The sequence below is a fragment of the Aegilops tauschii genome, chromosome 4 (genome assembly GCF_002575655.3).
Source record: "Aegilops tauschii subsp. strangulata cultivar AL8/78 chromosome 4, Aet v6.0, whole genome shotgun sequence".
Taxonomy (NCBI): Eukaryota; Viridiplantae; Streptophyta; class Magnoliopsida; order Poales; family Poaceae; genus Aegilops; species Aegilops tauschii.
In genome coordinates, this window is record NC_053038.3 from 495,001,196 (window position 1) to 495,073,284 (window position 72,089).

General features: G+C 46.3%; 2 protein-coding genes across 2 annotated transcripts; both read right to left on the reverse strand.

Annotated features, from left to right (window-relative positions):
* Window positions 1–34,385: 34,385 nt before the first annotated feature.
* On the reverse strand, window positions 34,386–34,817 carry LOC109739035 (alpha-amylase/trypsin inhibitor CM16). Its single transcript, XM_020298116.4, has one exon. It carries the CDS (start codon window positions 34,815–34,817, stop codon window positions 34,386–34,388), a length of 432 nt encoding a protein of 143 aa, XP_020153705.1.
* Window positions 34,818–37,586: 2,769 nt separating this feature from the next.
* On the reverse strand, window positions 37,587–38,303 carry LOC109739034 (alpha-amylase/trypsin inhibitor CM3). Its single transcript, XM_020298115.4, has one exon. It carries the CDS (start codon window positions 38,246–38,248, stop codon window positions 37,742–37,744), a length of 507 nt encoding a protein of 168 aa, XP_020153704.1. The 5' UTR covers window positions 38,249–38,303; the 3' UTR covers window positions 37,587–37,741.
* Between the last annotated feature and the right edge of the window lie 33,786 nt (window positions 38,304–72,089).

Genomic DNA, 72,089 nt, shown 5'->3' on the forward strand with positions numbered 1-72,089 from the left:
TATAGAGAGCGCTCGTCGCCAAATTATGCATATAGTACTATTAAAAAGGCTTGTCACAATAATGGTGTCCAGCACAAGTGCACAACCCACCCCTCAAATAAAACTAAGCACCCTGGAATTCTTTGACAAAACTAAGCACCCTGAAATTCTTTGACAACTAAACTGCTGGCTATATGATGTTGGCCATATATATTGTACGTATATAATGTGAAGAAACGAGTGGTAGTACTATACCAACTAAAAGATGAAATGTAAGAAATACTAGTATGTACGTACTGAAGAGTTAAAGTAACAAGAAGAAACATAACATAGTTCTGCTGGGGGCTCAACACAACACACCCCTCAAATTAAATTAAGCACAGCTGAAATTAAACTTTGCAACTATTCCAGTAGACACTGCATTAGAACCACCATGAGCAACGACACTGCCACCTTACTCGGAGTCCTCGTCCACGTCCTCGACTTCGTCCTTGTCCCTCTTCCTCTTGGCCGATACTTCTTTGCTTGAACCGCACACTTGGCTGTTGCTCTTCATCCAACCCTTGTAGATATTGAAGCAAAGGTAGCCATCCATTGCAGCGTAGTGGATGTGGTCTATATCTAGTACATTCCACTACCATGCATGACGATGAAACGTGTATGGAGGTTTCTCCAGTTTACCGTACGAAGGATGAACCATGGCTCCTGCCAGGGTCAGCATTGAAGGCTGACGAGAGGACACCAACCGATTCTTCTGGAGGTCGAAGGTGTTGCCAACAACGAGGCCTATCCAACGCAGGACTTCTTTGTCGTTACCAAAGTCTACAGTAACGAATTTGACTAGGTTGCTCTCGAGGAAGTCCTTAAAATCCTGGCACTCAACGTCGGCATGGCATATGTGGTAGACCAAGCATAAGTCAAGCACGCAAACCTGGATCACGGCGGGCTTCTTCCTCTCTTCGTCCTTTAGATCCTTCTCTTGTCCCAGGACTGTGGTATACTCAACATCTAGCCCAGCGACCCACTCATCATCTGAGTCTTCGAACATGCGTCTGAAGCGAGAAAGGCATCCTTTCACCGTCGCGGAAGAACGGGTGTAGATGACGTCGAACTCATCGCCGGTGATGGTTCTAACCTTGTACTCACCGCCGATCGGGGAGATTTGGGACGCCATGGATTTGGGAGGAGGGTTAGGATTAGTGGAACTGCCGTAATGTGAATGGACGGGACGACTAGGAGCGAACCGCCATAGTATTGAAGGACGTGCGGGGATGAGTAGGAGCGAACTGCCAGCGTGCGAACGGCAGGGTAGTGGCTTTCCATTCTCCCATGATACGAGCTTCCGAGAGCCCTTGGATCTGAGATCGAACGGTTGCATGGCATGATTCTAGACCTATGGGTGAATATCCTATCCTGGAGGGTAATTCTGCAAATTTTCAGCAACTTAGCATGCGACCGTTTGATCTCAGATCCAAGGGCTGCCAGCAGCCCGTATCGTGGTCGCGCCTACCACGACCGTCGCGTCGCTCGTGCGGTCGCGCCCTTGGAGATTTAACACGGTGCGTTAGGCTATCTGATGTTGGCATGTCATACATAGTCATCACTTAGTCACTCATACTACAACAAGGTTTTGGCTATAAGGTTGGCTATAAGTGTATTTTTTACTTCTCTTTATCTCTTTCTTCGTACGCCCTCCGTCCCATAATATAAGAACATTTTTGACACTAGTGTAGTGCCAAAAACGTTCTTATATTATGGGACACATGGAGTACTAGTATTTATTGCATTTGCCAAGGAGTGACCTCTTCCAATGAAATGGTGTTGCTAAGTTTGCTTCATTTAATTAGCTATAGACTCAAAATTGTCTTTTGACCTAGGTACACACGCTTAGCACCGTTTCTTCCTTGGGTCACCAAACTAGTCTCTCTCTTCTTGATTAACTTGCCACATCAGACTTTATGCCTATGTGGCAAGCTTAAGCACCTGTAGGAGCAAGTAAGTACAATAGTGCGCTTTACATCGCATTTTTGCATATGTGGAGGAAAGAGAGGCAAGGAAAAAGTGGAGAAGTGGGCTCTCATGCAAGAGCCAGCCTCTACTACATGGTGGAGGTGGTCAGGAATCGGGAGACTCACGCCTGTCATAGCGCCGCAGTTAAAATGATAATGGCAAGTCAAATTACGGGGCCCCACCTGTCCAACAGTAACTCGCTGTCAAATCACACAGGCCTACGTTTGCAGCAGCCTACTCCCTCGTCTTCTCGCATCTCCGTCGAACCGACTAGGCGGAACTGCCCCGCCCACCGCGCAGGAAAAGCCCGCGCAGTATACTCCCTCCGTCTAGGTGACCAAGGTGGAGAGGAAAACGAGAGAACTTAATGTTTAGTATTTGCTAAGGCTGGTTGTAATGGTACTAGCCTTAGCAATTTTGATGAGGTGTCATAGAATTAAATGAAGAAACAGAGAGAGTTGAGTACTATGTGTCATACATGGCAATAAATAAAGTACTACATGATACTAATATATGATACATGGCGCAGGAGTACTAAGTATTATTAATACAGTTTTGCTAGAACTCATCTAGATGAGATATAATTTGGTCTCATTCATCTTTTATAGCCATTGGATGTGATGCTATATAAGATGCGGGTGTGCTGACGTGGGTTGTATTTGTTCTTATGCAATGAACTGACCACTGCATGTCATGTTTGATAGTCTCAAGTCATTAAAAGCATACAAGCCCCACATCTCTTCTTGGTTGATTCCTCTATTTATGTCAAAGAATAAGAAACAGCGTGAGAGTTAATGCACCACGCCTATGTGTTTACTATTTGGTTTTCGTAAGATGACTTAATACTCACCTGGACGGAGGGAGTATTCGATTTGACAGCGGGTGGCGCAGTTCTCGATACGGCTTTAATGCAGACGAGGGAGGGAGTAGCGGTTCCCGATATGTTGAACGGCCAATGCATCCTCCTTCAATTAATGCATGAGGGAAGTAATGGGAGGAGGTCCGGGAAAAGAGGCTGCACGATGTGAATGCAACGCAGTTTGCCCTCATTGCCCTCATATAAAGGCGCCCCTCCATTCCAATGCATCTACCACATCGTACACACCTAAGCATTTGCCTAAGCACCTACACTAAGCGCAAAAGAGCTCACTCCAGACCCATGGCGACGATGCGCGTGAGCGGCCAGCGGCTGCGCCAGATGGTCCACGACACCGGCCTGCGGCATGGCGCCGAGGATCGTCTCCAGACGGTGTTGGAGACCGGCTAGTGGATGGTCGCCGTCGACGCCAACTACGACTCTCAATTGGACCAGATGATCATTGCCACCAGCAACAAGTTCACCGTCCTCAAGAAGCTCGCGGACGACATCGCCGTACTCCTCCAGCCCGCGCGCCCGGGCTCCTCATTGCCTGCCACCCTAATCGGCCTCCATGGCCGGAACCTCTTTCAAGCACTGGTGGCCCTGCGACTGCCCGCCGACACCACGAAGAATGTCCACCTGGAGGTCACGCTCGCCGCGAGGCACCTCGCCCTGCAAGAATTCGTCGACCTACACATCCGCGTGTACGAGCAAATCATGTACATAGGTATCTACAAGGCCAGTGAGGATGCTACGACGTTGGCCTTCCTCAACCGGCTGGAAGCCTTGGATGCCTTTGCTGAGAAGCACCTCGACCTCGCCACAAAAGCCGCCGCTCCTTAGCCGCCGGTCGGTGGCCCGGCGCACAAAGTTGAGGAGGAGGAGGTCGTACGTTCATGGATCCATCTTTCTTCTTGCCTTCTGTAACCACCACTGCGATCGCATCATCATGTCCTTAATTCTTATTGTGCTGTTGCATTCTCGTTCCAGTCAATACCGACATGTGCGATCCCTTTGCTTAATTATATGCATCACTGTAACTAGTACTCCATCCGTCAATTTATAAGTTGTGCTTACCTTTTCCATCAACTTCGTGCAACGCGCGGGCATCTTGCTAGAAACACTAGAATATGTCTATATAATCCGTATGTGATAGTCCATTTGAAATCTCAAAAAAGACAAATATTTAGGTACGGAGGGAGTAATATATTAGGAGTATATCAAAACAATAGTGATTTCTTTCAAGTTTGTGAACAAATACTACTATTCTACTACTTTGGATCCGTCGCAACACACGGGCACATTGCTGGTAAAAGGAAAAGGCCTGTCGCGTTCGCGTCGCACCCCCACACGCCCGGGAATCGGGAGTACAACACGGCCCATCTGGCACGACACATAGCTTAGGGAAGGCGTGTTGCCTAGCATTTTCACTTTCATGTGGGACCACCGTTGAGCAAACCGACACCCCGCCCGCCGCCGGGTTGGAAAACAGAAACGAGGGGAAGATCTAGCTGTAGCACGGAAGCCAAGAAATTTGGTGTCAGACGGGGCTCGTTGATAGAGTAGGAGCATTCCGTACTAGTACTACTCCTACTAGTACCAAGTTTGTACTCCTAATACTATATTACTAGTACTACCACTATACAACTAGTAGGTACGTGCACGACACAACATCGTAGGAACAAAAAAGGGAAGATCTTGTTTTGGGTGATTTATCTTTTTTTCAATCAACGTAGTATGAATAATATGATGTGGGGGGCACCCATGAAGCTTATGTGGCTTGGTTGCATGGCTACGGAAGGTTGAGAAAAATAAATAGATAATGTGTTTAGAGTGCACTCCACTAAATAGATATACTTTGGATCCATTGCAACGGACCGACACATCTATATCTATACCCCCTATATAGTGTGTGAAAAACTTTGAAAGTTGGTCGTTGGATGAAGCCAATCCGACGGTACAAAGATGGCAAATCCGAGCACTACTAGCCGTTGGATATCATCCACCAGATTCTGCCACATGTATAATCTAGAAGACTCCATGGTTGAACTTAATTCATGACTAACTTTGCCACAACTAAGCTTAGGCAAAGTTATTAGTTCTTCAAAATGAGAGCCACAAGTTGGCAAGCCTAAGGGAATCTTGCCACATTTTTTGTGTGTATGTCATGTGGGGCCTTAGTGTGGCTTGCCTAAGGTGTGGCTTGAACCAAACACTCACCTAAGTTAATCAAACTTGCCTAACCTTACATTCCACTAGATTTTGCCACATGTTAGAATCTAGAAAGCTCCACATGTAGAAGCATATGCACAAACCACCAGAATCTCATGCGTGCAATGCACGTGTACCTTACTAGTACTAGTTGGTAGTAGTAAGAAACAAATTCCAGTTTTGGCACGAGCTCGTACTGCGGGAGCACCACAAGGCCTGCCGCAGGAGTTACATTTCCCTCTCGGGGCCCACGGGACCGTACTTCAGTGGCTTAGTGCCCGGCCTATGAGTCAATGACATGCGGACCTTAAATGCGGCTGGCCCACATGTCATTCTCATGGTGGTGGCATGGTTCGCAACTCACTCGTTCGAGATGAACCGGCCGGTGGTGACGTGGCCGTGGCGAGGGTGCCACAGCTGGGCGTCGGGGCGTTACGAGGCGTAGATGGCCACACCGGCGGGTACTACCTGTAGTACATAAGTACTCCAGCTGAGGATTGATGCCCGGGACGAAATGTGTCACAGCCGCTGGATGAAAATTCGATGGTGCGGGAGTACGGATCGGAGCACAGCAGCGGAGCAGGCAAACCGCGTCCAATCGGGTGTGTCTGTGGTAGAAAGTTGATGGTCGCCGCAGTTCAGCTGGCCCGCATGTCATGCACACAAAGGCAGAGGAGCGGTGGGGCCGAGAGGAATGAGGGGCGCGTCAGGGGGATGAGGATCCCCTGACGCGAACAATCCAACCTTTCTGTCACTGACATGTGGGACCCATAAGCGTGGGTCCCACCTGTCAGCGAAGGAAAGGCAGTGCAAGGCAGTGATAGCCACGTGAGAGGATCCATGTCCACGTCGGGGGACGTCGTGCCGTGTGTTGGAGCGGCGTCGTAGGAATCGCGTGTGGGTGTGGCAGTGGTAGAAACAAGAAACGTGATGGTCGCCATGGTTCAACTTCCATGGACAAGCTGTCATGTCTGCTGACACATGTATATCAAAACTAGAGTGTTTATATTTCAAGCACGTGAACAAGTATTATTCTACTACTTCGGATCCATTGCAACGCACGGGCCAGCACATTGGTAGTAGTAGTGTCCATCTCTATCTCTAGAGGCCTTCCCTCGTTCATCCTTTTCTCTCACAAGATAAACTACTCATACAAATGCATCTTGATGTTCCGTGGAACGCACGAGGATGTTTCCTTGGGGGTCTCTCCAGCGCGGCGTGGCCGTAGTTGCAAGTTCACGCCCCTTCAGATGCCGACGTTGAGGGGCACCCGGATTTCCTCCGATGAGCAGGTAAGATGAGTTTGATCACGTAGTAAATGCATTCTAAAGACTACTTCCGTGTCCATTTCCTAATTCTCCCCCTGCCCACTGTTTCACAGGTTAGGCTCGGTGCGAGTGGAGATTGGCTTGCATATGTACGGGAAGGTACCAACATCAATTTGCACAACATTTACAACGGTGACACCGTTCCCGTAGAACCTTTGTCCAACATTGGGATCAGCCATGCAACGGGCCACCACATGAATTGGTACGATCGAACCACGGTGAGATTGAATAAGATAGCACGAACCTTGCACATGGCGGTCAAAGGCGGACCATGCTGTCTGCGGCCGATTTGTTGCCGTACGAGTAGGAAGACGCTGTGCTCCTTTCTAACCGCATCTTCGCGGTGACAAACCAGGGGACTTATTTTGTATGGGACACATCCTACGATATACTCCCTCTCTCCCAGTTTATTTGTTTTGAATCTTTTTGTTTTATAAGTTTCAAATTCAAATTTAGAGCTCCCCGTCACATGTTGAGATTACAATGTCCATTAAATCGTTGCATGCATGTATAGTAAAGAAACAAATCTCGAGTTTGGCACGAGTTCGTGCTGCGGGAGCACCACAAGCCCTGGCGCAGGAGTTACATTTCCCTCTCAGGGTCGTCGGGACTGAGCTTCAGCGCCTTACTACACCTACCTTTGAGTTAATAACATGTGGACCCGATAGGTGACTGGTCCACATGTAATGCTCCCGTAGGCAGAGGCGCAGTGGGGCCAAGAGGGGTGAGCCGCAGGTCAGGGGACGTGTGGTTTCATGGGTTCGAGCGGCGTAGTGGGAATCGCGGGTGGCTGTGGTATAAACTTGATGCTCGCCGCATTTTAGGCGGCCCACATGTCATGCACACAAAGGCAGAGGGGCGGTCCGGCCGAGAGGGGTGAGGCGCACGTCGGGTGGCGTGGTGCCGTGGGTTGGAGAGGCGTCGTGGGAATCGCGAGATGAAACGTGATGGTCGCCGTGGTTGAACTTCCATGGACAAGCTGTCATGTCTACGGACACATGCACTGCATACCGATCACTCGAAGGAGTAGCAGAGAAAGCTATATATTCGGATAAATAGTTCCTTATAGTCAAGCGGACCCATGCTACTACTCTGTTCCAAAGACATGCACACCATCGAAATAGTCCATCTATATCAATATACACCAAGAGGGAATAATTTTTTTACAAGAGAGGAAATAGTTCATCCATCCATAATGCCCTCCTGCTGGTGCAACCTCTTCTTCTTCTTCTTCTTCTTCTTCTTCTTCTTCTTCTTCTTCTTCTTCTTCTTCTTCTTCTTCTTCTTCTTCTTCTTCTTCTTCTTCTTCTTCTTCTTCTTCTCATTCTCTGTGGGAGACGGCTTCGCAACAAGCTCTTTGGACCTTGCAGCTATCTCGAAACTCATACGGGCATCGAGGGCAGTATATTTTATCCGCTCGTACGTCAAGGGATAATTCTCCCATCCAGACGACCTTAATGCCACCGTCTCGTCACCCTTCTGAAGATTTGTACCGAGCACAAAATTTGCTACGTCGAATAGGGATGGTGTCTGTTTATCACAATCTTTTACAGGAATTTTGATTCTGGTTTGTAGGTCAGCGATGCTTTTCAAATCAAGGTTGTACGGCTCCAGCTTCTGTTGGTCCCCTTCGATGGCTGCCCCACAGAAGTGTACGTCCACCCGAGACAAGAAATCGTGAAGCTCACCTGGTATGGAGGGCGAGTGTATGATGTGGTACACCAAAACATCATCTTCGAGGCACAGCTGAAGGACGGTGGCGCGCTGGATCTTCCCAGGGGCATGCTCCGTGTACTCTGCGTCGAGACCGATGACCCTCGTCTCAACCTTTTTGAGGGAGTTGGATACATTGTTGATCCACAACCCTTGGGTGGACGGTGACGGTGGCAACTATGCGCATCGAGCCTTCGACGAGGACATGTTGGACGCTAAAAACCTGCATCTCGATCTCTTTCGCCATTTGGAACCACTGGAACGGAGGGCTATGGTTTGGAGAATTAGGATTAGATGGCTAGTCTAACTGAAGTAGTAGATGATTATTTAAAGAGGTTAAAACAATGTGAACGCAGTGGGGTTTGGATGCAAATGAAGACGAAGGGGAGGTGAAGAAGCCGAGGAGAATCGGTTCCCGATGGAGAAGTAAATGGGAGAAGTGGCGTGCAGGCAGTTGATTAGACGGCTAGGTAGACTAAACGAAAAGGCTATGCGGGTAGACTGATGAGTCGTACCTGTTCGTGTATGTGCCCATCCTTCATGATAGGTGGGACCTATGCAAACAGATAAAAAAATGTGTCGTAGTTTTTTTTTGAGCGCGTGAGTGGGAGACACAACATTCTCTGGTTAGGGAATACTCCCTCCGTTTAGGTGAGTATAAGTCACCTTATGAAAATCAAGTTTTCCCAAAACCTTTAGGCGTGGAGCATTAACTTCCTCCTCGATCCCCTCCCAGCCTCGTTAGCCAGCGTTCTCTTCCTCTGCTGCCGCGTTCTACCTTTCCATTTTTCCTCTTCTCAAGTGTGGAACGATTTGCATGCCGTCCTTGATGCACCAGAACGACCACTGCATGCATCGCGGCAGGGCGTTGATTGGGCATGCACGAGAATTTGGTTCTGCTCGCAATATGGATGATACCTGAACGATGAAGTGAATAGGCATGCTAGCACGGGAGACCTATTTCCACTATACAATACTGGAGTACTCATGTTCCTACTAGTAGTAGTAGTACAACTGTGGTACACTTGATGGTCAAAATACTATTCATCCGGTCCTCACAGTGAAGTGACAACACCCTGCGCCTGACACTAGTCCAGGCGGCGTGTTCGGGTTACCAAAGTCAGCCTCACCCTGTGCACTGTGCAGTCTGTCACCGCCGTTGTACAGCACATTGGCGCCTCGCCTCATCTCCCTCTCCGCTCCCATAGCACCACTCCATCTCCATCTCCTTCTCCGTCTCCGTCTCCATCTCACTGTGCCCCCGTGTACCGTTGCCTCACTCGCCTCCCCCAGTACCACTATTCCTTCGCTAGCCCTCCAGCACCGACATCCTTCTCCCCCGTAAATCAAGCCCCCTTCCAAACTCCACCATGGTCGAACGCGAACCGCGCAGCATCCATATGAGCCGTGATTGGAGCAATCTCCCCAGTGACATCCTCGACGTCTGTTGTTCGTCTACGGATATGTTGAGCGCCCTGCAGCTGGCTGCATGCTCGAGGGACATGCACACGGCCATCGTCGAAGCGAGGCCTAAGCTTTTCAAGACACCCTGCTTGCTGCTATCTGGTCTTGCGAGATTGGCTCACCATGATACGGAGGCGTGCATGATGCCCCTCGACTTCAATCCGATCTCCATTAGCCGAAACTTCTTTGCAGGTATGTAGTGGGTCGCCGTACATCATTTCCCTCGACATCGATCCGATCACCATCGCCCGAAACTTCTTGGCAGGTATGTACTGGGTCGGCATGAACTCCCACTGGATGGCTGCCTTCAGAGAAGACGGTAAAAAGTTGGTGCTCGTGAACTTCCAGACCTCCCATGAGATTATCCTTCCTCCATTGGATTATCTAGAGTATTACCATCACGGTCCAAGTCATCTAGATTACTACGTCAGTTGGACGAACCTTGTTTTGCAGAAGATTGTAATCTGCCAAGTGCCCACACAACATGCAAATTACGCAGACTTCAAGCTAATTGCCTTGTTCGACCGCGGACTCGCCTATCTTTACGCCGGTGCCTTCTCTAGCTGGAGACAACTCGGCTTGCAGTGGATCATCGTCAAAGCTGATACACACTTCTGTGATGCTATTGAACATAATGGCATCATCTACGCGATCGACAAAGCAGATGGCACCACGTATTGCTGGGACGGCGCGTGTAAGTTGTTTCCGTCTCATGTTATTGATGACGCCATGACACTGTTTGAACTTTTTGTGATGATTGGCATATCCCTGTTTGAGCAGAATTTTAGTAGAACTATGGCAATGTATTAGAGACGCCGTAAATCAGCTATATTTGGAATGAGTTAATTCATGCGATTGTGACCATGTCATTACAGCCAATTTGTACCCTGAATAATCAAACGGTTAGGAATATATGGATATTATCCTTATTTTACAGTAATCTATATACTACTACTACTAAATATGAGTGTGTATCAATGGCCATGTTAGTTTCCTCATTTTCATGATGTAGAAACATGCACCACACTGTTGGTTTCATCTAACCATACATTAGGGAAGTAAATGTGCATATGGAGAACTCTATATTTGGAAGTAGTGAAATCCTGCAATGCTTACCATGTGTACATACCTATATTCGCCCTTCAGCAATCAATGGCTAGAATAATATCCTCACAAAAATTTTGCCCACAGAACACGAGTATATAACAATGCATGGTCTGTTAGTTACCTTGAAGAATTTGTTTGTGAGGACCGAACATGATTACTCCCTCCGTTCCCAAATATTTGTCTTTCTAGAGATTTTAACAAGTGACTACATACTGAGCAAAATGAGTGAATCTACACTCTAAAATATGTCGTGTCTATTTGAAATGCCTAGAAAGACAAATATTTGGGAACGGAGGGAGTACATAACATGCATGACATGGTAGTTTCCTGTGAAGAATCGATTGCGAGATAACATGAGTATAACCATGCATGGCACTTCTATATTTTCGAACCCAGTATACATTTCCTGTATTTTCCTCCCAGTTCCAACAGGGACATATCAATGTTGTTTCTTGCATTACCCTACTCATACTCTGAACAATGCTGATCTTGCATTAACAATGCCTGCCTTTTTGATATGATGCAGTGTCCCTACAATTACTGCCCTTTGTAATCACACCACCTTTGCCAAAAACAGGGAAGCACAACTGGTTCCTCGCTCGATCAGACGACGGCAAAAGACTGATGATCATTCGGACACATGAGCCGGAAAAGTTATATTGCAAAAACCCCACTGTATACAAGCACCGTGTAATACGTGAGTATCCGGGCAGTGGCTGTTACGTCTATGAGCAGGATACCAGCTTGTTGGGGCCTTTAGGATTTTTTAGTTGGAGGGGGTAAACAGCCTTGGTTCACACTCTCTGTTTCTCGGACTCAATTATCCGATTAACCAGGAGATCACCGTTGGCAAGGACCTTGATGGCAGAGAGGCTCTGTTTGCTATGGAAAACTGTGTCTACACGGCGAGCCCTAGGTGTTCGGGAGCAAACTCCCCTGATTGTCAACAATACAGCCTATAGCCAAAAGAAGGTGAGAATGACAAAGGCATCCGGATTAACTTTGATCCTTGGATGTCTCAATTACGACAGGCAGTGATGTGGTTCAAGCCTTCAGGTTGATAGGTAATTGGGCTGTTGCATCGAAAGCGTGGAGTACTGGTGTCTCCGGATCACTGGTCGCTGAAGCGGGGCTGCAAATTATGATGGTGTTGGATCATCTCTTCGAATGACTTTGTTGTCTTTGCTGCTGGTTCTGGATGGGTAGTTCTTTCTTTTGTTATGCATATTCCTTGTCATTTGGTCATCCTCGTCTATGTCACTCTTACTATGTAATAGTTGCTTCTGTTTAGAATGTCATTCTCGTCTGGATCACGAGAGTCTGAGCGCTGCAGATGGGTGTGTTTTGGTGGTGTAGCAAGACTTCTTATGAACTATCATGTCTTGCTGTTTATGTCAGTAGTAGTCACTAGTCAGTGTTTGAATGTTGTATATATCGTTATTTCGAACTGTTTATTGTCTCGAACTACTGGTGGGCTAAATGAGGGCATCACCATTCTCCAGTGTTTAGAGTATATCTCCTTTTTTCAAGTTATATAATTTGAACTCAGTGTCTTTTCGATGATGTACACTTGTTTGGGCCAGTGAGGTGTCGTTGAATATGGGCCGAGTAGTAACGCAATGCCAAACAGGTCAATTATGACTCTCAGGCCGGGCTCTCAAAAGATCCTGAAGAAAAAAAAGGCCGGGCTCTCCAAAAAAGAAAGAATAAGGACTCTTAGGCCGACATGTGGGCGCCACCGGTGTTTTCGTGCGCTTGCACGCCGAGAGCATATTGGCGCGTGCTCGAAATGCATGCTACCTTTTCATCCCCAGTCTCCCGCCCCTCCCCCACATCTGGAATCTTGATTCCTACTCCAGTTCCGCCAAATCCCCCTCCTGTACTCCCTGTACTCAAGCGCACTATCATGTCGCCGGTCAACGCAGATCTCCGAGCCGAAGATCCTGAGGTCCGTCCTGCCTTCGGTCGCTGCATGCTGTCGCTCAACAGTGGCATGGCGGCGCTTGACGACCAGTTTGCCGGCAAAGTGCTGATGGTAACCATCAACGGCGACCGGCCTCCCGTCTCGCCGGACGACCTTGTCAAAGCTCTTGGCATTGCGCACGGCATCCAAATAAGTGACTTGCTCGTCGAAGTCTGTCCGCCACCGGCTGATTTCTTCGTCAGGTTCCGGACAACTTTTGACTGCAGTCGTGTGTTCGAATCTTCCCGGCGTTTGTTCTATGATGGCGCGCTGGTGAGCTTTGATCGGTGGCACCCAGGATGGGGCTCGGTGCCCTCTGAGCTTGAGTTTTTAACAAAGCTTACCTTGCATGACATGCCTCGACGTGCTTGGAACAGCGAGTCCATGAACGAGCTTATCAACGACCTTGGAGGTGAGCTCGTAAGTATGTTTGTTCCTCCAGACAGCTGGGCTCTGACGGTTATGGCATGGATGAAGAAGCCGTCCACCATACCGAAGGTGATTGGTGTTGAGATACTGGTGCAGGAACTGGGGTTGTACTATTCATCGCCACCAAGGCCGCCGCGGACCATGTTAGGGATGTACCTGTATCGAGTGTTCGTGCATGTCGAAGAAGTGGTATATCCATCAATCGAAGTCCTGCCGCCGCCGCTGGTGCCAGGGTCCGTCGACGACGTCCATTACAGGAGTCAACATCAGACTTTCCCCATGTTGCTCGGAACGATGGATGGCACAGGGCCTACTCCATCGCGCGGCGGAGGCCACTGCTTCTTTGGGAGAAGAGGCAGGGCAGCCTGCCTGGATGTGCTCTAATTTGAGGTAACAACTGAATCTTGTCAGATACTAGTTAAATCCGAGCTATGGGTGTGAAGCACTGATATGCCAGTACATTTGATTGTGACCTGTTCTAATTTTGTACCTGAACTTTTTTTAGAAAGGGATGTACGTCAACTTAATGTGCTACCAGAACTTATTGTGTTGTCTGTCTGTTTTCTTTGCACAACATTCAAGATATTTCCCCGTCATTGATAAAGACGATGAACCGTTATGTACAACTTCGTTGGTTTCAACATAGCCCTTCCCATAGCGATCCACTGCTTCCATCCTGATTGTGCCGCCTGCGTGAAATTTTTGTATGCAAGTTCAGTGTGCTATGATGTTCTATATGATTGTGTCAACTATATAAGTTTTTACTGAGCATCAGCAATGCATATGGCTGAAAGATGTATTTACGAGCATCGACCGATGGGTCTCTCTCTATCTCTCTCTCTCTCGCTCTCTCACACACACACACACACACGCACACACACGCGCACACGCACAAGTGGGACCCGTTGAATTATTTATTTGCTCGTGACAGCTTTTAATTAGGTTCCACTGTAATCTAACTTTTTTCTTAAGTTATTAATTGAGCTCAGTGACTTCAAAAAGTTGTACAGGAGCCTTGTTTGGGCCTTTCCGGCGTCGCTGAATGTGGGCTGAGTAACCATGTTAGGTTGTACTGTACTACACAGGCCTTTTTTTCAACATCAGCAATGCAACTGGGCCGACAGTTGTACACAATATCCGTGTCAACTTGTTATTCTCCGCCCCGCTGGGCTGCAAACTTTCCTAGGAGGTATGCATTAGGCTTAACAAGAAAATTGACTTTAAGAAATAATAAATGAGATGTAATTATAATAACTGGACAGTTACTATGCACCAAACACGTAATGAGTTTGAAAAATATATTATTTTTGGAATTTGAAATTTTTAATTTCATTACTTGTTGCGCGCGCAATATTTCGTTGGATTTTAACGTAATACAACTTTATTTTGAAATTATATTTAACCTGACTATAAATTTCGGATAAAAATATTTCGGATCCCATCAAAATGTGGGAATTTTTTTTGAATTCTGTTTTGAGCGGTTGTTTGAAATTATTAATCGTTGTCCTAGCTAGAAGTTGGGTTGTACTTTTAACAAACTATATATGACTGTAGTAAATTCCATTAGAATTAAAAAATGGGTTGTACATTCTTACAAATCGCAAATGGGCTATATGTTCTCTGCCAAATCCGAGCTGTGGGCCTACTAAGTTGACGCGTACCAAGGGCTTTGTCAACTTAGTCAATATAAACGATTCTAGCTGCAGTGATCGTACGATGTCCATCCAACGGCCGTAGTGCTTCTTCAACCTCTGGTCTTCTTGCTCCAGCCGCCCAAAGCAGCGCCGGTTGTGTCGCGTGCTCTTGCCTCCCATGGCCGGCTGTGATGCCGCGGAGGCCTCACCGCCCCGTACTACTCCCACCGCTGGCCAGGCCATCCCTCTACTCACCCACACCCTCTGTTATTCTGCGGCGACGGCAGCCTCACACCGCAGTCGAACCAGTGAACCCTCGTACTCCTCTCCGCGCAGGCTTCCACTGTTGCGTCTTCCCCGGCTCCGTGTCGTCCCCTTCCTAGGCCTCGCCGTCATCCAGACCACCGCCCTGGTGCTCTCGGCGCGGCGTGGTCAACGACCGACTTCCATCGAAAGAGTACTGTACGTAGAGAGGCTGACAGCTGGGTCCAGGCGGCCGCAAGGAAGTGCCTCCTTATTATGCGCAAAATAATTATTTCTCCACCTAACAGCGGGGACCCACCGGACGGGCCACCGTATTTCGCGAAAAAATGATTCGCCCCTGACTGTTGGGACCCACCGGTCGGGCCAGCGTATTTTGCCAAAAAAACGTCCCCCCCGCTGTCAGCTCGGACCCACCGGAAGTGCCTCCTTATTACGCACAAAAAAATGAATACTCCCCCTGCTAGCTGGGACCCACCATGGTGGGAGGCTGACTTGTGGGCCTACTAAGTTGACTGGGACGGGGGCCTTTGTCAACTTTAGTCAATATGAACGATTCTAGCTCCAGTGACCGTACGATGTCCATCCAACGGCCGTAGTGCTTCTTCATTCTCTGGTCTTCTTGCTCCAGCCGCCCAAAGCAGCGCCGGTCGTGTCGCATGCTCCTGCCTCCCGTGGCCAGCTGTTCTTCCGCGGAGGCCTCACCGCCCCCTACTATTCCCACCGCTGGCCAGGCCCTGCGGCGACGGCAGCCTCACACCGCAGCCGAACCAGTGAACCCTCATACTCCTCTCCGCGCGGGCTTCCACTGCCGCGTCTTCCCCGGCTCCCCGTCGTCCCCTTCCTAGGCCTCGCTGTCGTCCACCGCCCTGGTGCTCTCGGCGCGGCGTGGTCAACGTGGTCAAGGAACGACTTCCATCGGACGTGGACTGTACGTGGAGAGGCTGACAGCTGGGTCCACGGCCGCAGCAAGGAAGTGCCTCCTTATTACGCGGAAAATAATGATTCCTCCACCTGACAGCTGGGACCCACCGGACGGGCCACTGTATTTCGCGAAATAAATGTTTCTTCCTGACTGCTGGGACCCACCAGCGACATCTTCGCACGCAAGGAAGTGCGTCCGGGCAAAAAAAACGATTCGCCCCCTGACTGCTGGGACCCACCAGCTACATCTTCGCAGGCAAGGAAGTGCCTGACAGTCGGGACCCACCTGGTCGAAGCGTACGTAGCGTTGTCATTCTGGTCGCGAACGTGTACGTACATATATACTGGTGGATGTAGAGGCGCGCACGTGTCGTAGTAGAGGCGCGCACGTAGCATGTACACGTACGTACAGCGGCCAGGGTGCAAGAAAGAAAAAACAACCATGTACGTACAGCGGCCAGGGTGCAAGAAAGAAAATACGGCCATGTACGTACATACGGGCAGGGTCTCGAACGCCTACTCGCGCATACGTACGGCCAAGGCTCGTGTACATGGCTGGGTCCGAACGGAGAAACAGCATCGTCGTCGTGTTCATGGGGAGGCAACGGAATGCGTCGTGTTCATGGGGAGGCAACGGAATGCGTCGTGTTCATCGGGAGGCAACGGAACGCGTGGGAGCCAACCGGCTGGGTCGGAACAGAATGCATGGTCGTGTTCATCGGGAGGGCTTGGACGGAACAGGCGATGGAAACGAGGCCTGGCGTACCGCACAACGGAGGAAACAGACCTCCTACGTTCAGAACGGGGTCCTGTTGATCGGGAGGGGTCTGGCGTACCGCAAAACGGAGGAAACGGACCTCCTACGGTCGAAACTGGGGTCCTGTTGATCGGGAGGGGTGTGGCGTACCGCAAAACGGACGAAACGGACCTCCTATGGTCGAAACGGGGGTCCTGTTGATCGGGAGGGGTGTGGCGTACCGCAAAACGGACGAAACGGACCTCCTACGGTCGAAACGGGGGTCCTGTTCATCGGGAGGGGTGTGGCGTACCGCAAAACGGGACTCCACGGGATACTGTTCATCTCCACCGTCGACCTCCTCCAGCCTCCACGGGCTACCGTCGATCTCCTCCAGCCTCCACAGGCTCCTGTTCATCCAGCCTCCACCGCGCGCTACTCCACCGGCTACTGTTCAACCACCCCTCCACGGGCACCCCTCCATCGTCTACTGTTCATCCAGCCCTCCACACCACGGGGTCCTGTTCAACCAGCCCTCCACGGGCACCCCTCCACCGTCTACTGTTCATCCAGCCCTCCACCACACCACGGGGTCCTGTTCATCCAGAGGCAACGCCACCGCTCACTGTTCATCCACCCCCCGGCACCACGCTCACTGTTCATCCAATTGATCGGCTTCAATTCATAGCAGTAGCGAAGGAATCGCTCGATCGGGTTCAGTTAACAGCCATCGATCGATCGCTCGGGTTCAGTAACGCGTAGCCTGCAATGCAATCGCTCGGGTTCAGTTAGAGCCCAACGCCTCGCTCGGGTTCAGTTAGAGCCCAACGCCCCGCTCGGGTTCAGTTAGAGCCAACGCCTCGCACACACGCGCGTACGTGTACGAGAGAAACGCGCATCGCTCGGCCCCCGACCTCCCACCGTAACCGGGAACTCCCCGAAATTTTCCTCCCCCTCGCTTCTACCACAGTTTTTTCCGTCATGGACAGCCCAAAGAATGTCATGCAGCTGCGTCTCCGGCCCGCCCAGGACGAAAAGCCCATTTTCTGTCATGATTTTTTGTCATAGAAGTAGGAGCCCACCACATCTATGTTGATACCGGGTTTTGTCACAATTATCGTCATAGAAGTGTCATATGTATGACAGAAAAAAATTTCGTTCGGCCCCAAATTTCACGGATGTGTCTTTTTTTGTAGTGCGTCCCAAGCTCGCTTCCGTAGTGCGTGCGGAGGATGATGACCACGAGCGAAGCCACATCCCGCCGACCCTCAGGTATGCTACCTCTTTTCGAACCATACCCTTGTTGTCTTGCCCCATCTGCCACGTCGCTGCTTGTGGATCTTTTTCCACTCCACCATCTTCCCAATTTGCTATACTCTACTCTGCTGGTCACGCAGACGAAAACCTTAATTTCCACTATTAAAGGAAACCCTACTTCATGCAGACTAATCCATGTCTGGGTTGAATAAGGAAAGGAAGGGAGACTGTACTGTCCAAGAGAGTAGGCATCGAACCCGCATCTAGGTTGAAAAGGGGAAAATCAGTAGCTAAGGAACGAGTCTCGTGTCTCTTGGTTGAAGAAGGGTAGAAAGGCATGACAACGCAATAGAGAATGACCAGGTCGATCGGTTTGTTGTCCTCACATAGGAAAATGGTGGCTAAACAGAACAAAAATGGGACGTAATCCACATATGCTGCCTGGATATTTGTTGCTCTGGGCAACCATACCTCCCTCACCACTCTATGCGTCCATGGAGGTACATCGTACGGGTGCGCCCACTGTCTGAATGGGCCTCCCATGCTTTTATTGTCACTTTTTTGCTGTTAGTATAACGCCAGCAATCAAGTCAAGCAATGCTACTGCTAAAGTGATGCCACATTTAACTAATGCCGCACTCAGTCTAATGCCACCGATAAATTTAAGCAATGCCATTGAATGTCACTGGATTATTTCAGGGTTAGCTATCGATTGTGGATGTATTAAAGATTTTTCAGCTAAGGCATTCTAATGCTGTTGCACAGCCAGTATACCAACGATGAAACTTGTTACCACCTTCAGATTTTTGCACTGTTAATGCTTGTAGATTACATACCTCACTTTCATGAGATAAGTTAATTTTTTTGTACAGTGTCACCAAAATGCCAAGGCACCGATGTCATTTTATTTTGGTTAAACTGCAAAAAAAATTATGAAGACAAGAGGAAAGGTCAAGAGTGGGCACCTCCTCCTCCGGCTGTTCTCTTGATTCATTCGATCAAGTTTTTATGTTTGATCGATTATCAAGATTGGGATAGCAATTTTTAAGGCCCCCCGAGTTCGAAATGATATTTACCTTGGAGGTACATGGTTTGCAATTTTTTATACTGTCATTAATTAGTTAATAATGCTAGTTACCTTCAGACTTTTGTATTTGGTTTAATGCTCATGCACAGCTAGTATACCAATGCTGAAATGTGTTACCTTTACATTTTGTATTATTAATTCTTATAGAAATCTTCCAGTGCTAGAGTTTATTGAAATCTGTTCAGTAAAACCATTGTACTGTACCCTGTAATAAAATAACTACTCTACTGTTGCACTAGGCACTGGATTAGTGTATATTTGTAGTATTCAAAATTTCGAATGGTGTTGCATTAGCGTATGGACATAAATAAAGTGTGGCAAGCTTTCCCAGATATGTGCTCAAGAAAACTACAACCTATTTTTCTAAATACTAGACGTTTGGGTACTTTAAATTGAACTGCGAAAACGTCTTATATTAAGGAACATAGGGTGTAGAGTTCACTCAAATTATCCCGGTAAATCTAGTCACACCTTTGTTAAAATTAATGTTCATTATGTTATCAGAGGAGGTCTGTAAGTTTGTCTCTAATGTCTGTCGACTACATACCTGACATCATGATGTAATGTTAAGTCATTTCCTTTTGTACAGTGTCACTGAATTGTCAAGGCGGTGATGGCATTTCATTTTAGTTGAACTGCACAAAATATGCTTAAAAGAAGAGGAAAGGTCAGGAATCGATCATTCTTTCAGAAAGAACTATATATGCCTTTTTGACATCAGCCGCTGTTGCCTTATTTATTCCTTCAAACAGGTGGTTAGAAACAGTCTTGCTACCTTTTCCCATTAAGAAATTGGAATGCTTATATTTGTGAGTCTATGCTTCAACTAGTGCCACTTTTATAGTAATCACACTTTCACTATCTACGCAAACAGGGATGCTCGATTTTAGTGGAACTGCACAAAATGTCCAACTGGTTCAACATTAGGAGCATGTTTTCTTCCAAACCTTTATATCCAATTGGTGGCACTATGAGCTGTTCATTATGAAGGTACATGGTTTGCTACTATCTTGCTACTCTTTTTGTAATGTCATTAGATAGTAATACTAGTGGTTTGCATGTGAATTTATTGGTAGGGTGGACCTACATTGGAGGTGCAGGACATGATTCAATGATTGGATGCTCAATTTCGGTTGTATCGATTTCACCTCTTCCATCACTGCGAACATGGATATCCTTGGTCTGATGAAGAATAGGCGCTATATTTCTGCTCTGAACCAGCAAATCAATTCAGTATGAAATTGTCCAGGTCAAAACATGACTATATCAAATTGTCCAGTGCAAAACATGACAGATGCTAAGCGAAAGAGACATGTTTAAACCGAAAATACAAGGTGGGGTATATGCTTACTAGCTGCTTGATATTTGTGCAGACAGAGATGTCTGCCCGTTGCTATTTGGCAAACACACAAAGTGACCGCAGTTTTGGTTGAACTGCACAAGAGAATAGTATAGTCACTTCATGCAGTGCCATTTGAAAATAAACACAGAAAGATTGGATAGTCACTTCATGGACTGCAGAAAAGTAGTACTGTACTATTTTTTGGCCAACACCAGGTGCTTCATTGCTTTGGCCTGATTATACAATGGGCATCATTTTGCCTAAGTTAAAGTTTGTATTCCAAAAATAGTCTCGCCGTGTGATCGAGAGAAGACCAAATCATATTGCAGTAGATGTTCCTCCATCATGTGTGGTTCATTCTCATGGTCCCAGCTGTTGGTGAAACCACTTACATTTGCAAGAGGAATTGTAGACTTCACAAACAAATTTGTCTTTCAGTTTGTACTGAATGTGCCAAGAGAAGCATCCATGTTAGTAGGCAGAACATATGTTTTTTCTAGATCTTTGCTTTTGGAGCCACATATTTGTATATGATCTATGAATCATTGAGATGCATTAACATGTTGATCTTATGTATGGGAATCGTACTAGTTTAGTTGCAACGCAAGATCCGAAGTGGCTGATCTTTGCTTTTGGAGCTACATATTTGTATATGATCTTTAAATCATTGAGATGCATTAACAGTTCCTTATTTCTGTTCGCTCAGTGTTTACAAGTTACTGATCGATCACTAGCTAGCCTACTAATGCGCTCCTGGCAGTTATAGTTGTGACGCAAGATCCGAAGTGGCAGTTTTTTGAACAAAAATACCTACCTCTGAAGAAACTGACAAGCTGCTCTGAAGAAAATGCCATGTGAATCTGAAGAAACTGCCAGCGAAAACGTTTGCAAATGCCTTATCTCCCAGCTAAAGTTCATCAACTAATGCCCTCGGCTGCGACTCATTGCATGCTGCTCCGCGTACTGGCTGCGAGCGATTTTGAGTGCCTGCATGCAGCCGTCCGTAATTAAGGCAGCTAACTGATGCGAAAAGATGCGCCTTAATTGTTGCGGGCCTTTTAAATCCGTGGAATCATTATTGACAAGGAGGGAGATGATTCGAGTGCACTCGTTTGACCATCATGCCGGCGTGCGACCCAGCACGGACGGGACGGGACGACACAGTCATAATTTAAGTTTCTCTAGTTTTCCACGGCAAGCTGGCACGCTAAGCCATGCCTGCTTAATTATGCATTGAATTCCGATGACCGTCGCGCTACTTTCCGCCTATAAGTACTGTTTCCCGGCCTTCTCCGGTGGCACCGTGACCCAACTCGCCCTATCCTCATAAGCCCCCACCGGCCCGACGTTGCTCGACACTTATCCTCGCTCTCGCCACGTCCGCCATGCCCCCGCCTGTCCGCGATACGCGAGGCCAGAGGCGGTCACAACCAGAACTAGTGTTCGGTTTTTCACCGAAAGGCAGACGGAGGGAGGAGGCATTCTATCATTCTTTAGATGGCAATGCGGAGATCGAGGACTTGTTGAAGCGTGACCGCCTGGCGGAGGAGCAGGAGTTGTTGGAGCGCGACCGCTTGGCGGAGGAGCAGCGTATCGCCGATTTGCGCCACTAGCGGGACATGGAGCAGCAGCGCACCGACGCTCTGAGTCGCGAGCAGAGCGCCCGCAACTGGGCTGACTACGTGGAGGCCGGCGCCCGGCAAATAGCCTTGGAGGCTGTCGGGCACGCACGCTTTCGCAATGCCGATTTTTACTACCAGCTCGTCAAGTGGGTTTCCCGCTTAGAAGCCGAAGCTTCGGTGGACCACGCCGGCATGGAAAGGGCCAACGCACGCGAGCAACACGCCCTATCGCACATCTGGCAAGTCCGAGGCGAGGCGGAGGACGCCGGTGCCGGCGTTTAGCGTGTACCGCAGATGGCGGCGTTTTTCAAAGTTTGCAAATTGCAGTGGTGTTTTCCAAAGTTTGCAAAAATTGCAGTGGCATTTTTCAAAGTTTGGAAATTGCAGTGGCATCCATAATTGGAGTGGCATTTATCTAATTTGTTTTTGAGACGGAAGTAGGGTATCAACTGGGCTGTGCGGGGCACTCTGGCCTGTCTAGACAACCTTCTCTTTTATGTTTACCACAGACCAGCCGAGTAGTTTTTTTTCTTTCTGAAAATGGCTAGCCCAGTTTTTTTGTGATTTGCCAAGTAAGTTGCTTTGTCAGGCCTGTTGGGCTGCAAATCTTTCAAGACGAGGAGAGCTTCATTCGGCTGGCCGAGAAAATGGCCTATCAGTAATGAGAAATGTGTTGTACATTTTTAAAACACATCAAACCGGCAATTAGTTTCAAATTTCTTTTTTTCATTTCAAAATTTTAAATTGCATTAATTTTTATGCGTGGACAATTTGTTGGATTTTATATTGATATACATTTATTTTTAAAATCAGTTTGAATGTGACTCGAAATTTCGGGATTAAAAACAGTTCGGACCACACCGAAATATGCAAAATTTCGTATAATTTTTTAACTGTGGCCACAATATGGGCTGTAATGCTAACAAAAAGAATATGAGCTCCAAAAAAACCTTAAGAATTAGCAAATGGGCTGTAAATTATTAGAAATAATGGCAGATGGGATGTATGTTGTTTTCCACAGATTTGAGGCTTTCCTAAAAAAAGGTTGACGCACAAGCAGTAACTGTTGGATGTCCATCCAACGGCCGTCGTGCTTCTTCAATCTCTGCTCTTCCTGCTCCAGCCGCTCAAACAAGCGCCGGCGGGACTGCCTGCTCCCTCCTCCCCGCGGCCGGCTGTGCTGCCGCGCAAGCCTCACCGCCCCATCGTACTCCCATCGCTGGCCTAGCCATCCATCTACTCACCCACACCTGCTATTATTCTCCGGCGACGGCAGACGAAACAGTAAACCCTCGTACAGTCGTACTCCCCTCTGCGTGGGAAACAACTGCCGAGTCTTCCCTGCCTCCGTGTCATTCCCTTCCTAGGCCTCGCCGTCGTTCACCGCCCTGGTGCTCTCGGCGCGGCCTGGTCAACGTGGTCAACGACCGACATGCATCTGAAGCGGACTGTACGTGGAGTGGCTGACAGCTGGGTCCACGGCCGCACACAAGGACATGCCTCCTTATTATGCGCAAAATAATGATTCCTCCACCTGACATCTAGGACCCACCAAAAGAGCCTCTGTATTTCGTGAAAAAAACATTACCGCCGCTGATAGCTCGGACCCACCAGCTATATCTTCGCACGCAAGGAAGTGCCTCCTTATTACGCACAAAAAAAATGAATACCCCCTGCTAGCTAGGACCCAGTATAGTGGGAGGCTGACTTGTGGGCCTACTAAGTTGACGGGGATGGAGGGCTTTGTCAACTTAGTCAATATGCACGATTCTAGCTCCAGTGACCGTACGATGTCCATCCAACGACCGTAGTGCTTCTTCAACCTCTGGTCTTCTTGCTCCAGCCGCCCAAACCAGCGCCGGTCGTGCCTCGTGCTCCTGCCTCCCGTGGCCGGCGGCGATGCGGCGGAGGCCTCACCGCCCCCTACTACTCCCACCGCTGGCCAGGCCATCCCTCTACTCACCCACACCCCCTGTTATTCTGCAGCGACGACAGCCTCACACCGCAGCGAACCAGTGAACCCTCATACTCCTCTACGTGTGGGCATCCACTGCCGCGTCTTCCCCGGCTCTGCGTCGTCCCCTTCCTAGGCCTCGCCGTCATCCACCGCACCGGTGCTCTCGGCGCGGCGTGGTCAACATGGTCAAGGAACGGCTTCCATCGGACGTGGACTGTACGTGGAGAGGCTGACAGCTGGGTCCATGGCCGCAGCAAGGAAGTGCCTCCTTATTATGCGGAAAATAATGATTCCTCCACCTGACAGCAGGAACCCACCGGACGGGCAACCGCATTTCGCGAAAAAACATTTCCCCCTGACTACTGGGACCTACCAGCGACATCTTCGCACGCAAGGAAGTGCGTCCGGGCAAAAAAAACGATTCGCCCCCCTGACTGCTGGGACCCACCAGGTACATCTTCACACGCAAGGAAGTGCCTGACAGTCGGGACCCACCTGGTCGAAGCATACTAGTGTTGTCATTCTGGTCGCGAACGTGTATGTACATACTGGTCGATGTAGAGGCGCGCACGTGTCGTAGTAGAGGCGTGCACGTAGCATGTACACGTACGTACAGCGGCCAGGGTGCAAGAAAGTAAATACGGCCATGTACATACATACAGGCGGGGTCTCGAACGCCTACTCATGCGTACGTACGGCCAGGGCTCGTGTACATGGCTGGGTCGGAACGGAGAAACAGCATCGTCGTCATATTCATGGGGAGCCAACCGGCTGGGTCAGAACGGAATGTGTCGTCGTGTTCATCGGGAGGGGTTGGACAGAACAGCTGATGGAAACGAGGCCTGGCGTACCGCAGAACGGAGGAAACGGCCTTGTGTTCGACCGGCCACGTTCGAAACGGGATCCTGTTCATCGGGAGGGGTCTGGCGTACCGGAAAACGGAGGAAACGAACGTCCTATAGTCGAAACGGGGGTCCTGTTGATCGGGAGGGGTGTGCCTTACCGCAAGATGGAGAAAACGGACTTGTGTTGGAGCGCTACTGTCGAAATGGGGGTCATGTTCATCGGGAGGGGTGTGGCGTACCGCAAAACGGGACTCCACGAGATACTGTTCATCTCCACCGTCGACCCCCTCCAGCCTCCACGGGCTACTGTTCATCCACAGTCGACCTCCTCCAGCCTCCACCTGCGACTGTTCATCCACGGACTCCTGTTCATCCAGCCTCCACCGCGCGCTACTCCACCGGCTACTATTCAACCAGCCCTCTCCATGGGCTCCTGTTCAACCACCCCTCCACGCGCTACTACTCATCCAGCCCTCCACCGTGTACTGTTCATCCAGCCCTCCACGGGGTGGTCCTGTTCATCCAGCCCTCCACGGGGTCCTGTTCATCCAGCCCCAACCGGCTCGATCGATCGGGGTCCTATTCATCCAGAGGCAACACCACGAGGTCCTGTTCATCCACCCCCATCGGGAACTGTTCATCCAAACCCCCCCAGCAATGCTCACTGTTCATCCAGAGGCAGCATTGATCGGCTTCAGTTAGCAGCAGTAGTGAAGGAATCGCTCGATCGGGTTCAGTTAATAGCCATCGATCGATTGCTCGGGTTCAGTAACGCGTAGCCTGTAGTGCAATCACTCGGGTTCAATTCGAGCCCAACGCCTCGCTCGGGTTCAGTTAGAGCCCAACCCCTCGCACCCACGTGGGTGCGTGTATGAGAGAAACGCGCATCGCTCGGCCCCGACCACCCAGCGTAACCGGGAACACCCCGATATTTTCCTCACCCTCGCTTCTACCACGGTTTTTCCGTCATGGACGGCCCAAAGAATGTCATGCAGCTGCGTGTCCGGCCCGCCCAGGACGAAAAGCCCATTTTCTGTCATGATTTTTTGTGATAGAAGTAGGAGCCCACCACATCTGTGATGATACCGGGTTTTGTCACATTTATCGTCATTGAAGTGTCATAAGTATGACAGAAAAAAAATCGTTCGGCCCAAAATGTCACGGATGTGTCTTTTTTTGTAGTGGAGAGAAGAAGCCATCTAGCTAATAACTATGGACCCGAAGGTCTGTGGTAAACTACTCACACATCATCGGAGAGGCTAAGGTGTTGATGTAGAAGCCCTCCGCGATCGATCCCCCCTCCGGCGGAGCGCTGGAAAAGGCACCAAGATGGGATCTCACGGGTACAGAAGGTTGTGGCGGTGGAAATAGGGTTTCGTGGTGCTCCTGGATGTTTTCGGGGTATATGGGTATATATAGGAGGAAGAAGTATGTCGGTGGAGCTGCGAGGGGCCCACGAGGGTGGGGGGCGCGCCCGGGGGGGCAGGCGCACCTCCCTGCCTCGTGGCCTCCTCGCTTCTTTCTTGACGTCCACGCCAAGTCTCCTGGATCACGTTTGTTCCAAAAATAACTCCACCGAAGGTTTCATTCCGTTTAGACTCCATTTGATATTCCTTTTCTGCGAAACACTGAAATAGGCAAAAAAAATCAATTTGCACTGGGCCTCCGGTTAATAGGTTAGTCCCAAAAATAATATAAAAGTTCTTAGTAAAGTCCATTAAACATCGAAAACAGATAATATAATAGCATGGAACAATAAAAATTATAGATACGTTGGAGACGTATCAAGCATCCCCAAGCTTAATTCCTGCTCGTGCTCGAGTAGGTAAATGATAAAAACAGAATTTTTGATGTGGAATGCTACCTAGCATATTTCTCAATGTATTCTTCTTTATTGTGGCATGAATGTTCAGATCCGAAGGATTCAAGACAAAAGTTTAATATCGACATGAAAATAATAATACTTCAAGCATACTAACAAAGCAATCATGTCTTCTCAAAATAACATGGCCAAAGAAAGTTATCCCTACAAAATCATATAGTCTGGCTATGCTCTATCTTCATCACACAAAGTATTTAATCATGCACAACCCCGATGACAAGCCAAGCAATTGTTTCATACTTTTGATGTTCTCAAACTTTTTCAATCTTCATGCAATACATGAGCGTGAGCCATGGATATAGCATTATATGTGGAATAGAATGGTGGTTGTGGAGAAGACAAAAAGGAGAAGATAGTCTCACATCAAGTAGGCGTATCAACGGGCTATGGAGATGCCCATTAATAGATATCAATGTGAGTGAGTAGGGATTGCCATGCAACGGATGCACTAGAGCTATAAGTGTATGAAATCTCAACAAAAGAAACTAAGTGGGTGTGCATCCAACTCGCTTGCTCACGAAGACCTAGGGCATTTTGAGGAAGCCCATCATTGGAATATACAAGCCAAGTTCTATAGTGTAAAATTCCCACTAGTATATGAAAGTGACAACATAGGACACTCTCTATCATGAAGATCATGGTGCTACTTTGAAGCACAAGTGTGGCAAAAGGATAGTAACATTGTCCCTTCTCTCTTTTTCCCTCATTTTTTTGTTTGGGCCTTTTTCTCTTTTTTAAGGCCTCTTTTTTTTCTTTTTTTTTCTTTGTCCGGAGTCTCATCCCGACTTGTGGGGCAATCATAGTCTCCATCATCCTTTTCTCACTTGGGACAATACTCTAATAATGATGATCATCACACTTTTATTTACTTACAACTCAATACTTAGAACAAAATATGACTCTATGTGAATGCCTCCGGCGGTATACCGGGATATGCAATGAATCAAGAGTGACATGTATGAAAGAATTATGAATGGTGGCTTTGCCATAAATACGATGTCAACTACATGATCATGCAAAGCAATATGACAATGATGAAGCGTGTCATAATAAACGGAACGGTGGTAAGTTGCATGGCTATATATCTCGGAATGGCTATGGAAATGCCATAATAGGTAGGTATGGTGGCTGTTTTGAGGAAGGTATATGGTGGGTGTATGATACTGGCGAAAGGTGCGTGGTATTAGAGAGGCTAGCAATGGTGGAAGGGTGAGAGTGCGTATAATCCATGGACTCAACATTAGTCATAAAGAACTCACATACTTATTGCAAAAATCTATTAGTTATCGAACAAAGTACTACACACATGCTCCTAGGGGGATAGATTGGTAGGAAGAGACCATCGCTCGTCCCCGACCGCCACTCATAAGGAAGACAATCAATAAATAAAGCAAGCTCCGACTTCATCACAGCCATGGCAAAGCTACAACCAGCATTTGCAGAAGCTTCCACCATGTACGATGATGACCATGGCGAGTTTTCGACTCGACAAGTCGGCGGGCTGCAACTGATGTTGCCGACGACCATGACGGCGGCGATTGAGGTACCCTGGTGAGCGTCGACCACCAGCGTTGCGACCGCGGGAGATGGCGTCGTGGCTATGGAGGGTGAGAGCTGCGAGGGAGGGGGGATTTGCTGTGTCGCGGCTGTAGCAACGCATCCAACGGCGGCCGGGAGCGAGCGCTGGGCGACCAGGGGCGAGCGCGCGGCAGCCGGGGGCGCATCCAACGGCGGCCGAGAGCGAGTGCTGGGCAGCCAGGGGTGAGCGCGCGGCGGCTGAAGCAGGGGGGAATGGGGAAGAAGATGACGACGTGGGAGAGGGTGATCGAACGGCTCTAATCCCGTGCATCGGGTGGCTGGGGCTAGTCCGGCCGAACTGTTCGGCCGGCGCGCCGGCGCCTAGCAGTCGCCATTAAGATAAGCAATCAACTTCTTTTTTTCACTCCTAATTTTTGTGTGCCCACAGATCTCTCTAACCGCAAACCTCTCTCCATTGCAATATTGTTTACCATGATGATGACGCCATACATGAGGACACTTGAGCGTGATAAAGCCGCGTGTTCTTATGTGCTCATAAATAAATTGTTAGAGTTCATCTTATGCTTCTGCAAAAAAAATGATTTGGCCAAGTAACAATATTGCATGATTTTGGATTAAAATTCAAAGTGTAAACATTTTCCTTTTTCTTTCTAGACATGCAAAAATGGCTGGCAACTATGCACATACATATTTGCATCTAATATAATTTTTATATATGGGTACACAAAAAGGAAACACATGTGGATATACGATTGAGTTGAAATTTAAGAAGCAGAAAATAATTCTCTTTATTCTCATTCATAGTAGATAGCACCACATATGTTGAGCGCGCGGAGCTCACATATGTATATATGCATGCTACGCATCCATGGATGCAACATGCATATTCATGCCTAATAGATTTGTCTCTAGATCTACTAAGGCTGGTCCACAATGGGGCAGTATCGAAATTTATTAGCAGTCCCTAAGTTGCACTGACCGGTGCGACGAGTAGTCTGACAAACTCCCTTTGCATCTCCTTGGACAGGTTCATGAGGCCACTCTCACGAGGTAGACACGGCGCCAGAAGCCCTATGAAGTAACGCAGAGCCTCGCACCAACACTGCTGAGAAAATTTTTGCAAGGTCACGGTAGCAATTCAATTTGGCGAGGTAGGGCTTCTCGAGGGAGTAGAACGACGCGAGTGACATCTCTTAGGGTAGCCGCGAATCGGATATGTAGATGCCACATGTTTATTGTGAGAATACTCACGACAACTTGGGAGCAGACTGGTCAGAAAAGCCACACTTCGATGCAGCAGCCGGGTGCGGAAGCAGCGACAAAGAGGAAAGCAGGACGACGACCAAGAGGAGGAAACGACCGTTGGGCTTGGACACCATTTTAATTTTGCTAGGTTCAATTCATTGATGTAGTTTCTTGAGGTTGTGAACGGCATTAGTTGGTGAAGCTGGACATGCCACACTTGCTTGCATGCATCTTTCCTACTTATAAATGTTGGAGTTGATGGTGAGTTCATATGGAGATCAATAATAGAAATTGAAAATGCATTTATGCCCACATGAGGGATCACCAAACTTCCAACAGACTTAAGTAAACAAATGCATTTTTAGTCACATGTTAGACCTAGCACAAATAAACGAATACACTAATAGCTTAATGTGAGACCAACACTCGCGTGAAAAACACAAGTAACAAATGTGAAAATGTGAATCAAACTCAAAATCATGCTCTTGGTTTTAGTCCCCCTCCCCCCCCCCAACCGATTTATTTCAATTAGATATCAACTGCAGCAAGAACTGTTGTTATATTGTTCACTCACTTTAATCGTGAACCGTATAATAGGGGCAAGATAATATGGCAACTATGGTGAACTGAAGTGCACTTAATCAATTAGTTGGAACATAATTTGGAGGGGAATGCAAGCTAGCTTATGTGCAAGCAGTGAGAGATTCATAGCTGCTCCAACCTACCTTGTTGGTAATCGTTGATGTGGCATTATTTTCTTATTTTGTCAAGTTATCACTCGTACCTAAAGTGGAGGTTTAATTAAGATGTAGCTAGTTTATGTGTGAGAGTTGATAAACCAACGATGGACAAAGTTAGTTTTATCATGTTGTGGGCACACATGTGACGGCTGTATGTGTGAGCAACTTTGCAAAGCATAGTTTTACGAACCGTCATGGTGGCCGTGCACATGTGCGGTCATCATGTGTTGAGTTAGTGGTTTCACGAATGTACACATTATGTAATAAATAATACATTATTATAACAATAAAAATATGATGGCCAAAATATCACATATGATTGTCGGCGGTCAATCACCGTTGATACATTCTACCATGGAGTCGTGAAGAATAATAGAGATCCCATCACAATGGAGATATAGGGTTTTACACAAGTTTGGATAGTCGGATGGTTAATATCCATATGTCAGGCTTAAAGATTTCTAGTGATGAGTGGAGAGTTATAAGGTGGCTGGAACTGTAAATAAAACAAGGCCACACGAGTGTATTCTCACGGAAGGAGATGATCATTGGTGAGGGTCGTCGATGACCATCAGTAACAAGGAAATTACCTTCCAATGATACGATATAATTTGATATCGCGGATTCACAAGGAATGATCTCCCGAACCAACATAATTCCCAACATAACGTGTCTAACCTTATCTTATTTGAGTGTACTGTAGCACGACTGGGTCCAGATGGAACTTTTCTGTCGACTCGGTCTATCCATGCCCGTAGGGTTCATCATACACCATTACTCACATAAACATGTGGTTAACATCTTTAATCATCTTCAATTTATGAGAGAACAATTATTACGTTACTTTCAAACGTCTTGTCTTAATGATCATATGTGTTGTTTGTACATGATATTAGATTAATACATAGAATTAAAGTCATCTAGTGAGCTAGCCCGTAGTTTTCATTTGATTTTGTATCAACACGTGAAGTTAACATTCAGATTGTCAATTGTCATTATTAGGCATATAGCTAAGATGATGTACATATTGTGGTTAAAGTAATGACTAGAGTTGAACAAAAGCAATGGCTAGAGTATGTTTCGATCGTCTAAATAACAAGTTTCCTTTGTTAATGGAGTAAAATATAATTTATACCCATTAACAGGTAGGGTAACTAAACACTGAGAAATTTCATTTGATTATCTTTCTCGACATTTTTCTTACTCTCATCTGCTAGCTACATTTTGAAATACCTAACATTTTAGAGATGGATATAGTCTTCAGGATACAACTTTGATCCCTCTTTTAGCATTTGGAAATCCTGCTGCAAAATAAGATTAAAAAATATTTAACACAAATGCAATGAAAAATTTCAGAATATCTGTTGTGATACCTATGATGAATTATTGATTAGGGTATGCTATAAAAAGGGCCCATCCGATTGAAAACCAGATGGTTGGAACTTTTTTGGTATATTCCCCAGACATATTGTGCCTTTCATATACAATTGATAGATTCATGAATTCAAGATTATGGTACATGAATCGTTGTATTTCCCTTGCGGGGGTTCAACGTTGTATCTCCATCTACCTCATCTAAAACTAGTCAATTCTGGAGTATGTGACCATACAGAGCATATGCTTAATCTAAGAAAAATAAACAATCAGATGCTCGTGATTTATAGAGACTTTATTTTACTTATGCAGGTGTGGGACTTTCAAGTTTTTTTAATCTTATATAGGACTTGGGCGGCTCAAAATATGCACATATTTGTGTATTCTAATTAGTAATGTTATTGTCTTCCTGTATATTGTGTATAAAGCAATTCATAACTTGGCATCCATTTTATCCATAACATCATCATCTGTCTTATGGCTCCTGCAACGTCATGATACATACACTGTTTGTTGTTGCAACATTACAAATATATGAATCATCGTTATGATATTTTTAACTCTATCTTTATCATTGCTTGTCAAGCGGTGCATGTATTGTGACAAGCACTGATAAAGATAACAATAAGGCTACAAAATCACCAAAGATATGAGCACAAGATAGAGTTAAAATTTAAGACCCACAAAAGTATTCCCTTTTTTGACATTCAAGGTAGATAGCACCACACATGCCATGCATATATGCATGTCCCACATCCATGGGAGAAACATTCTTATTCACGAGCAATAGATTTATCTTTACATGTCTTTTTTTGTCTTTTTTTATCTTTGCATGTCCATAGCAAGGCAGCATGGAGCATTGTCAAGAGGTTCTCAAGTTACACTGCCTCGGCGTGACAAGTACTCTAACGAAGTCCCTTTGTGGCTCCCTAGGCCATTGGGGAAGGTTCATGAGTCCACTCTTCTCGGGACAAGATGGCTCCTGCTCCATGAAGTATCGCAACGCCTCGCATCAATACCAATCCGAAATATGTGAAAGCTCTAGGCAACATGTTATCGGCATATCGCCGACTTGCTGCGCCACAGGTTTCTTGTGTCACATAGTCATGATAGCCTTGTAGCGGCATGCTTGGAATACCCATCCCTAGGAAGCAGTGATTTAGTTTGGTGGTAGCGGTGGCGGCAAAGATGGAGACTAGGACAGGGGCCAAGAGGAGGAGACTCCAGTTGTACGTGGGCTCCATGTTATTTTCTAGCCACATCCGGCTAGTTTGTGTAATTTCTTGAGGTTGTGCACCATATTGGTGGGTGTAAGCTAGATGTACCACACTTGCGTGCATATATACCCAAAGAAAAAGTAATAGAGGGAGAGCTAGCAGTAATTAACTATATTTGTGTGTTATATGATGATTATGATGAGCTAGAGTGCACTTAATTAATTTGTTGGAACAAAATTTGGAGGGAAACAAAATCTAGCTTGTGCATGGAAGGCGAGAGATTCATAGCCGCTCGAGCCTAGCTTTTCTTATCATGACTGATGTGGTGTTCTTTTATTCTATTGTCAAGTTGAAAACAATATTTGAAGTGGAACCTACTTCAATTAAGCTAGATTATGCGTGCGAGTGCTGCTAAACCAACAACCGAGTTTATTTCTGTGTGTTGTGTGTGAGAAAACATGTGATGATTGTGTGTGAGCAACTTTGCAAAACATTATTTTCAAGTTAACCGTAAAATCAAACATCTGTAGAAATTAATCGTCTACAAAAGATGCTACTAGTAACCTTTGAACCTCTCTCTTCTTACATGTGAATACACTTCAAAAATAGTTCACATGTAGTTTTGTTTTCATTTATTTAATAATCCCAAACTTCGATAAATATCTACCATAACATTATCTACACAGATCTTTTTAAACTGTTATTTAGTCATATGTTGTTGCAACGTATAAGACTAGCAACTATACAGTATTGTTTGGGGCAAAGAAGTTATTGTATTTGTTTCGGCATTGCTTAAGAAAGAATATTTGTTGCCATTATCGCTCGTGGGATGGGTAACCTTAGGTCACTCATGATAAATTTCTGTTGCCGCAAACACATATTTGAGGGGCCAACGACATAATATCAAGCAACATTTTATCGAATACACCGTGCAAAGGTGTATCATGAGTCAAGCCAAGCAGCTATTACAATGCCTTTCAGCAAACAACGCTAAAGGTGTACCATTCCCACTACGACTACAACAACGAAGGACACAACTTGTCCAACATCTGACATAAATGGTGAGGAAGCTGGAGACAAAATATCAGGACTGCATCTATAGCACAACTATTAACTCCACCACAATCCGCATAAATGCACCCCAGCCATGCGCCTAGAGGATTCGGCAGACCAGTATTAATGCCACGTTGGAGGCAAGAAATAAAAAAAACTAGGAAACAAATTTAGAAATTTTATTAACAGTTGGACGCTTCTTGATTTTTCCAATGATTTCGACAATCAAACACATGAATAAAATATCCGAGATGAACTTTAAGAAGCAGATTCCCTTAATTACCATCCATGCGCCTAGAATATTTGTCGGTCTGGAATTGATGTCACACTGGAGGCAAGAAATAAAAAGCTGGACAAAAATGTAGAAATGTTATTAGCTGTTGGACGGTTCTCGATTTTTCTAATAATTTTAACCACCAAAGACATGAATTAAAGCTCTGAGTTGAGTTTAAGAAGCGAAAATGATTCCCTTTATTCTTATTATCCATATATATAGCAGATAGCACCACACATGATGAGCGCGCGGAGCTCGTCCTATATGTATATATGCATGTCACACATGTATGGTCGCAACATGCTTATTTATTCATGAGCGAGAGAATTGTCTCTAGCTCCACTGAGACTCCTCCATACCGAGGCAGTATGGGGTGTTGTGAACGGTCGTCAAGTTGCAGTACCCCGGAGTGACGAGTATTGGGCCGAAGTTCATCTGCACCTCCCTAGGGCATCCGGGGAGTTCCATGAGGCCGCTCTGATCCGGGCGAGACTTCGGCCCCATGAAGTAGCGCAGCGCCTGGCATCGGCACTGCTGCGGAATGTTTGCAAGCTGCTCACAGCACTCCTGCTTGGCGAGGTACGGCGGCCCGGGCATTTCGATACGACATGCTTGTTCTTCCACATAGTTACGGCAGCTTGGGAGTGGAGTGATCAGAGTACTCGTCCATGGGGTGCAATCTTCATTGCCGACGGCGGCAACGGCGGCAAAGATGAAGACTAGGAGGGCCGCGAAGAGGAGATTGTAGTTGGACTTGGACGCCATATTTTTGGATGGAGGCCAAGTTCGTTGGTGTGGTTTCTTCTTTTGCACTGCACTGGTGGGTGTATGCTGCACGTACCACACTTGCATGGATATATACCCCGTGAAAAGTAAGAAAGGCAGTGCTGGTAGCAATTAACTAAATTTGTTGTGTTACATAACGACGATGGTGAACTAGAGTGCACTTAACTAATTAGTTGGAACTGAATTTGGAGGGGAATGCAAGCTGGCTATAGCGTGGGAAGCCGTGAGAGATCCATAGCCGCTAGAGCCTGCCTTTTGTGGTCATGGTTGATGTGGCATTCTTTTCTTCTGTTGTCAAGTTGTCATCAGTACTTGAAAGTGGAGCACCAATTAAGCTAGCTAGTTTATGCGTGGGAGTGTTGCTAAACCCAACAACGGACTTTGTTTTTGCATCCTGTGATAGAGCAAACATGTGACGGCAGTGTGGGTGAGCAAATTTGCAAAGGATTGTTTTTGGAATTAATAGCAAATCAAAGGTCTGCACAGATAGACGGCTATGACTCAAAACCTTTTTTCTTTTTGAAAAGGAGGATACCCCTGGCCTCTCTGCCTCTGCATCATTATGATGCACACAAATCATATTTATTAAACAATGAGCATCACGGTCTAGATATCAAATAAACAAAAAGAAGCCACAACCCCTGAAAATAGGAATATATGCCTACACACATAGCCTATTATTGAAACGTCGTCCAAACCGGTTTTAATTAACCCGAGCAACTGCCTCCCACCGCTTGCGCCCAATACTCATAACCATGCTGCAATAAAGACATGTACAGATCCATGTTGCAGCCCTGAAAATGATTTGCAAAAAGTTTTGTGCTTTGACTCTGTTAAACACAGTCATCCCGGTAGTTCCATAAAGCCCAAGGAAAATCATAAACTTCCGCCCGGATATGTGGCTTAACTTTAGGATTAACCCCACCCAACAAGTTTCCGAACAAGTTTGTTATACTAGTAGGTAGAGGGATGCTAATAGTCACATGAATCGTTTGTCATAGCAAGGTGGCAAACGGGCAGGAAATAAACATATGATGAATTGTTTCATCCTTATCACAAAAACAACATCGTTATGGCAAACCTTGTTTACAAAACAAACTATCCAACTATGTGATTTCAGTTTCAGGCCAATAACAGCCCCCGGACATAGGCGCATAGTACAATGCGTTTGATATAGGATATTCAAAAAAAAAGAACGTAAGATGATTTTTAGAATGTACTGTAATACACACTAAAGTCTAAAGACAATACATATGCATTGTTTACTATGATAAATTCATTAATATATGGATCAAGGAAGGTTCCGAAGGGTCATAAGCAATAGCTAAGACCACAATAAGGCTATAAAACCTGCAAGATTATGCATGAAAGATTGTGTCATCTCCTTTCCCCATAAAAATCTAGTCACCATCCCGCTAATTCCGTCAGTTTCAGTGTTGGGAAACTGGGAGACAATGGATCTTGAAGCTCGTGGAGAATATTGATCTATTTTCGGTTTTGGTGTCTTAGTTTCATTTGCACGGACGGTATGGAGGCGACGACACAATGGAATAAGAACATTTGTCCACGTCCATTCATGGTAACACGGGTTCCAGCATCAACATAGGGCGCGTAAGGATTGGTTTCCCGAGATCTGATCGATCGGGTTGTGGTGAGAGTCATTAACCACGATGTTTTTGCCTCTTTTCACTGTCGCTTCTGTGGTCTCATCAATTAGATCACGCGATAACACTTTCAACGCCTGTGTGGGATTGGGTCTACTCATCCGGTGTTCGCCTTCTCTAGGTCGATGGAATGTGCTTCACACCATCGACGCTGGCATCTCCTCTTGCAATGCTCAATTACTTCTCACTCGCAGTTTTTTTTTCCAACAAATGATGGATTTTATTGGCTTAAAATGGAGCATCAATAGGATACAAACACAATGCACACACCCGGTCTATGCATGGCTATGATGCATGCAGTCAACACCAACCCACGCACACAAAAAGCACGACAGCAAAGAGCAAAGTCATATAAGACTAAAACTAAGCGTAGACGAGGAAAATGAAAAGGAAACCCCAAACAGATCAGATCTGTGATCGCAACCTACATCAATGACCATATCCGCACCAACCATCTCATGACACCACACTGACGAGGAGGTTCTTCAATGATTACATGGCTCCAATGATGTCAACATGTGAGGCGTTTAGCTAGGCTCAAGACGGGCCATCAGCTTGTGAAGGTCAGAGACGGCGATGAACTCCCCTTGGGTCTGTTTGTAATCTTTATTTTTGTCATAGGTGTTCTTATAAGGTTTGGATTAGTTAATAACTTGTATATGGCTTTTTACAAACAAATTGATCGAGTTGAAATATGGCTTTGGCCCTTTACAAACAAATTGATCGAGTTGAAATATGGCTTTGGCCTTTGACAAAATAAATGACCGAGTGTGAACTGAGCGTAGCTCAGATTGTTAGGTTCATTCCGGTGGAATCAGCCCACCAGGATTCAAGTCCTAAACTTGGCACTGTTGCTCGTATATTTCTGGATTTATTTCAGCCTTTCCGGTGATGCTCGCTCATCGGGAGGAGACGTTCCCGTTGACTACGGAGGCGTCTGTGCTGACTTTATCAATCTCAGGATGTTATGTCGGCTTAGTATCTCGGATGTGCTCATAGGGCAGGGTGTGCATGTCATACAGGTGATAGTATATGCGTGTATGTGAGCATCTGCGTTGTGTCGTGTTAAAAAAAATTGATCGAGTTGAAATTAAAGAACCACAAAATGGTTCTCTTTATTCTCATTCATAGCAGATAGCCCACACATGTTGAGCGCGCGGAGCTCACATATGCATGCATGCACACCACACGCCTATGGATGCAACATGCATGCTTATTCACGAACGACTGATTTTATCTCTAGATCCACAGAGGCTGTTCCACGGCGGGGCAGTATCGAACATTGTGAATGGTCGCCAAGTTGCACTGCCCCGGGGCAACAAGTAATCTGACAAAGTCCCATTGCATCTGCCTGGGGCATCCGGGCAGGTCGATGAGGCCGCTCTCACCGACATTGCCGGACCTCGGGTCCACGGGCTGAGACGGTACCGGCAACGCTATGAAGTAGCGCAGCGCCTCGCACCGGCACTGCTGAGGAATTTCTGCGAGCTCCTGGCAGCAATACAACTTGGCGAGGTATGGCTTCATGGGGGAGAATATTGACGCGGATGTCATCCATTCGGGTAACTTCGACCCGGGGGTGAAGGTGCCACAAGTTTGTTGTAACACATAGTCGCGGCAGTGTGGCAGAAGATCGGTCCGAAAAGCCACCCCTGGGACGCAGCTGCCGGAGGCGGAAGCAGCGGCGACGACGGAGAGCAGGACGGCGGCCAAGAGGAGGAGGTTGCAGCTGGACTTGCACGCCATGGTATTCTAGCCAAGTCTGGTTCGCTGGTGTAGTTCCTTGAGTGTATGCTGGATGCACCACACAATACATGCTTGCATATATATAGTACCCAAAAAATGTTATCGAAGGCAGATTTGTTAGCAATCAATAGCTAAATTTGTTGTGTTATACTAGGACGGTTGTGATGAGCTAGAGTGCACTTAATTGATTGGTTGCAACAGAATTTGGAGGGGAATGCAAGCTGGCTTTTGCGTGGAAGCAGTGAGAGATTCCTAGCCGCTCGAACCTAGCTTTTCTCGTCATGGTTGATGTGGCATCTTTTCGCATGCTAGCTGCTCATTTATCTCGTCAATTAAGCTAGCTTATTATGCATGCGGGTGTTGCTAAACCAACAACGGAGTTGGGTTTTGCATGCAGTTCGCGAACATGTGACGTACGACTGTGCGTGTGAGCAACTCCCCTTTGGAAATCATTTTTCGAGTTAATAACAAAGCACAAAAGACATAAAGCAATTACCTTACTGCTTGCTGGGGATATTTTCTCACCTTCTTCGTGTCCAAACACGGAAATAAACTTGACTGGTACCGTTAGTAAATCATGATGTTAGCGAGCACCAACCAATCGACTTGTCTCGAATACTTGACCTATTTGGATTAATTCTTTAATTTTCAAAAGACTTAACACAACCTAAACCGACAACAATATTCCTCTAACTCCTAGAATAATTTGGGAGCTCTAAATGAACATGTTCCTCAATAATTGGGACTTGGGAGATTTTTCTAACTCCAAATCCTTAACTCGCAATAATTTTTTTGGCGGGAGAACGTTTATTTCCCTAACCGCCACTGCCACCAAAGTCGTCGCTTGCACTGCTTCAGCCACACCGCCTTGCGCGTCCCCGCCCATTTCTGGATGCAGTTCCACATATCTCATACTCCCGAGCCTTCTTGGCTTCCGCCACTGAGTTGGAGCTCGTGGTTGTCGCGCCACGCTGACATAGCTCCCCATAGTTGGAGCTCGTGTGTTACAATCTTGGATGTATCAACTATATAAAATGTACACAAATTGTTTTTATGACTATGTGTATAAGTGGACTAACCAAATCTCATCATTATGCTTCTTATTATGTGACACCTTATTTACGAAATATGTTACTGGTGAACCTATGAACCATGGTCAGTTTCTACAAAAAAACACTCCAAAAAAATACTAGCTAATAAAATGGACAACGTGTGCCAGATTGCTAAAAGTACCACACGACTCTTCTCCCTTCGATCCCACCTCCTCCCGAGCCCCTCCTTCGATCCCATCTTCTCCAGTTTTTTTCGGGCCTGTAGGAGCCCCTCCTTCGATCCCATCTTCTCCAGTTTTTTTCGGGCCTGTAGTTTAAAATAGGCAAAAAAAATAGCGTTCAAGGGGAATTGAACCCAGACACTTCCGTACAAATCTAAGCTGCAACATCCAGCTGCACTAGACCTCTTAACTGATTATGTTCAACTTACATACTAGTTATATATTTCTGAGACGAGAATAAACAAAAAAGGCAGTGATTAGTAACTGAAAATCCAAACCGGCAGCCTCACTTGTACGGGTTTTAGAACAATGCGCCCTAGTTTTATCATTTTTTCTGCACGTTTCACATGGTTCACAAACCCGGGCGTCCTCTTCCTCTTCACTCCTTTTCAGATGCAAAATATCATGATGTTTGCACGTAAGTTATCAGGTAGGAAGTTTTAGTGTTGCCATGTTTTCCTCACTCTAGTTTTTGGGTATGTTTCTCAATAGCTTTTTCCCTGTTTGTACTTAAATTATCAGGTATGGGCTTCGTATATTACCATGATATTTATAGATAAGTTATCGGGGGTGTATTTTTCAACAACAACCCCCCCCCCCCCCCGGCGGGTCAATATTACCATGGTGTTTGCATGTAAGTAATCAGATCTGCAGTGTGTAAATTATCATGTTATTTAGACAGAAGTTATCGTGTGTTCATCAAAGAAATTCACTTGGGCAAATTTACTATGGTGTTTTGTACCAAAGTTATCATGTTTGAGGTGTGTAAATCATCATGCTAGGTACATAGAAGGTACTGCGTGTACATTTTCAACAATTTTTTCACCCCCAGGTCAGAAAAGTTACCATGATGTTTATACACAAGTTATCAGATCTGCATGAGTAAATTATCATACTATTTACACAAAGGTTATCAGGGATATGTTTATAACAAATTTTTCACTGGGTCAAAAATTACCGTGGTGTTTGTACGAATATTATCACGATTGTGGTGTGTATATTACTGTGTTATTTACACACAATTTATAGGGGTATGTTTCAACATCTTTTTCTCTGAGTCAAAAGTTAACACGGTACGTGTTTTTACTAAGTTATCATGTCTGCGGTGTGTGAATTACCATTCTATTTACATAGAAATTAACGGGGATTATTTTCTCGATAATTTTTTACCTAGTCGAACTTTTTCCTTATTTGGTCAATGTTATCGAGGTATTTACATCCAGGGTATCAGATATGCAGTTTGTATATTACCATGCTATTTACACATAATTTATCTAGGGTAAGTTTTTGAACAACTCTTTCCCCTCATCAAAGTACCGAGGTGTGTATGTAAGTTATTAGGTCTGCGGTTCATATATTATCATGCTACTTACACTGAAGTTACCAGAGGTATGTTTTAACAAACTTGTTTCTCCGTGGACGAAAAGTTACCGTGGTGTTTGTACATAAATTATCACGTCTATTCTATGCACATGACCATGCTATTTGCACTGAAGTTACCAGAGGGGTATGTTTTCCAAAAACTTCTTTCTTCGGGGTTAAAAAGTTACTATGGTGTTTATACATAAATTATCACTTGTGATATGTGCATATTACCATGCTATTTGCACAAAAGTTAATGGGGTGTATGTTTTCCAACAACTTTTCTCCCGGATCAAAAAGTTACCGTGATATGTATACGTAGGTTATCAACTCTGTTGTGTGTGTATTACCATGTTATTTACACAAACTTATCCGGAGTACGTTTTAACAAAAAATTCTAGCTCAAACTATCACTGTTTTTGTATGTAAGTTATCAGGTTTTCTGTGTATGTACTACCGAGTTATTTACACAGGACTTACTGGGGTAAATAGTTCAGAGAAAAAAAATGTTTTAGAACTAGCGATATCCTAAACAGCGTGCATCAAAAGAGATGGAAGTTCAAAATAAAATGTCGTTGCCTTCTTGTTCTCTATCGGCAGTAGAAAAAAATTCACAATCTAAAACAAATGTAGGCCTACATGGAACATCAAGACGTGTCGGAGTGTCCCAGCTTGAGTACCTGCTTCATGGGAGATAGGTTCAAATGAGGTTCAGAAGAATGTTCAGATTCTGATGCAAGAAAAATAGCAGTTGTAAGTGGGGTAGTAGCTTTTTTGCATCAATGGTGAAGTGCATCAGTAGGGAATGTCCAAAATTCACACGAGGGAGAGAAAGAGAGATGGTGATGGAGATAGAGCAGCAGCCTGCATCGGTTGAAGGGACGTCCATATCAACATGCGTCTGTCAGCAGCACTTGAACTTTTATCCCGATTTTCCTCTGAAACTGCAACCTACTACAAGCAGCAGTGCATCTTCTTCTCCGCCGATGAGGGGCAAGCCTGGTTGATGTCTCTCAGTTGACATGTCCAAAAAACAATCCAGTAGCAGGTGTGTGTAGTGTTGGAACGAACCACGCGATGGATCGGAGTGAATGCGGATCGAGCGACCAAATTTAGCTGGTGTGGAACCTACGACCAGGCTGCCAAACCAGTAGTACACATACGTGCGTGTTGTGATCTAAAAACATCCTCCCGGAGATTGAGACAGGCCGAGCTCAAACATGTCAACCGAGAAGAAGCATGTTTCAGTTCATAGGATGAGCTCAACCCTCTCTCAATTAACATGTTAAACCATAGATTAAAATCGCGGGAGAAATGATTTCGCGGCGGCCTCTCCCAGCAGCTATAGCGGCCGCCGTAGCGGGCAATCGCGGCAAATAGCGGAAATTTTTCTGGTGGGGGAGATGATTCTGGAGGGATTTGTTGATTGTTGAGCCATTTATAGGGATATGTGGAGGATTTCGCGGCAGCAGCCATAGCGTAGCGGCGAGGCTCCCGGGCAGCTATAGCGCAGCTATCGCGGCTATTTTGCGGGCTATTTTAATCTATGTGTTAAACACAGGGGAAAATCCAGGGCGACGATGGAGAGGCCGAGCTCCCTGAGGTTGGGGAAGGTGGCGGAGCATGGGACGGCGACTGTGTTCGGGAGTGTCCAGGCACTGAGGAAGAAGTGTGTGAGGCGCGTAGCAGAAGAGCATGACCGTCAGCGCACGTTGGAGAACAGGAGAGGGCGGCGATGGGAGTCCTCGACGGAGAAGCACTGGGGCAGGCTGCGTTGGTGAGGTCGTGCACGCCTGCGCAGTCGCCGGAGTTCAGGAGCCGGGTGGGACGGGGCTGGAAGCTCTGCCGACGGCGTCAGCCCCTGGGCATCCACTTCCCAGGAGCAGGCGATGCTGGTGCGGGGGTCGCCGAAGCCTGGGAGGGGCGGCGCGAGGCAGGCGGTGGCAGTGTGCAGCGGTATGACGACGGTGGCCGATGGAGAGCAGGCGGCGCGCGTGAGGTAGTGCGGCGGCGGCACGAGGTATGTCAGGAGGTTGAGGAAGGGCCCCGTTTTTCTCAGGTGCGGGGACGACCCAGTCTTGCGGGACGAGGATGCAAACGAGCTTCACGGGACGAAGAAAAAAGGTGTTGTGCGATGCGGATCGAACGTCAAACGAACCGTGTGGCAGTTTTGCAAAAACAATTACGGTTGCCATATACATATTTTGTATTTGTATTTATTAACTATTCCTACCAGAGTTCTATAAATCTAATGCAATCACAATCACCTTCCTTTACAAGCTGAACATTCAGGAATTTAGCAAAAGTGATCTTATACATCCGAGGAAACTAAGTAACCAATGGTGATCCATTCACAGAGAAATATTTTTAGATCATGGTTTTAAGTTCATTGTCAATTATTCTCTCATGAATCTTCCGAAAAATATGGTTAAGTACCATGCCCTCTCCCTCAGTTAAAATGTACCAGAAAATGTGAGGCATTTGATCTTTCCTGCGCAACACTTGATTTTGTGAGTATTTTGTTGTTGTTAGCATAGTCTATTAGGTGTTTTGAGTGTTTTCTTATTTTTCACAACCATTTAGTTATAAGATTGTAATTTAGAGTGTCCAGATCCAGAATTCCAGGCACCACATAATCCTTTCGCAAATAAAATATAGGCTTGTTAAACCGGTGACACTTCCTTGTATCTTTGTTTTGCAAAGGATACTTCCTTTTATCTTGAATATCTTGCACTAGCCTTCTTGGTCTACACTCACTCCTTTTGATGCTTCTAGGAATGAGAACATGTACAATGGTACACTACTCATGCAAGTGTTAGTAAGTACAACCCTGCCTCTGGTAGATATGATATTACCTTTCCCTCCTAAAAGCTTATTATCCACCCTTTCATGTATTGGCTCCCTTTTTATGTTCATTTTTAAAGATAGCTCACCACTCATGCGGAATGGTCATGTATTGGCTCCCGCTAAACATTACTCAATATTTTGACATCATTGGAATACCTAAGTAAATAAAAAGGCAATGTCATAGTATTGCAAGTGAAGATTTTACTATAGTGATCCTCTCTTTCACATGCCTCTCCCAGATATAAATTTTACTTTTGTGAGCATATAATTTCAATCTAGAGTTTTGTTAAAAAAAACACAAAGGATAGACTTCATTTAAATCCACATTACTCCTAACTCAATGTATACAAGGTGTACTGGATTCACACCTCTCTTTGGACGCTGTACCATTAAAGATTACTTAACAACCGCCATGAGTGATTGCTCTACCAACAGATTCATGTCCTTGTTGGTCAACCAGAATGTCTCTTGGACATGGTCCTCAATCAGAGATTCGTTTTCACATCCGGGGGAAGAAGTTTTGACTCCCAAGCTAATGTGTGTACGCGGATGAGTAGTTAAATCTGAAAAGAAAAGGTGATTGTTTTACAAAACATGCTTGTGTATTCTACTTGTATGTAACTCTTAATGAAGTAATAACGTTCCACGTGCTCTAGATGAAAGAAAAAAAACAGTCTACAATGAAAGGCTATTTCTCAAGTTTTGAGTGTGGGTGGATCCTATTCACCGAATACTGCGCAATCACGCACCTTGACAAGAGTTGCGCTGATATAACGGGCCAACCAAATTTTCGGTTGTAGTGTATGTTTGCCACCATGGTGGAAAGGTTCTGTTCAAGAACCTTCCCTGAATTTTTTTGGGCCTGTGTTTTTGGGTCTTTTCGGTGTTATTTTTTTCTATTTTTATTTTTCACTTTTTCCCTTTTGTCATTTTAAAAGTCACAACTATTTTTTGAATTTGCGAATATTTCTAAAATTCATGAACATTTTTCAAATTCATAAATAATTTTTGAAATCATGAACATTTTTCAAATTCACAAATGTTTTTGAATTCATGTTTTATTCCAAATTCACGAAGATATTTTTGAATTTGCTGGCATTTTTTAATTCAGGAACACTTTTTAATACACAAAATTTCAAATTCACGAAAAGTTTTTCAAAATTGTGCATATCTTACGAATTCAACAACATTATTTTGAATTCATAAATAAGTTTTGAGTTGGCGAACATTTTTCAAATTCATGATTTTTTTCCAGTATTGTGATTTATTTAATTCCTGAATATTTTTAGAATTTAAGAACATTTTTCAAAATTTGTATATTTGTGAATTTGTAAACATTTAAAAACTTGATGGCACTTTATTAGTTTAAAGCATGGATTCTAAATTCCGAGTCTCTTCGTGTGTGTGGGCGAAGAGAGCTATAAATAGCTCATAGGGTGAAGGAGGCTCCGGCCAGAATCGGTTGTCGTGGGGATGAAATAAATAAAGCTACGAAGCGCAAATAATATAGTGGCACGTGGCAAAGGGGCTCTTCAGCGTGGAAAGTTCCTGCAGAGGCCGAGCTCCATTGAGCTTTTTATTTTTCTTTCAACGAAACACTTTTTCTACATCTCAAAAAAATCTTTAAAAAATATACATGTATACATATATTTATAGAATATATGTACAAAATTCATGAACATATTCATATGTGATGTACACAAAAAAAGGTAAATGCACATATTAAAATGGGCTTTTACTGGTTGTATTGGGCCAGATATTTGTCTTTATTGGGTAGCATGCAAATAATCAAATTAGTTGATGAATTTTTTTTCTTCCCTCAAAAAAAAAAGTTGATGGATTTTTTTTGCGAGAAAGTTGATGAAATTTTACACATACTTGAATACTATGCATATGTGTTTGTATTAAAGAAAATGACATTTTTGAAACTTCTAAATATATTTAGATTTTTTTTTTGAAAAAAGAGCTCCAGTGCCGTTCTCCTCTTCAGCAGAGATATAAATAGCACGGCGGTCCCCAAAATAATTTTAAAAAATAGCACGGCGCACAGTACACGACATTGCCCCGGCCTGTGGTCACATCGCACTGTGGCACTGCGCGCACGTACGTGCGGCCATCTCGCCCAGTATCGGACCCCCACCTAACTCCTATAGGGCGTCCGGTCATACAGCGCCGCGTTAATGGCGCTGACGGCGACACGCAGCATCACCTACGTACGGCCGTGTTCCGGGCGGGCGTACGATCACGGTTGCCGTCGTCGCCGTGGGCGTGGCCCGGGGGACAATGGGACGGACTCCCTCACCCACAAAACCGGGCGAAACGCACGGCGCGTGACCCCGGGGTACGTAAAAAAGGGTGTCCAGCCCAGCGCACGGAGCACGTACGCAATGATCGGAAAAGCGCCCAGCTCTCAGCGAATCCGGCAAAACGTCTCCATCCTGGCAATTTCAAGCTATGCATCACTCGTTATCACCCAAGGATATGCTTTTGGAAGTTAACCCGCTGTAAGCTTCCGTCACACACCGGGTTGTTTAATCCCGGCTCGGCTGTCAGTGCACATGAGGGCATTTTATTTTCATTCTTGTCTATTTATTTTTTTAAATGTACCCCCACGTGCTCCATTGAGGAAACCCTTTGGTGGCTCTAGCTACTCATTGCCAGGAGGTACAAGAAGAGGATCGGCAGGCCGACGGCGCGGCTGATGAATTGGTGGTTTTGCTTTCCTTGTACGGATGAGTTGTTAATTGCGGCAGTGGTGACACGACATGGTGGAGTGGAGTTGCCCGTGCGTTGTGCGTGCCAGGTAACCATCACCGTATAAAAATGCGAAAGCTATATGGAAAAGAAACTTCTCGCGGTTGGATGGTTAGAGAGACTCTAATATCTCAGTCCACAAGAGTTTAAGTCCTGATGCTCGCATTTATTTCAGAATTTTCGGTGATGCACATTCAGTGGGAGGAGACGTTTCCGTCGACGACGAGGTGCCTACGGTGACTTCGTAAATTTCAGGATGATATGTCGGCTCAGTCTTTCGGAGGTGCCCCTAGGCCTAGGGGTTAGGGTGTGTGTGCGTTCATAGCGGTGAGTGTATGCGCGTGTATATGAGCTATACCTGGCAATACCTCGGGCCGGGCCGGGCCTAGCCAAGCCCGACGCAAAAAACCCAGGCCCGGCCCAGCCATCAGGCCTGGTTTTTGGGCCCAAGCCTGGCCCGCACGTGTAAAAGCCCGCCGAGCCCCTTCAGGAAAACGCGAAAACGACGGGCCCGGTCCCGGCCTGGCCTTCGGGCTCAAAATCTAGGCCCGGACCCGATCCGAGAGCAACGCCGGGCCGGGCCGGGCTGCCCATAGCCAGGACTAATATGAGCGTTTGCGTTTGTACTGTGTTAAAAAAAATAGATATAGACTCTTTTTTTTTGCGGGAAATAGATATAGACTCAGCTAAAAAAAAACTTCCCGCAAAAAAAACATATGGAAAAGAAACGTAAAAGGTTTAGTACAAAACACTGCTCGGAAAAACAGATGAGGAAACAGTCTTGCATCCATCGAACCGGTGACTGGCCTGGCCAGACCAGACCAGGTCGCGGTAGACCCGAGAAAATACTGATGCCGCGTTGACAGTCTGATGTTGCACCAAAAATCCAACCCTTGGTGGTGAACAAAGAATGGCGTTGAGATACAGGCGACCAAGGAATCGGGTGTCGTACGTAACATAACGTAGTACAGCTTTCGTTGGTTTCTCAAGACCGGAAGTACCAAAATCATTAATTAAACCCGTTAAGCTACGTATGAAAGGGCGGCCAACCAGCTATGCCACGTGACATAAGCAGATTGGCCATGGTGAGAAAGCTTTTGAAAAAAAATAAAGGTGTGGATTATTTTTTAAATGTATATTTTTTCTTTTTAGATGGAGGTGAGGACCTCTGGTATTTTTTAAATGAAGGGTTATGCAAAGTGACACTCACTGGTAGGCTGCGGTGGTAGTAATTTTTTTTAACTTTTTTAGAAGATTTTTTTTAAGATGTTTTTTTAGACGGAGGCGAGGACTCTATGTAATTTTTTAAAATGGAAACATGCGCGCAGTAACCTCACAAGCGGCGTTACAGGGTGGCGCCCCAACCACTAGTTCATTTCCAAAGTAGAGCAATCGATGCCCTTGTACGGGACAAACCGTCGGTCTCGGGTGCCGGTGGCCCGACGCTTTCGAAAGCAAGGAGAAGTTGCCCCGATGGAAAGAGATGGAACGGTTGCCGGATGCACGGGAGTTTGCCGATGGGCCTTAAAGCATCTACAGCCGGACCCTTCAAACTCTTCTTAAACGCTTGAGCGGGCCGTCTGGTCACTGTCCGCGCACGTTTTTACAATCCAGACGGACGCTTCAGACGGGTCTCAAACTCTCAAACGCCCAGACTGACCGGCACCTCCCATATCCAGTCCAAATATGGGGTGGACCGGGCACGGCTGGGCGCGTCTGCCTGACAAGCCCGGCCCACCACCGACCCCACGGATGTCCCACAAAAAAACCCATTGGGCTCATCGCTCTGAAACTCTAGCTCACTCACTCTCCTCTCTCACTCAGTCCTCAACTCTTCCCGCACCGATTTCGATCGGGTCCGGCAAAATGTCGAGCTCCGGCAGGCGCTCCGACGACGAGCTGGATCTGGAGTATGAGCTATCCCTCCGCATCGCCTTCGAGCGATCCAAGGTGGAGACCGGGGGCAGCTCCGGATCTGCAGCCTCGCCGCAGCTTCCCCGTCGGCACAGCTCAGACGCTGGCGCTGGCCCCTCCCGGCTCGGGGGCAGCTCCGACGGGTGGCCTGCGCAATTCGCGCCTCCCCTACTGTTAGGGAACGTAGTAATTTCAAAAAAAATCCTACGCACACGCAAGATCATGGTGGTGCATAGCAACGAGCGGGAGAGTGTTGTCCACGTACCCTCGTAGACCGTAAGCGGAAGCGTTTTATCAACGTGGTTGATGTAGTCGTACGTCTTCACGATCCGACCGATCCAAGTACCGAACGCACGGCACCTCCGAGTTCAGCACACGTTCAGCTCGGTGACGTCCCACGAACTCACGATCCAGCAGAGTGTCGAGGGAGAGTTTCGTCAGCACGACGGCGTGATGACGGTGATGATGAAGCTACCGGCGCAGGGCTTCGCCTAAGCACTACAATGATATGACCGAGATGGATTATGGTGGAGGAGGCACCGCACACGGCTAAGAGATCAATGATCAACTTGTGTGTCTATGGGGTACCCCTGGCCACGTATATAAAGGATGGAGGGAGGAGGAGGCCGGCCCTCATAGGGCGCGCCCAAAGTGTGGAGTCCTACTAGGACTTCCTAGTCCTAGTAGGATTCCACCTCCCACATGGAATAGGAAAAGGGGAAGGGAGAAGGAGAAGGAAGGAAGGGGGCGCCCCCTTTCCTAGTCCAATTCGGACCAGTCCATGGGGAAGGGGCGCGGCCACCCTTGAGGGCTTTCTCTCCTTTCCCGTATGGCCCATTAAGGCCCAATACGAATTCCCGTAACTCTCCGGTACTCCAAAAATACCCGAATCATTCGGAACCTTTCCGATGTCCGAATATAGCCTTCCAATATATCGATCTTTACGTCTCGACCATTTCGAGACTCCTCCTCATGTCCCACATCTCATCCGGGATTCCGAACAAACTTCGGTCATCAAATCACATAACTCGTAAAACAAACCGTCACAGAACGTTAAGCGTGCGGACCCTACGGGTTCGAGAACTATGTAGACATGACCGAGACACGTCTCCGGTCAATAACCAATAGCGGAACCTGGATGCTCATATTGGCTCCTACATATTCTACGAAGAACTTTATCGGTCAAACCGCATAACAACATACGTTGTTCCCTTTGTCATCGGTATGTTACTTGCCCGAGATTCGATCGTCGGTATCTCAATACCTAGTTCAATCTCGTTACCGGCAAGTCTCTTTACTTGTTCCGTAATGCATCATCCCGCAACTAACTCATTAGTCACACTGCTTGCAAGGCTTATAGTGATGTGCATTACCGAGAGGGCCCAGAGATACCTCTCCGACAATCGGAGTGACAAATCCTAATCTCGATCTATACCAACTCAACAAGTACCATCGGAGACACCTGTAGAGCACCTTTATAATCACCCAGTTATGTTGTGACGTTTGGTAGCACACAAAGTGTTCCTCCGGTATTCGGGAGTTGCATAATCTCATAGTCATAGGAACATGTATAAGTCATGAAGAAAGTAATAGCAACATACTAAATGATCAAGTGCTAAGCTAACGGAATGGGTCAAGTCAATCACGTTAATCAAATAACAACTCATGCCTATGGCTAGGAAACTTATCCATCTTTGATTCAACAAGCTAGTCAAGTAGAGACATACTAGTGACACTTTGTTTGTCTATGTATTCACACATGTACTAAGTTTCCGGTTAATACAATTCTAGCATGAATAATAAACATTTATCATGAAATAAGGAAATAAATAATAAATTTATTATTGCCTCTAGGGCATATTTCCTTCAGTCTCCCACTTGCACTAGAGTCAATAATCTAGTTCACATCGCCATGTGATTTAACACCAATAGTTCACATCACCATGTGATTAAAACCCATAGTTCACATCGTCATGTGACCAACACTCAAAGGATTTACTAGAGTCAGCAATCTAATTCACATTGTCATGCGATTAACACCCAAAGAGTACAAAGGTGTGATCATGTTTTGCTTGTGAGAGAAGTTTAGTCAACGGGTCTGCCAAATTCAGATCCGTATGTATATTGCAAATTTCTATGTCAACAATGCTCTACACGGAGCTACTCTAGCTAATTGCTCCCACTTTCAATACGTATCCAGATTGAGATTTAGAGTCATCCGGATCAGTGCCAAAACTTGCATCGACGTAACTCTTTATGATGAACTTTTTGTCACCTCCATAACCGAGAAACATATCCTTATTCCACTAAGGATAATTTTGACCAATGTCCAGTGATCTACTCCTAGATCACTATTGTACTCGCTTGCCAAACTCAGGGTAAGGTATACAATAGGTCTGGTACACAGCATGGCATACTTTATAGAACCTATGGTTGAGGCATAGGGAATGACTTTCATTCTCTCTCTATCTTCTGCCATGGTCGGGTTTTGAGTCTTACTCAACTTCACACCTTGCAACACAGGCAAGAACTCTTTCTTTGACTGTTCCATTTTGAACTACTTCAAAAACTTGTCAAGGTATGTACTTATTGAAAAAACTTATCAAGCGTCTTGATCTATCTCTATAGATCTTGATGCTCAATATGTAAGTAGCTTCACCGAGGTCTTTCTTTGAAAAACTCCTTTTAAACACTCCTTTATGCTTTCCAGAAAATTCTACATCATTTCCGATCAACAATATGTCACTCGCATATACTTATCAGAAAGGCTGTAGTGCTCCCACTCACTTTCTTGTAAATACAGGCTTTACCGCAAGTCTGTATAAAACTATATGCCTTGATCAACTCATCAAAGCATATATTCCAACTCTGAGATGCTTGCACCAGTCCATAGATGGATCGCTGGAGCTTGCACACTTTGCTAGCACCTTTAGGATTGACAAAACCTTCTTGTTGTATCATATACAACTCTTCTTTAAGAAATCCATTAAGGAATGCAGTTTTGACATCCATTTGCCAGATTTCATCAAATGTGGCAATTGCTAACATGATTCGGACAGACTTAAGCATCGCTACGAGTGAGAAAATCTCATCGTAGTCAACACCTTGAACTTGTCGAAAACCTTTTTGCGACAATTCAAGCTTTGTAGATAGTAACACTACTATCAGCGTCCGTCTTCCTCTTGAAGATCCATTTATTCTTAATGGCTTGCCGATCATTGGGCAAGTCAACCAAAGTCCATACTTTGTTCTCATACGTGGATCCCATCTCAGATTTCATGGCCTTAAACCATTCTGCGGAATCTGGGCTCATCATCGCTTCCTCATAGTTCGTAGGTTCGTCATGCTCAAGTAACATGACCTCCAGAACAGGATTACCGTACCACTCTGGTGCGGACCGTACTCTGGTTGACCTACGAGGTTCGGTAGTAACTTGATCTGAAGTTTCATGATCATCATCATTAATCTTCCTCACTAATTGGTGTAGGCATCACTGGAACTGATTTCTGTGATGAACTATTTTCCAATTCGGGAGAAGGTACAATTACCTCATCAAGTTCTACTTTCCTCCCACTCACTTTTTTCGAGAGAAACTCCTTCTCTAGAAAGGATCCATTCTTAGCAATGAATATCTTGCCTTCGTATCTGTGATAGAAGGTGTACCCAACAGTCTTCTTTGGGTATCCTATGAAGACTCATTTCTTCGATTTGGGTTGAAGCTTATCAGGTTGAAGCTTTTTCACATAAGCATCGCAGCCCCAAACTTTAAGAAACAACAACTTTGGTTTCTTGCCAAACCACAGTTCATATGGCGTCGTCTCAACGGATTTAGATGGTGCACTATTTAACGTGAATGCAGCTGTCTCTAATGCATAACCCCAAAACGATAGTGGTAAATCGGTAAGAGACATCATAAATCGCACCATATCTAATAAAATGCGGTTACGATGTTCGGACACACCATTACGCTGTGGTGTTCCAGGTGGCGTGAGTTGCGAAACTATTCCGCATTGTTTCAAATGAAGACCAAACTCGTAACTCAAATATTCTCCTCCACGATCAGATCGTATAAACTTTATTTTCTTGTTACGACGATTTTCCACTTCACTCTGAAATTCTTTGAACTTTTTAAATGTTTCAGACTTATGTTTCATCAAGAAGATATACCCATATCTGCTCAAATCATCTGTGAAGGTCAGAAAATAATGATACCTGCCACGAGCCTTAATACTCATCGGACCGCATACATCGATATGTATTATTTCCAAAAAGTCAGTAGCCCATTCCATTGTTCCGGAGAACGGAGTTTTAGTCATCTTACCCATGACATGGTTCGCAAGCATCAAATGATTCATAATCAAGTGATTCCAAAAGCCCATCAGCATGGAGTTTTTTCATACGCTTTACACCAATATGACCTAAACGGCAGTGCCACAAATAAGTTGCACTATCGTTATTAACTTTGCATCTTTTGGCTTCAATATTATGAATATGTGTATCACTTCGATCGAGATCCAACAAACTATTTTCATTGGGTGTATGACCATCGAAGGTTTTATTCTTATAAACAGAATAACAATTATTCTCTGATTTTAAATGAATAAACGTATTGCAATAAACATGATCAAATCATATTCATGCTTAACGCAAACACCAAATAACATTTATTTAGGTTCAACACTAATCCCGAAAGTATAGGTAGTGTGCGATGATGATCATATCAATCTTGGAACCACTTCCAACACACATCGTCACTTCACCCTTAACTAGTCTTTGTTCATTCTGCAACTCCTGTTTCGAGTTACTACTCTTAGCAACTGAACCAGTATCAAATGCCGAGGGGTTGCTATAAACACTAGTAAAGTACACATCAATAACATGTATATCAAATATACCTTTGTTCACTTTGCCATCCTTCTGATCCGCCAAATACTTGGGGCAGTTCCGCTTCCAGTGACCAGTTCCTTTGCAGTAGAAGCACTTAGTCTCAGGCTTAGGTCCAGACTTGGGCTTCTTCACTTGAGTAGCAACTTACTTGTCGTTCTTCTTGAAGTTCCCCTTCTTCCCTTTGCCCTTTTTCTTGAAACTAGTGATCTTTTCAACCATCAACACTTGATGTTTTTCTTGATTTCTACCTTCGCCGATTTTAGCATCACGAAGAGCTTGGGAATTGTTTCCGTCATCCCTTGCATATTATAGTTCATCACGAAGTTCTAGTAACTTGGTGATAGTGACTAAAGAACTTTGTCAATTACTATCTTATCTGAAAGATTAACTCCCACTTAATTGAAGCAATTGTAGTACCCAGACAATCTGAGCACATGCTCACTGGTTGAGCTATTCTCCTCCATCTTGTAGGCATAGTACTGTCAGAGGTCTCATACCTCTCGACACGGGCATGAGTATGAAATACCAATTTCAACTCTTGGAACATCTTATATGCTTCGTGGCGTTCAAAACATTTTTGAAGTCCCGGTTCTAAGCCGTAAAGCATGGTGCACTAAACTATCAAGTAGTTATCATACCGAGCTTTTGTCAAAGCGTTCATAACGTCTGCATCTGCTCCTGCAATAGGTCTGTCACCTAGCGGTGCATCAATGACATAATTCTTCTGTGCAGCAATGGGGAAAATCCTCAGATCATGGACCAAGTCTGCATCATTGCTACTATCATCTTTCAACTTATATTTCTCTAGGAACATATAAAAATAAACGGGGAGCTACATCGCGAGCTATTGATCTACAACATAGATATGCTAATACTACCAGGACTAAGTTCATGATAAATTAAAGTTCAATTAATCATATTACTTAAGAACTCCCACTTAGATAGACATCCCTCTAGTCATCTAAATGATCACCTGGTCCAAATCAACTAAGCCATGTCCGATCATCACGTGAGAGGGAGTAGTTTTCAATGGTGAACATCACTATGTTGATCATATCTACTATATGATCCATGCTCGACCTTTCGGTATCCAGTGTTCCGAGGCCGTATCTGCATATGCTAGGCTCGTCAAGTTTAACCCGAGTATTCCGCATGTGCAAAACTGGCTTGCACACGTTGTATGTGAACGTAGAGCTTATCTCACCCGATCATCACGTGGTGTCTCGGCATGACGAACTGTCACAACGGTGCATACTCAGGGAGAACACTTATACCTTGAAATTTAGTGAGAGATCATCTTATAATGCTACCGCCGAACTAAGCAAAATAAGATGCATAAAGGATAAACATCACATGCAATCAATATAAGTGATATGATATGGCCATCGTCATCTTGTGCCTTTGATCTCCATCTTCAAAGCACCGTCATGATCACCATCGTCACCGGCGCGACACCTTGATCTCCATCGTAGCATCGTTGTCGTCTCGCCAACTATTGCTTCTACGACTATCGCTACCGCTTAGTGATAAAGTAAAGCAATTACATGGCGATTGCATTTCATAAAATAAAGCGACAACCATATGGCTCCAGCTAGTTGCCGATAAATCCGTTACAAAACATGATCATCTCATACAATAAAATTTAGCATCATGTCTTGACCATATCACATCACAACATGCCCTGCAAAAACAAGTTAGACGTCCTCTACATTGTTGTTGCAAGTTTTACGTGGCTGCTACGGGCTGAGCAAGAACCGTTCTTACCTACGCATCAAAACCACAACGATATTTCGTCAAGTATGTGTTGTTTTAACCTTCAACAAGGACCGGGCGTAGCCACACTCGATTCAACTAAAGTTGGAGAAGCTGACACCCGCCAGCCACCTGTGTGCAAAGCACGTTGGTAAAACCAGTCACACGTAAGCGTACGCGTAATGTCGGTCCGGGCCGCTTCATCCAACAATACCGCCGAATTAAAGTATGACATGCTGGTAAGCAGTATGACTAGTATCGCCCACAACTCACTTGTGTTCTACTCGTGCATATAACATCTACGCATAAACCTGGCTCGGATGCCACTGTTGGGGAACGTAGTAATTTCAAAAAAATCCCTACGCACACGCAAGATCATGGTGGTGCATAGCAACGAGCGGGAGAGTGTTGTCCACGTACCCTCGTAGACCATAAGCGGAAGCGTTTTATCAACGCGGTTGATGTAGTCGTACGTCTTCACGATCCGACCGATCCAAGTACCGAACGCACGGCACCTCCGAGTTCAGCACACGTTCAACTCGGTGACGTCCCACGAACTCACGATCCAGCAAAGTGTCGAGGGAGAGTTTCGTCAGCACGACGGCGTGATGACGGTGACGATGAAGCTACCGGCGCAGGGCTTCGCCTAAGCACTGCAATGATATGACCGAGGTGGATTATGGTGGAGGGGGGCACCGCACACGGCTAAGAGATCAATGATCAACTTGTGTGTCTATGGGGTGCCCCCAGGCCACGTATATAAAGGATGGAGGGAGGAGGAGGCCGGCCCTCATAGGGCGCGCCCAAAGTGTGGAGTCCTACTAGGACTCACTAGTCCTAGTAGGATTCCACCTCCCACATGGATTAGGAAAAGGGGAAGGGAGAAGGAGAAGGAAGGAAGGGGCGCCCCCTTTCCCTAGCCCAATTCGGACCAGTCCATGGGGAAGGGGCGCGGCCACCCTTGAGGCCTTTCTCTCCTTTCCCGTATGGCCCATTAAGGCCCAATACGAATTCCCGTAACTCTTCGGTACTCCGAAAAATACCCGAATCACTCGAAACCTTTCCGATGTCCAAATATAGCCTTCCAATATATCGATATTTACGTCTTGACCATTTCGAGACTCCTCGTCATGTCCCCGATCTCATCCGGGATTCCGAACAAACTTCGGTCATCAAATCACATAACTCATAAAACAAACCGTCACAGAATGTTAAGCGTGCGGACCCTACGGGTTCGACAACTATGTAGACATGACCGAGACACGTCTGCGGTCAATAACCAATAGCGGAACCTGGATGCTTATATTGGCTCCTACATATTCTACGAAGATCTTTTTCGGTTAAACCGCATAACAACATATGTTGTTCCCTTTGTCATCGGTATGTTACTTGCCCGAGATTCGATCGTCGGTATCTCAATACCTAGTTCAATCTCGTTACCGGCAAGTCTCTTTACTTGTTCCGTAATGCATCATCCCGCAACTAACTCATTAGTCACACTGCTTGCAAGGCTTATAGTGATGCGTATTACCGAGAGGGCCCAGAGATACCTCTCCGACAATCGGAGTGACAAATCCTAATCTCGATCTATGCCAACTCAACAAGTACCATCGGAGACACCTGTAGAGCACCTTTATAATCACCCAGTTACGTTGTGACATTTGGTAGCACACAAAGTGTTCCTCCGGTATTCGGGAGTTGCATAATCTCATAGTCATAGGAACATGTATAAGTCATGAAGAAAGTAATAGCAACATACTAAACGATCAAGTGCTAAGCTAACGGAATGGGTCAAGTCAATCACATCATTCTCTAATGATGTGATCCCGTTAATCAAATGACAACTCATGTCTATGGCTAGGAAACTTAACCATCTTTGATTCAACAAGCTAGTTAAGTAGAGGCATAGTAGTGACACTCTGTTTGTCTATGTATTCACACATGTACTAATTTTCCGGTTAATACAATTTTAGCATGAATAATAAACATTTATCATGAAATAAGGAAATAAATAATAACTTTATTATTGCCTGTAGGGCATATTTCCTTCACCTACGCCGTACCCTAACCCCGCCGGCAGCTGCTTCCCCTCGTGGGCAGCGGTGGGTGCTTGTGCCCGCTCCGCCGGCCCGGACGCGCACGCCGTCCACCGCGAGAGGCAGCGGCCAAGGGAGAGGGATGCTGCGGAGAGTTCTGTCCGCCGCAGCGTTGGGTTACCGGCGGATCCCGACGAGGACAAGCGGCTCCTCGCGTGGGTCTACCGCCGATCGCTTACGACGGCGGAGACGGACGCTCGACGGCTCCGTCGGATGAACGCGAAGGTTCTCCGGCTTGCCATCGAGCAGTACGAGCGGGAGGCGAAGGAGAAGGCGACGGAGGCGGCTCGGCTGGCCAAGCTCAGGCGCCAGCAGGACCGGGTCGTCCAGCGCCTCGAGGGCCTCGTCATCGTCTCCTCCTCGTCCGACGAATTGGACGACCTCCACCAGTCGCCGCCGGCTACAGCTACGCCGGCGATCAGAAGGGGAAAGGGCCGGCCCGAAAGTGGTGAGATGTAGTATAAAGTTGTCCGTCGTTTATGTGAACTTTGGTGGACCTTTGAATAGCCGTTTGTGATCTTTTGGTGAACTATTGTGCTATCCTATGTCCGATTCTATGTCCGGTCAGCTGATCTACGTAGTTTGATTGACGTTACATGATTTAGTATGAATATATGGGTTCGGATATGAGATACACGGATGTGGATGACGCGATTTGATAAGTGCGCGGTCAGTGTCCGCGGACGCGCCCGGACGCGTCCGCGGACGTTTGATGGGCTGCATTTGGCAAGTCCGGCTGTAGATATTCTTAGTCCAACTCCGACACTATGCACCAAAACGAACACATCGAATGTCCGTAGACAATGATAGGTAGCCGGTCATCCAATTTGATGCCTCTTAGTGCATCTACAACCGGGCGCCTGAAACCAGTCTCAAACACCCGGGCGGGCGGACCGGTCACTGACCGATAAAGAAAAAGACCCACCCGGATGCCTCAAACTGGCCTCAAATGCCCAGGTTGTCTGCTCAAAAAACTCCAAACCAAAATCCTGGCTCACTTCACTCTCCTCTCTCACTCCGTCTCTTCTTCTCCCCTCTCCGATTAGGATCGATTCGACGGCTCCGACGAGGATGTCGAGCTCCGGCAGCCGCTCCGACAACGACATCGACGTCGACCAGGAGCTGGCCCTCCGCATTGCGCTGGAGCGGTCCAATGTGGACAAGGGGGCAGCTCCGGATCTACCCATCGTCGCTCCCGCGCCGGCGCAGCACAGACGACAGAGCTTGCCCCTCCCGGCCCGCGCATAGCTCCGTGAGGGTTGCACAGTCTATGCCGCCCCAACGCCGTCCCCTTTCCCCGCCGGCCACTGCTCCGCAAAGGCAGTGGTGGGTGCTAGTGCCCGCTCTGCTGGCCCGGACACGCACGCCAGAATCGAAGGCGCACGGCGCCCGCCGTGAGAGGTAGCAGGCAAGGGAGAGGGAAGCGTGGAGCAATTCGTGCGCCGCCGCTGCGGGTTGCCGGCGGAACCTGACGAGGATGAGCAGCTCCTTGCTTGGGTCTACCGACGGTCGCTAATGACGGCGGAGGTGGACGCTCGCCATCTACAAAGGAAGAACGCGAAGGCGCTCTGGCTTGCCATTAAGCAGTCAGAGTGTGAGGCGACAGAGGCAGCGGCGGAGCCGACTCGGGTGGCCAAGCTCAAGCGGCAACAGGACAGGACTGTCCGACGGATGAAGGGGATCACCGTCCTCTCCAACTCTTCTTTCGACGACGATGGCGATGATCACGACTCCAACACCTCCGACTCCGACGATTAACCACTTGCCGACGGACGCCTACAGCTGCGCCGGCGACCGGAAGGGTAAGGGCCCAGCGAGGAAGTGGTGAATCTCCGCCGTCTCCGTCGTTAATTTCTAGATGTTTAGTACTGTAGTTAGAACCTGCCCTCGTGTGTGTGGATTATGTGAACTTTGACTAGCTTTTGAAGATCCTTTGGTGATCTTTTAGTGATCGGAATATGCATATCTATGTCTGTTTCATAGTCCGTGTGATGATCCATGTACCTTTTATTCACGTTGCATGCTTAGTATGAATATATCATCTGTGGAGGACGCTAATTAAGGAGTGCAGGAGTGCCCGCGGATGCGCCCGGACGCGTCCGCGGGCGTTTGAGGGGCCGAATTTGATGACCGCGGCTGTACATGCTCTTAGGGATCGCGGCAGCCCCGATCAATCGCCGCTATGCACTTGCGGCGCATCCGCTCGGTTGCCTCCTTGAGGGGCCTTGTTGTCTTCCTATGCCACGCGCAATAGTCGAGCGCGGACTTCGGCCCATGCTGCCCACCGCTTGCCCTTGTCGACAAGGTGTTGGGCCAAGTGCTCGAACTCGGTCGACCTCACATTGTATAGCAGGTAGCTGATCAGGAATCGGCGGCGGACAGACGTATGCATGATGGTCCTGCACCGATCCTCAGCCCAGGCCAACGCGAGGTCAGGGTTGGCGAGCACCCAATCCGACGCCACATCCGATGTCTCAAACGCCAAACGTCGTGCCTCCTTGGTTGCCACCTTGTCGGCCGCCATCATGATGTGCAAGGACGTGGCACTGCTGCCATGACTGAGGTGGTGAAGGAGGCGGCCGCACGAGTTGGCAATCATCGGGGAGGGCGCCTCCTCTTCCTTCTTCATGGTGATTGGGCGCCACTGGTTCCCGGACTATTGGCGGGGCGGGGATGACGGCGCCACAACCTTCCCGCCCCATAAAATGATGCATGGGGACGCCGACTAGACAAAGCGCTCGGCCTTACTGTGCAGGCGGGATGCTGTCTACTCCTTGACATGTCGTTTGATTTGGACGCTGCGGTTGGGCGGCGAGGGCGGCACCGTTCCGCGGTCGTGGCGAGACCGCTCGAGGTTCAACGTTATCTGCACCATGAGCCCCTCGTATGTCCGCGCAGCCTAAGCGAGGAGGGATGGCTGCTGCTGCTCGTCATAGTGTGAGAGGAGTACCACCTCTGTCTTGACCGTCAGAGTGGTGGTCGGCAATGGGCCCGGAGACTACGGGCAGCAGCGCCACGATCCGGAGCTCCCGACGAATTCTTCTGCCTGCGTGAAGAACCACTTGTTGCCGCCGCCGGACTTGCCCATCGCGGCGGTGTGCGAAGAAGAGGCGAGGCGCTGCCACGTTCGCATTGAATCGGCTTCGGCCGGCCGTCCGGTCACGTCGATTTTACTAGCATGAATGTTGCAGGCGACCGTTCGGTCACGTCCGCTTTAAGGGGCATGAATTCCGGACCGCTCAGTCAGGCACCTACGTGACGGTTTGCCAACATCCCCGGGTCTGCTTTGGCTTGTGAGATTTCAAACATTTCACGGATATTTGATGCAACAAGAGCGCTGCAGACTGCAGCCGGAGCACTCGATCGCACCCGCCACCGCAGCACGCACGTACGTCCGGCCGAATTCTCAGCCAGGATCTTTCCCGACGTCCCCTGTACGCTTTCTTTTTTCGAGGTGTGTCTCCTGTACGACGACTGCACGGCCCCCTACGCATAGGGCAGGGCCTGGATCATTTGAGCACGTACGGCCCGGCCCATCCATCGCCGTCCATCTCAACGGCGCACCACTCGGTACAGTGGCTGTCTAAAAAAAATTCGGTACCGCGGCTGGCTGGTGTGGTTCGGTACGCGTCCTTGTCCTTCTACCTGAGCACATTCAGCTCGGTCCACCTTTTGCGCTTCATGATTATCACCTTGATGACTTGCTGCTAATTATTCGTGTGCTTTTCTTTCTTTTTCCGGTGGAGTGGTGGATTGCACAGTTGGAGAACAGGGGACGAGCCGCATGAGTTGACGTCCGTGTTAATTGAGTTTTGCAAATCTGAAAGTGATCGAAAGGGATGTTTGTTTGCTGCTCTCGTGTTTTTATGTTAGGCCACGTACGTAATCACAGCATGAGGATCAGTCTGTCTCCATCAGCATCTCACTCACGCGCTTTGGCTGTTGTTTTTCACAACTGCGAATGTGCTATTATAGCTACCTCTGGCCAACCGCCACGTCTGGACTTTCTCTGATGATGTGTCGTCGTCCAGGTCTTAGTTAATTTAGGCTTCGTTTGGATGCTATGGGAGCTATTCGCAGGGAAGAGCCCCCCGGGTGAAAGATGTGTAACTTTCTAGGGAGAAAGATTTCCTTTTGAGCAAATTTCTGGTGTTCACCCTACCATGCATAAGTAGCCAGAAGAAAATTTTGTGCCTCAACCTACATGAACTCTGCCACAGCCATTTAAAAATCTGTTGTTCTTGTTGGGGTGGACTTAGGTGTGTTGGCGAACGTAGCAGAAATTTAAAATTTTCCTACGTGTCACCAAGATCAATTTAGGAGATGCTAGCAACGAGAGGGGAGGAGTGCATCTACATACCCTTGTAGATCGCGAGCGGAAGCGTTCAAGAGAACGGGGTTGATGGAGTCGTACTCGTCGTGATCCAAATCACCGATGATCCTAGCGCCGAACGGACGGCACCTCCGCGTTCAACACACGTACGGAGCGGGGACGTCTCCTCCTTCTTGATCCAGCAAGGGGGGAGGAGAAGTTGATGGAGATCCAGCAGCACGACGGCGTGGTGGTGGAAGTAGCGGGATCCCGGCAGGGCTTCGCCAAGCCCAAACGGGGAGGAAGAGATGTCACGGGAGGGAGTGAGGCGCCAGGGCTTGGGGTGCTGCTCCCATGCGCCTCCCCACTATATATAGGGGTGGAGGGGGCTGGTTTCTTGCCCTCCAAGTCCATTGGGGCGTTGGCAAAGGTGGGGAAAGAAATCCCATCATTTCCCTTCCCCACCGATTGTTATCCCCCTTTTTTAGGGATCTTGATCTTATCCCTTCGGGATATGATCTTATTCCTTCTAAGGTGGGATCTTGGTGCGCCTTGACCACGGGTGTGGGGCCTTGCCCCCACTACCCACGTTCATGTGGGTCCCCCCATGCAGGTGGGCCCCACTTCGGAACCTTCTAGAACCTTCTCGGTACAATACCGAAAAATCCCGAACATTTTCCGGTGGCCAAAATAGGACTTCCCATATATAAATCTTTACCTCCGGACCATTCCGGAACTCCTCGTGACGTCCGGGATCTCATCCGGGACTCCAAACAACTTTCGGTTAACCGCATACTAATATCTCTACAACTCTAGCGTCACCGAACCTTAAGTGTGTAGACCCTACGGGTTCGGGAGACATGCAGACATGACCGAGACGACTCTCCGGTCAATAACCAACAGCGGGATCTGGATACCCATGTTGGCTCCCACATGTTCCACGATGATCTCATCGGATGAACCACGATGTCGAGGATTCAATCAATCCCGTATACAATTTCCTTTGTCAATCGGTACGTTACTTGCCCGAGAGTCGATCGTCGGTATCCCAATACCTTATTCAATCTCGTTACCGGCAAGTCACTTTACTCGTACCGTAATGCATGATCCCGTGACCAAACACTTGGTCACATTGAGCTCATTATGATGATGCATAACGAGTGGGCCCAGAGATACCTCTCCGTCATACGGAGTGACAAATCCCAGTCTCGATTCGTGCCAACCCAACAGACACTTTCGGAGATACCTGTAGTGCACCTTTATAGCCACCCAGTTACGTTGTGACGTTTGGTACACCCAAAGCATTCCTACGGTATCCGGGAGTTGCACAATCTCATGGTCTAAGGAAATGATACTTGACATTAGAAAAGCTCTAGCAAACGAACTACACGATCTTGTGCTATGCTTAGGATTGGGTCTTGTCCATCACATCATTCTCCTAATGATGTGATCCCGTTATCAATGACATCCAATGTCCATGGTCAGGAAACCATAACCATCTATTGATCAACGAGCTAGTCAACTAGAGGCTTACTAGGGACATGTTGTGGTCTATGTATTCACACATGTATTACGGTTTCCAGTTAATACAATTATAGCATGAACAACAGACAATTATCATGAACAAGGAAATACAATAATAACCATTTTATTATTGCCTCTAGGGCATATTTCCAACAAGGTGATGATACATCAATACGGAGGAATATTTGCTTTTCTGGCCCTTACAAATCCAAGAGTCTTTTTGTTGGTCATTAGCATGCATATGCACCAATAGCTGCAGTTCATTGAACTGGGAGTATGCTTGAGTGGACAGTGGAGTGTTGAAATATTGAGTTTGGTCCTCGGATGACGTCCAATCATTTACAAATAAAGCATCATCCTTTGCAAATGAAAGAAGCTCAGGAAACTTTTTCTTGAGAGGTTGCTCAGTCCAATTATCATGGCAGAGAAGGATAGCCTGTCCATTGCCCAGCTTACAATTTGAATTAGATTTATAATCATCAAATAACCTCATGTGACTTCTAAAGAGGTTGGATCCCTCTAACTTAGAACCTGGCGGTGACTGAGAATAATACTTCTCCCAAATAAGTTTCCTAACAAGGAACCCCGTCCTTGGGTTCCACGGCGTTTCGCTCGGTTTCTATCAACCGGGGCCGGAAGGATGGTTGTCGAGCAAACGAAGATGAGGAAAACCGAGTGACGCGACGGAGCACCGGCGGTGCGAGTGGGGCGGGTGTACCGTCTTCTCTGAAACACAAGGAACATGCACGCACGTACGAAAAGGAAAGAAATTGTGAAAAAGAAAAAGAAAAACGAAAAGGTAAGAAGTAGCGAAAAAAAGGAAAACGAAAAGGAAAGAAGTTATGGACGCGGGAAAGAAAAGAGAAATCCAGACGGATGTGAACGAGATGTGAACGGAATGAATACGGAAGAGGACAGACGCTGCTGTATAATGCGTCCGTGTGTTGGACGCACTGTCAACTCAAATACAAAAGGAGACGAACACGGCAACTCAAACGAATAAAAATCAGGCAAGCCGGGTCAACGCGATGGAGTTGCTCTAATGCAGATTATTGAAATCATTCATTTGCCAAAGTAGAGCGAGCATGGATCGGTACCCTTGTACGGGACAAACCGTCGGTCTCGGGTGCCGGTGGCCCGGCGCTTTCGAAAGGGTCGCCTCGAGATGCCTTAAAAAAAGGAAGTTGGCCCGGCGATGGAACGGCGCCGGCCGCGGCGACACGGTCGCCGGATGCAAGGGAGTTTGCCATTTACCTCGGTTTTGCTTCGGCTTCGGGGACGCGCCAGTAACATGCAAGGTGGATCGACACCTCTGGGCCACCGATGGATCTGCCGACGACGTACGTCGTCTCGGGCTGTTTTAGGAGCAAAAAAGCGGAAAAGGGTCCGGAAGTGCTGTTCTGCCAGTAAATTCCAAAAAATTGGAAAGAAAATTAAAAAAATCTGATTTTTCTGAGAGATAAACATTGCTGAATGTTTTACCAACTTGCAAAGTTTTGTGATGGAAAAACATTCCTGGAGGTCTGAAAAAAAAAAGAAAATTGATGTTCTAAAGTGCTTTCAAAAAATGCCCTTTTTAGAACATTGTTTTTGTTTTTTTTGCGGTGGCCTCCACAAATGTTTTTTCACCACGAAATTTTGCATGTTTGTAAAACTTTCAACAATGTTTGTCCCAAAAATAGTTTCACATTTTTTTAATTTTTATTTCATTTGAATTGATTTTACTGTTCACCCAGGTGCATATGCACCCAAGTGCAGAAACTCCATGTCCGAAAGGGTCCCTTAATTGGGTTTGGATTTGTCGCGTCTGCTCTCGTGCCCACTCTACCCATCTATCCTAGTAACAAAAAATTTAGCGTATGTGTCGTTTGCATGCCTGTGCTGCCTTTGCCCCGCGATTTCATCCAAATCCGAGAACTCGTCCACTCCATGATTTTTCTGAGCGTGGCACGTCTCCGTCTCCATCGATCCGGACTCTTGTCCATCGCCGTACGTAGCATCGCTAGCTAGCTACTACTCCTAGCACGTAGCAGTAGCAAGTTGGTGATCGATCATCTCCTGTACGGCCGCATACATAGGCAGCTCTGCGCTACCGACGCTGGTCGGCCCATCCACGATTGAGGCGTCCATCCACGGCGGCGGCGCCACGGCACCACTCGGCCCCGTCGCTGGCTGGCTGGGGCGGTTCGGTACGTACGCGTCCTTGTCCTTCTACCTGAGCACGCTCAGCCCCGTCCACCTTCTGCGCTTGATGGTTATGTTAGGCCACGTACGTAATCGCAGCACGAGGATCAGTCCATCTCCATCGGCATATCACTCACTCACACGCTTTGGTATTGTTTTTTTAACTGCTGCCATTATAGCTACCTCTCGCCGACCGCCACATCTGCCATTCTTCTGATGCCTCATGTCGTCGTCCAGGTCTTGGTTAATTTACGGTGTACCCGGGCCGAAATTCCATGCTTGGCTCGGAAGCTTATGAGAATGCACCGGATCGTGTGAGACAAATCTACTTGTTTATCAGCCGGATGGGCAAATTGACTATAGAAAATTATTGTGACACGCTTAAATCTTTTTTCATGGTAATACATGTCGCATTCATATGATAAAGATCAAATTGCAAGTCACAGAACGACCAACATGACAAAACTGAAAAGATAGCAGAACATCTCTGAGTTGACACCAACGTTCATCATCTGCCTCTGGCATCACCACAGCAGCCACTGAATAATAGAATGACAGATCACCTCCTTACCCGAGCTCGACGCGGCTCCATCGATGGTATGCAGCTTTGCGGACCTTCAAGGTGACTCCCCAAAACTAAAGCTATTGCCATTGAACGAATCAGACCTGAGCAACATGGCGGACACGCCATCGAACTCCAGATCTGACACCCCACCACGACTAAGACGCCAAAGGAGGAAACTACACCTGCCATCCATCAACCATGAACCCAACACATGTTCCGTCTTCCAGATGTTGTCGATGCAGACCACAATCTGCATCCACTCCTGGACTACCTCCCCAGCTCTACGACGATGTTGGAGCAGACGCCATTGCAACGGCGGAGCCCGATGACACATGTCCACCACAAGGATGCCATCGCCACCACACCATTCTTACTTGAACAGACTGGATTTGAAATACATCCCCAACGATAGGACCAATCGTCTCATCGGAGTAGGATCTGAAGAAATTTTATTCAGCGCCGCCATCACCATCGTCGAAACCAAGATGATGAACAAACTAAAAAACTAAACTACTTTGGTCTAAGACTATCCACACGCGTGGATCCCATAACTCCCCTCACCATCGACGATTGAGATGGCCGACGGAGGGGAGTCGCCAGGGAACGGCGGCGGAGCACGAGTCCCTAGCGGCGGAAAGCTAGATTGCTGTTCCTGGCGTACACTAGTGCAGAACCGGGCTTTAGCGCCGGTTCGTAAGGGCCTTTAGTGCCGATTCCACAACCGGCACTAAAGAGTGGGGACTAAAGGTCCCCTCTTCTTTAGTACCGGTTCATCACGAACCGGCGCTAAAGTGCCACCACGTGGCACGAGCCAGGCCCGGGTGCGTGTAGGACATTAGTACCGGTTGGTAACACCAACCGATACTAAATGTTTGGGGTGTTTTGGTTTTATTTTTTATTTTTCCTTTAATTTTGTGTTTTCAATTTAATTTAGTGATTATTTTACATTATAATGAGTTGTTAAATCATTAGGTGAATGTACCGCGGATTAGTTTCGACTGGATGCATGTGGATCCTAGCTAAGTGATCAAGTATATGCCATATCCATATTATACTTGATCACCTATAATTAAGTGATCAAGTATAATATGGATATGACATATACTTGATCACTTAGCTAGGATCCATCCAGCTGAAACTAATCTGCGGTTTCTTTCATAAATGATATAATAACTCATCCTCATCATCATATTAATATAAAAACTCTTGCATCATATCATCAACAACAGTATACTAGCTAGCTAAAAATCATCATAGTCGTCATTACCACTGTTTAATCATCATAGTCATTACCGCTATCTAATCAGCACCAACACTAGCTTAAAGAAAAAACATTCACTTGTACCAGAAGCAAAGATATCATCGAGTTCAACATGGTCATCATATTATAAGCGTTCATAACACCACAAAAGCAAATCATCCTTTGAGATTAAGTTCAGGACGAAGAACACGGACATGAGAGGACAAAAGTACTAAGAGCATGAAGTAGCTAAATCACTCCTGCTGCTCTCTCACAGGTAAAATAGCATAGAACATGTATAGCTCTCCTGATTCATCATACTGGAGCATGCAGATGAACCTGTCTCCTAATCGTGGGCTGCTCTTCTCATTGCTGCCCCCTAGTACTTCTCTGGGATCGTTAACAATTTTGCTCCAATCTTTCACTATTAAGCATTCACCGCTTTTAGAAATCCTGAATGCACTCATGTGCAATGTAGGATATCTTGGCCGTAAGCTAACCATTGACATGTGACCTTTACTCTCGATCCACTGAGGCACAACTGTCATCGGGAGTCCCTGTTGAAGAACATTGTATAGTAATTAATATACTTAGCAATGAAAGTTTAGCAAAAAATAATGTATGCAAAAGATGCACTGAGGACAAATAGTAAAAATCTTACCATCTTTCGTAAATAGATGTGACCGTAGTTCAATACGATCACTATTGGTCACACGTTTTGAGTACTAACATTTCTAAGTGCAGGAAGAAAATTTGTCTTGACAGTATGAAGATCCTCAAGCCATGAAACATAATGACTTATCTCCTCGCAGTTTAGTTTAGCTCCGGGACAGTAGTAGGTCCTGTCTACCAAGCGCCAGACATGTTTGCTTGAATGGAAATAAGCTGTCAATAGAAATTAGTTGTCAACTATTTTTGAATAAACAATATCAAAGACATTAATATGGTTGAGAAACTCACATAATGGTAGAACTGGAGGCGTCTGCACATCGACCCAGATGTCTCTATTACCTTCAATATCATCTTCCGGACGAATATCAAAGGTGATAACCATATCAGACTCAAATGCATAAGCCTTGCATAGTGCTTGCCAAATTTTGCATTCAAAATAGGTGTACGTGTCTGCATTGTATAATTTGAAGTTGAAAGTATAACCATGTTCGGTCTTCAGGTAAACTCTCTTTACCTCCATAGTTTTCAAAGCACTGAAACCTATCTTATCCAAGACAAAAATTCTTGCATGGCAGGGGATGCGCTAGTAGAATAGTAAAAATTTAAAATTATAAGTTGAAGCAAATGAAGCATATATAAGTCATGCTTAATTACGAAAAAAGACTTGTCGTTGTGACTTACTGTATCCACTTCGAAGGTCTCATCCAGCTTGATGCTGAAGCGCCTATCATCAACAAGGAAATTTCTGTCGCACAGGCCGCGCTGGTCTTCACAGTATTCACACATAATGAAATCTTTTTCGTCGTCAGACGACATTTCCTATGTTCATATAGGTGAAACATTAAACACTTACTAGTTCTATTAATTCAACTAATTTAACTACTTCTATTAATTCAACTAATTCAACTAAGCATTTACTAAAAGTAAACTTGTTCTATTAATTTTCTTACTAAATAAAGTAGCTAGTTCTATATAGTAATATTTTAATTAGATCATCAAATCTCAGATATCTAAATTTTCTTACTAAAAAATAAACTAGTTCTATTAATTCAACTAATTCAACTAAGAATTTACTAAAAATAAACTAGTTCTATTAATTTTCTTACTAAAATATATAAAGTAGCTATATATAGTAATATTTTAATTAGATCATCAAATCTCATATACCTAAATTTTCTTACTAAATATAGACTAGTTCTAGTAATTCAACTAGTTCAACTAAGCATTTACTAAAAATAAACTAGTTATATTAATTCAACTAGTTCAAATAATCTCATATACCTAAATTTTCTTACTAAAAATAAACTAGTTCTATTAATTTTCATGCTAAAATTAAACTAGTTATATTAATTGAACTAGTTCAAATCTCATATATATACCTAATTAATATCGGCCCCCTTTAGTACCGGTTCATGACACCAACCGGTACTAATGGTTGTACGCTGCCACCAGCGGTGCACAATGTTTAATCCCACCTCGCCGAGCGAAGGGCAGCCGCACTGGTTTATAAACCCAGCCGCGGCTGCTCCTTCGAACTTCTCTATATAGCAGGCTTCTGGGCCTAACTATGGCGCGCTGCCTTGTGAGCCTGCTCGCCCTTCTGGGCCTGAATTTGCACACCCTAGGTCTGGCAGGCCCACTGGACAGCGCCCCAACAATTTCACGGTCATTTAGCTCTTTAAACAAATCAGTAAATGACTGAAAAATAGCAAATGATGTCAGAACGTGTTGAAAATTGATGACGTCGCTTTGAATGCTGCCTGAACGCAAAAATAGTCTGGAGTTCAAATAAGTTTAAAAAACACTGAAGTGCCCATGTAACCGATGAGTTCTCGTCCGAAACCCTGATACTCCGAAAAAGATTGTCCAGTTTGTACACGAAGCGCGTCCAGTTTTCGCCGTGACCCTCTCTATTCTTTTGCACATGCTATGCGGGTGAAATGATGATACCATGCCAAGTTCCAACATTTTCAGAGTTCATTTTGTAGTGATTTTCAATTTCACGGTCATTTAGCTCTCTAAACAAATCGGTACATGACTGGAAAATAACAAATGATGTCAGAACATGTTGGAAATTGATGACGTCGCTTTGAATGCTGCATACTGAACGTAAAAATAGTCTGGAGTTCAAATAAGTTTAAAAAACATTGAAGTGCCCGTGTAACAGATGAGTTCTCGTCCGAAATCCTGATACTCCGAAAGAGATTGTCCAGTTTATACATGAAGTGCGTCCAGTTTTGAAGTGAGTGGAGAGAGTGAGGGGCGGCCGGCGGGGGAGGACCGGCGCGGGGGATTGAGGGGGAGACCGAGTGAGTGGAGAGAGTGAGGGTGTAAACATGTAAAAATATACATAAAAAATACATTGATTATCATTGATCTTTTTGTGTACAGTCTGAATTGTCAATATGAGTTCTCAACGGTTTAGAAACCGGTGAAGACTCATATTGCGACCACAAATTCTACACATAGAGTTCAATGAAGACCAAGTGCTTGTGATAGTTTGAGAAGTAACATATTTAATGTGGTAAAAATTTTGCTAGGGGAGCGAGGTGGGACTAAAAACAGTCTGCCACAACCTCTTTACTACCGGTTCATGCCACGAACCGGTACTAAAGGGGCTGGCCGGGCCCCAGCCTCTTTAGTACCGGTTCGTGGCATGAACCGGCACTAAAGGTTCGCACTGAACCGGTACTAAAGATCTCCTCTCGCCTAGCCGTTTGAACCGGCACTAATGAACACATTAGTGCCGGCTCAAATGCAAACCGGGACTAATGTGTCTCACATTTGACCCTTGTTCTACTAGTGGTAGTGATACGCTCAAATCTTACCACAAGCAGTAACATATAACAAACTGGTAACAATAGCTCGCCTGCCATGGCTTTGCCCCTAGTCTCCATCACTACGTCTAATCTAATCTAATGGAGTTGTACTACTAATTTAGTGGAAACCCCCGAAGCCGCCTGGGTCAAGGTGCATGCACGAACACGAGCAGCAGATTGTAACTTTATTAGAGTAGAAGGGCAGTGGCACCAATAAGATAGCCGATACATCTATTGGTTGTCAACATGAGCCCACATATACTCAACCAAATTATCTTGCAGCTGAATGGGAGTTTCTCAATCACGCATTGATGACGAAATTCAGTGAACTGTGCAAACCTTGCCGCTCTTGCATGCTCAGGCGCAACATTTTCACCCTGAAACTGAACCCTTGGTCATAGATACGTTTCGGGCGCTCATCCTCTACGATCATATTGTGTATGATCACATAAGCAGTCATCACCTCCCATAACTTCTTGGTGCTCCAAGTTCTAACAGGATATTGAACGATGTCCCATCAAGATTGAAGAACACCAAAGGCACGCTCCACATCCTTCCTAGCACTCTCTTGCTCTTGGGAAAATCTCTTCCTCTTCTATCATACAGGGTCGGGGAGTGTCTTCACAAGAGTAGTCCACTAAGGATAGATACCGTCAGCTAGGTAGTATTCTTTGTTGTAGTGATGGCCATTGATCTCAACATTGACCTCTGGGCAGTTGCCTTATGCAAGCCTTGCAAACACCGGACAGCGTTGAAGCATGTTGATATCATTGTGAGATCCGGTCATATGACGAAGAAAAGTGTGCCAAATCCAGAGATCTTGTGAAGCCACGGCCTCGAGTATGATAGTGCAAGCTTTGACATGGTCCCTATACTGCCCTTGCCAAGTAGAAGGGCAGTTCTTCCACTCCCAGTGCATACAACCTATGCTACCAAGCATCCCCGGAAAGCCCCTGCTGGCATTCATCGCCAACAACTGGGCAGTATCTGCAACATTTGGCCCTCTCAAGACTCTGGGCAAAACACTGCTATCACAGCCTTGCAGAACCTATACATGGAGTCTAGGCACGTGGACTCGCTCATTCGTACATACTCATCAATGGGATTCACGGGAACTCCGTATGCAAGCATTCGAATAGAAGCAGTGCATTTCTGATAAGAGGAGAAGCCAATCTTTCCCAGGGAATCCTCCTTGCACTCGTAATACTTATCGTATCCCACCACCCCCTCCCGGATACGGTTGAACCCATGTCTAGCCATATGGAAACAACGCCAGAATAGGTGGTATTTGAAGAGCGGGTTGGGGTTCTCGAAGTAGTCCTTCCTGAGTAGGAAATGGACGCTCTCTATGTTGCGATTCAAGTCCGGAGTGTGCCCTGGGATCGATCACCTAAACATCGGCCGCTGCCTACTAAGGTGGTCATGGACGACGAACACAACAACCACAAGCTCCTCATCGTCGGATGAAGAATCATCCAAGTTGCAAATGAAATTATGAAAAAAGAACTCGTCGGCGGAGTCCATCTGTACCTTGCGGGCAAACCATCGCACAACTTGCGGGCGTAGTCGAAGAAGCTGGCCGGTGAAGAGCCTCGCGCCTCCCTGGACTGGTAGCAGGCATGTAGGCATCCGACGGACGT

Bases quoted from the DNA above. Each gene is read 5' to 3' on its own strand.
- LOC109739034 (XM_020298115.4), bottom strand. From the start codon at position 38,248: ATGGCGTGCAAGTCCAGCTGCAACCTCCTCCTCTTGGCCGCCGTCCTG.
- LOC109739035 (XM_020298116.4), bottom strand. From the start codon at position 34,817: ATGGCGTCCAAGTCCAACTACAATCTCCTCTTCGCGGCCCTCCTAGTC.